Source organism: Staurois parvus, unplaced genomic scaffold (assembly GCF_062004578.1).
Source record: "Staurois parvus isolate SC_StPar_1 unplaced genomic scaffold, SC_StPar_1.0 ptg000448l, whole genome shotgun sequence".
NCBI classification, from domain to species: domain Eukaryota; kingdom Metazoa; phylum Chordata; class Amphibia; order Anura; family Ranidae; genus Staurois; species Staurois parvus.
Genome location: NW_028318244.1, coordinates 3841803 through 3913891, shown reverse-complemented (window position 1 = coordinate 3913891; position 72089 = coordinate 3841803). Strand labels below are relative to the sequence as shown.

The 72089-nt window shown below is 43.9% G+C and overlaps 1 protein-coding gene across 2 annotated transcripts; it reads right to left on the bottom strand.

Moving 5' to 3' along the window:
* Positions 1-28101: 28101 nt before the first annotated feature.
* On the bottom strand, positions 28102-56872 carry LOC149453564 (stathmin-4). 2 transcript variants are annotated; one of them, XM_089688182.1, is made up of 6 exons: positions 56752-56872; positions 39511-39578; positions 37622-37717; positions 34443-34651; positions 30775-30977; positions 28102-28654 (listed from the first exon to the last, which is right to left on the bottom strand). In XM_089688182.1, exons 2-5 carry the CDS (start codon positions 39521-39523, stop codon positions 30777-30779), a joined length of 519 nt encoding a protein of 172 aa, XP_089544308.1. In that variant the 5' UTR covers positions 39524-39578; positions 56752-56872; the 3' UTR covers positions 28102-28654; positions 30775-30776. The 2 variants fall into 2 exon arrangements, with proteins under 2 accessions (XP_089544308.1, XP_089544307.1); XM_089688181.1 differs by having other exon boundaries at positions 30786-30977.
* Between the last annotated feature and the right edge of the window lie 15217 nt (positions 56873-72089).

The following is a 72089-nucleotide window of genomic DNA, read 5'->3' as shown; positions in this document are numbered from 1 at the left end:
TTGCATTTTCATTTATATAGCAAAAAAAATATTAAAATCCCAGTGGTGAATAAATACCACCAAAATAAAGTTTTATCTGTCTCAAAAAAAATGCTAAAAATTTCATATGGGTACAGTGTTGCATGACAGCGCAATTGTCATTCAAAGTGTGATAGCGCTGTGCATTTTCACCAGGTGCGTTTTTTGGAAAGGGTCAGGGATTTTTTTTAACACAAAACGTTGCGTTTTTGGTTCTATAGACTTCAATGGGAATGCTGCAGGAAAGCATGTATTGCGTTTTTGCTGCATTTGTGATGCATTTTGAGTTTAAAATCTGCCTGGCAACAAGAAAAATTAAAAAAATTAAACCCCCCCCCCCGCGAAGCGCATCAAATACGCAGCAAAAATACATCCAAAACACAATGCAGAAACGCCTCAAACGCAACCTGCATAGGTGTGAACCTGGAGACCGGGTTTTCTATAATTTCCCAATATTTTACACAAGATCTATGTAAATCAAATGTGAAAAATATCTTAAAAATCACAGCTTTTTAAATTGTTCACCAGTCGAATTCTGACTCCTGTACGCCCCCTATGGACCAGAGCAATTTTTATATTTCTGCTATTGGTCCATTTCCTGGGCTAATCACTTTGCTATTACTTAGGATCATGAATAAAACATATTATTTTTAACCACTTCCCATCCGGACGGTGGCAGTGCAGAGTCGGGTGGCCGTTTATAAATGGCCTCCCCGTACCCTGCTTGTGCGCGCTCCCTGGGAGCGCGCAGCACTGCGATCCGGTGCCCGCTGTGTCCTCCGGACACAGTGAAACACTGATCGTCGGACGGGACCTCTGTACGAGGTCAGGATCATGTGATCACTGATTGGCCAGTCAGTGATCACATGCAAAGTAGTAAGCAAGATGTCACTTGTGACATCATTGCTTACTACGTGTGAAATCTGTGAATGATCACAGAGGTCACATGGTACAATACAAGGCTATTCACAACAGCCTTGTACCATGTGACAAGCTGTGATCAATCACAGCTCGCTCAGTACTTCTCAATGACTGCAAGAATGCAGACAGAGAGAAAGAGAAATGATTGCTTTTACACCCTATATGGGTGTAAAAGCAATCAGTGTAAAAAAAAAAAAAAAAATCTTCATCACCCCCCACAAGTAGTACAGCGTCAGCATGGTGACACTGTACTGCTAAGGTGACAGTATGTAAAAAAAATTAATAATAATAATATAAAAAAATAAAATAAAAATGTAAAAAAAAATGTTTAAAAATTATAATTTTTGTTTAGAAACTAATTTGGATTTTTTTTTTTTACTAAAAAGATAACAGAATACATTTTGGCAAAGATTTATGATGAAATATTATTTATTTGCTAAATTTTATTAAAAAAAACACTTTTTAAAAAATTTTTTGGACTTTTTCATTTACATAGCAAAAAAAAAAAAATCCCAGCGGTGAATAAATACCACCAAAATAAAGCTTTATCTGTCTCAAAAAAATGGAAAAAATTAATTTGGGTACAGTGTTGCATGACCGCGCAATTGTCATTCAAAGTGTGATAGCGCTGAAAGCTGAAAATTGCCCTGGTCAGGAAGGGGGTAAAAGTGTTCGGACTGGAAGTGGTTAAGGACGAACAAGGCTGTCTTTTTGAAATATGGTCTTACAAAAATTATTTTTCATATGCAGTAATTAGACCAAAATAGTAACAGAACTTAACTTAAAACAGCTTTTTTTGTTTTTAAAGCAGTGTTAGTTAAGATATTGTTACTGTACATTAAAAGTATACATTTTATTCTGTGATTTGTCCTGTGACACTAAAATGATGATTCAGATACTGTACTGCAAAGTTATTTACAAATGAATGAAATAAAGTTGTTTTTTTTTAATTTTGCACTTTATTGAATGTGACAGTAAAAAAGAATAAGAGCATTTATTGTTAATAAAATTTAAATAAACAACAACAAAAATTAGCAGGAAAACAATAATTTAAGGGAGAAGGGGAGGAAGGCATTAATGACTAATTAAGCTGGCCATACACAAAATTAAATTCAACTTCAGCAGGGACCAGCCGAATTTCGATCCATGTGTGGCCACCGTGGTTGAACAGAAGTGAATCAACTGATCAACATCTGTACAATCTTCCTGTTGGAATATTTCTGCTGGATCAGCACTGCTAGCTATGGCCTGCAGTGCTGATCAGTGCATTCTGATGAAGGGAACGTCTTCCTGCTGTCAAAGTACAATAGGTGGATTCCCCCATCCACGCAATCTGATGGTCATTTTTTCATTCAATCCGTTGGTTGGATGAAAAAAAAAAAAACAGACCCATCTATGGCCAGATTTAGGGTGAAAGTGGAAGAAAAGCCTAACTATATCTATTCTTAAAAAAAGGTTTCCTTCTCCCTCCACCTACCTATCTTGTCTAACCTGTAAATAAATAAAAGAAATCTGTATTCTTACCAACTATCATCCACTTTGGCCCAGTCACATGACCCTGCAGCTCTGGCTCATCAGTGAGCTGCTGCAGGGGAGAAGAGGGAGCACCATCAATGGCTGGGACATTGGAGCCTATGAGTGATGTCAGAATTCAGAACCTTGCACAGAGCTGAAGGGTCAAAAGAGACCAGAGACCAGTATGAGCAATGTTTATAAACAATGTTACTTTGTATCAATCTATCTCCCGTCTGATTGATGTATATAAACAATGTTACTTTGTATCTCTCTATCTCCCGTCTGATCGATGTTTATAAACAATGTTACTTTGTATCTCTCTATCTCCCGTCTGATCGATGTTTATAAACAATGTTACTTTGTATCTCTCTATCTCCCGTCTGTTCGATGTTTATAAACAATGTTACTTTGTATCTCTCTATCTCCTCTCTGATCGATGTTTTTAAACAATGTTACTTTGTATCTCTCTATCTCCCGTCTGATTGATGTTTATAAACAATGTTACTTTGTATCTCTCTATCTCCTGTCTGATCGATGTTTATAACCAATGTTACTTTGTATCTCTCTATCTCCCGTCTGATCGATGTTTATAAACAATGTTACTTTGTATCTCTCTATCTCCAGTCTGATTGATGTTTATAAACAATGTTTCTTTGTATCTCTCTATCTCCCATCTGATCGATGTTTATAAACAATGTTACCTTGTGTCTCTCTATCTCCCGTCTGATCGATGTTTATAAACAATGTTACTTTGTATCTCTCTATCTCCTGTCTGATCGATGTTTATAACCAATGTTACTTTGTATCTCTCTATCTCCCGTCTGATCGATGTTTATAAACAATGTTACTTTGTATCTCTCTATCTCCAGTCTGATTGATGTTTATAAACAATGTTTCTTTGTATCTCTCTATCTCCCATCTGATCGATGTTTATAAACAATGTTACCTTGTGTCTCTCTATCTCCCGTCTGATCAATGTTTATAAACAATGTTACTTTGTATCTCTCTATCTCCTGTCTGATCATTGTTTATAAACAATGTTACTTTGTATCTCTCTATCTCCTGTCTGATCATTGTTTATAAACAATGTTACTTTTCTGTGAGCCCAGCTTGCTCATACATGGATTTTAATTTAGCTGGTCCCTGCTGAACAGGCAGAATTTTGATCCATGTATAGCCGCTCGTAGGCTCCATTCTCTCTTACTTGGTCAAAAGAGCCAACCCTTCTCAGCACCTACCCCACTGATCCTGTACTGATCCTTGCACTGTGCTGTGCTGAGCATTATGGCCACTAGATGGTGCTCAGAGTCATTGGAGATAATTATATCACACAGAATACAGAAAGCTTTGTTGGAGCTGTGCTGCGGATGTGTCATATACGTTCAGCAAACCTTTTATACATAGATGCCATCGTATCAATTGGGCAAGTCAAATGACATCATGAGATATATATATATATAGTATTTTTCCTAACAAATTCATTCAAGATCACGTTGCAAAAATGATTACACCCCAATGAAAATCTAAGGAGCAAAGCTATATTTAACACCCCGGTCACATCGGGTGTGACTTGGCATGCAATTTACATGCCATGCGGCTTGCAAATCGTATGCCAAGTCGCACCCTATTGTCCGCAATTACAGTGGTCAGATCAGTGCAGTTCCGACTTGGTCAGAGCCACACTGATTTCCAGAGTAGTACATATACTACTTTTGGTGCAATTTGCATAGACATCTGTGTCAGATGTCTTGCAAATCGCATCTGAAATTGGCATCTCCCCTGACTTTGAAATCGTGCGACTTCACTGTATGCCTCACAATTTCAAAGTTGGGCTTGATGTGACCGGGGTATTAGACAACAAAATCCTTATTAACAAGAATTCAACTCCAAGTGAGTCTAATTATTCATTAAACAGGTGTCCAGTAGACAGGTGATTATAAAAGGGCGTTACTTAACAAAGAAAACCCCTCCCATTTCATGCTGTCAGCAATGGCACCACATGGAAGAGAAATGTCACAAGGCCTGGGATAGAAAATAATTTCTTTACACAAGAAAGGTGAAGGCTACAAGATGATCAGCAAAGCTTTACTTATCAGTCAGATTACTGTAGCAAAAGTGTACAAAAATTTAACAAAGATGGAACTGCAACCATCTCACAGAGCCATCCAGGCCATCCACAGAAGTTAACACCTTGACAGGAGCATCTTCTGATGAGAAGGGTTGAAGAAAATCCCCATGCAAGTTCACTGCAGTTAGCTAAAGAAGTTGAAAGCCAAACTGGGTTGATTGTTTCCCGTGACACCATACGGCGTACACTGCAGAGGAATGACATTCATGGGTGTCATCCATGAAGGAAGCCTCTTCTAAAGCCCATGCACAAACAAGCCGGCCTAGAATTAGCCAGGGCCCATGCTAAAAAGAAGAAGACTACTGGGACTCTGTACTCTGGAGTGATGAGACCAAGATAAATGTTTCTGGAACTGATGGCTTCAAAACTGTATGGCGTTGCAAAAGTGAGGAGTGCAAAGAAAAATGCATGGTGCCTACAGTGAAACAGCCTTGTACCATGTGACAAGCTGTGACCAATCACAACTCTCACAGTATTTCTCAATGGCTGTAAGAATGCAGCTAGAGAGAAGGATAAATTATTGCTTTTACAGCCTTTATGGGTGTAAAAGCAATCAGTGTAGAAAAAAAATCTTCATCACCCCCCACAAGTAGTACAGTGTCACCATGTTAAAAAAAAAACAAATAATATAACAAAATAAAATAAAAATGTAAAAAAAATGTTTTAAATTATAATTTTTGTTAGAAACTAATTTGGGTTATTTTTTTTTACTAAAAAGATAACTGAATAAATTTTGGCCAAGGTTTATGAAGAAAGATTATTTATTTGCAAAATGTTATAAGAAAAACACTTTTTTTTTCAAACTTTTTGGACTTTTTTATTTATATAGCCAAAAAAAATAAAAATCCCAGTGGTGAATAAATACCACCAAAATAAAGTTTTATCTGTCTAAAAAAAAATGCAAAAAAATTCATATGGGTCCAGTGTTGCATGACCGTGCAATTGTCATTCAAAGTGTGACAACGGTGAAAGCTGAAAATTGGCCTGGACAGGAAGAGGGTGAAAGTGTCCGGACTTGAAGTGGTTAACCATTTGTCGCCTGCCCTATGGCCGAATGGTGGCCGGCAAATGTCATCAGTGTTCCGGGTGGACGCCATGTGGCGTCCTCCCGCACATGCGCAGATTGCGCTCCTGCAGAGCCGCGCAGCGGCACGATCTGTCACTGGCCGTGTACCTCAGACACGGCCGATGACAGATCTGAGTATCGGCCCTATTGCCGGTACCATGTGACCTGCTGTGACCAATCACAGCAGGTCACATGACAGTTGTATACAATGGATGGCTTCATTCATGCCATCCATTGTATACTAGTGTCTAGCTGTGAATGGTCACAGCTAATCACATGCACATGTCATGTGATTAGCTGTGGCCAAATCACAGCTAAGCACAAAAAAAAAAACCCTGAATGAATCGATGTCATTCAGGTAAATGCTTGTTTATAGCAAAGTAATTCTTTGCTATAAGCAAATTGTGTAAAAATAAAAAAAAAATACTGATCACTTCTCCAAAGTAGTACAATGTTACTATGATAACATTGTACTACTTTGGTCATGGTGAAATATGAAAAAAAATCTTAAAAAAAATAAAAACAATTTAATAAAAAAGAAAAAAAAGAAAAACAAATATATATTTAATTTTTTTTTTCATACTGTCACCAGTCGGTGTCCCTGATCACCGCCATGCCAGTTATATGATGACGCTGTACTGCACTGGTGACAGTATGTAAAAAAAAATAGTGAAACTAATTTTTTTAATTTTTTCATTTTCCAAAAAATTATGACAAAAAAAATACAACTTCAAAAAACTCGCCATGCCTCTTATGAAGTACGTCGGACTGTCTACTCTGCAAAAAGGGGTCATTTGGGGGATATCTGTACTGTTCTGACATTCTTGGACCTCAAGAAATTAGATTGGCTGTCAGGACTTCAGGATTGATCAATATTCAGATCTATTCCATAGTTTGTGAACTCTATAACTTTCCTACAAACTAAATAATACATCCTAATTTGGGTTATTTTCACCAAAGACATGTAGCAGAATACATCTCGGCCTAAATTTATGAAGAACAATTTATTTGTAAACTTTTATAACAGAAACAAAGAAAAACGTGTGTTTTTTTCAAAATTTTTGGTCTTTTTTTGTTAATTTAGAAAAAAATAAAAACCCCGGCGTTGATTAAATACCACCCAAAGAAAGCTCTAGTTGTGTGAAGAAATGATAAAATTTTAGTTTGGGTACAATGTTGTATGACCGCGCAATTGTCATTCAAAGTGTGAGAGCGCTGAAACCTGAAAACTGGCCTGGGCAGGAAGGGGTAAAATTGCCCGTTATGGAAATGGTTAAACAAGGCCGTTCATGCTGGAAACCCCTCCAATGTGGCTGAATGAAAACAATTCTGCAGAGAAGAGTGGGCCAAATTCCTTCACAGCGAGGTGAAAGACCCATCGCCAGTTATCACAAACGCTTGATTGCAGTTGTTGCCGCCAAGGGTGGCACAACCAGTTATTAGGTTTAGGGGGCAATTACATATTTTATTATTATTATTTTAAAATATTATTTTATATTATTTATTGACCTTATTGAAGCATAGTGAGAATTCTGGCCTAAAAGAAAAGTAGAATGCCACTGCAAATGAAAAAGATGTTTGAACTTATAAATATAACCAATTAACACATTTCTTTCTTTCCCTTACAGCATGTACTTGGCATTTTAAACATCTGAAAGTTACATATATTTGTATATCATAGAGGACTCTTCACATCATGAGTCACCACAGCCAGGGGACCTGTTTCCACAAATGCAAATGAAAGAACTTAATATAGAATATATGGTGTGAAGAATCCACTTTCCTTCAACAAGTATATATATATACACTGCTCAGCATAAATGAGTACAATCCTTTTGAAAAGTAAGATTTTAATCATTATCTCAATGAACACAAGAACAATTTCCACAATTTTGACAAAACTGAGTTTTATAGAACATTTGTTTAGCTCATTACATGAAAGTAAGGTTAATAATATAACTTAGATGACAAAATCTTCAGTTTTACTCAAATTAGTTGATGCAAAAATGAATCCACCGCACAACAAAAACTCCTCCATCTAGTGATGGAAAAGTGCACGATGACCAAGGGCATTGAGTGATGGTAGCATCTTCTCCTTCAATATAGAGCAGTACATCTGTGAATTCATGATGCTATCAGTGAAATGCAGCTCCCTGACACCACCAGTACTCATGCAGCCCCACAGAAGGACACTGCCTTCACCATGTTTCACAGTAGGTACCATGCATTTTTCTTTGCACTCCTCACCTTTGCAACGCCATACAGCTTTGAAGCCATCAGTTCCAAAAACATTTGTCTTGGTCTCATCACTCCAGAGTACAGAGTCCCAGTAGTCTTCTTCTTTTTCAGCATGGTCCTTGGCAAATTCTAGGCTGTTTTTTTAGTGCATGGGCTTTAGAAGAGGCTTCCTTCTTGGACGACACCCATGCATGCCATTCCTCTGCAGTGTATGCCGTATTGTGTCACAGGATACAATCACCCCAGCTTGGCTTTCTACTTCTTTAGCTAACTGTAGTGAACTTGCATGGTGATTTTCTTCAATCCTTATCAGAAGACTCCTGTTGAGGTGTTAACTTCCATGGATGGCCTGGATGGCTCTGTGAGATGGTTGCAGTTCCATCTTTGTTACATTTTTGTATCACTTTTGCTACAGTATCCTGACTGATAAGTAAAGCTTTGCTGATCTTCTTGTATCCTTCACCTTTCTTGTGTAAAGAAATAATTTTCTTTCTCAGGTCTTGTGACATTTCTCTTCCATGTGGTGCCATTGGTGACAGCATGAAATGGGAGGAAAAATGGAATATAAAAGTGAGCATTCTAAAAGGTAGCAGCTATTGCACTAAAGGTAACCAATAAAAAACCTTAACCAATAAAATACAACAATAAAGTGCAGCGCTAGTAATAATCAGTCAATGTGAGATTAGAAATGTATAAATAATCCAAAAGTGACAGTCCGTGCAGGTCTAGGTGAAGCTAGTATCAATCAAGATCCAGTGTCAATGCTTCCAAAATAATATGGTAAGAATACGCACTCACCAGATGCGTAATGTGAATACGTATTGAACAAATCAGTAGGGGTCCCCTCTAGGAGTTGGATGTGATCTTGGACAAGGATAATCCTCCCTCTGCACACAGGTGGTGCTGTTAGAGCTCTCAGATGGTAATGGATCCAGTCAGCCAGAGGCCCCTTTAAGGGGCTGGTGGATATAGAAGCCTATGTGTCAGGAACTCCCCTTTCTGGAACCTTGTAATGTGCTGTATCCGAATGGCTCTGACACAGTCCGCAGTGTGAGAATGAAACTTCCCGCGCTCTATGGGATGGCACGCTCTGCAGCTCCTACAGCCAGCCAATCCTATTGGGGAAGGTGATAGGGACCCTGATGGGGACCTAGTTGTATGGGGGGATTGTGATAGAGATCCTGCTGTATCTGATGGGGATCCTGTTATAAGGGGGGAGACTCAGTTGGGGACTCTAATGTAAAGGAAGACTTTTATAGGATCTCTGATGTAAGGGGAGACTCTTGAAAGACACCTTGATATAAGGGAGGACTCTAAAGGGGCACATAAACTAGGATAATTATTTAAGAGGTTATTGAATAAATTAGCGTGTCACCCAATGTATGGTCTCCATTCAGTAGCCAAAAGAGGCATACAAAAAAAGGGTTGTGAAAAGAGTTTTTTTGACTTTATAAACTTGGTTTGCCATAACCTCAGTTGAGGAGTATTTTATTTTAAGACGTTTGGAGCGCCTAGAGTGGAGGGGTTTGTATTCATGGCATTCATACCAGGGGAGGAGGTGGAGTTGGAAATGCATCAGGCCTTTGTAGCAGAAGGCCCAAGTCTATCTACTGAAGATGAGGATATTAAGATTAAGTTTCGGGAACATAAAAAGCTTATTATTAAACGTCTTAATCGGAAATGGGATGTATGTTTCCTGGAAGCTTACATTAGACAGAGTATTATCCCACGTGGTTTGAGAAGTAAGGTAGTTCCAGCTGAACATTTACATAATGAAAGGTTTTTGGAGAAATGGAAAATGCTGTGCATAGAACATGGAATTAATGGTATGAAACTCATTGTAGAGGAAGAAAAATTACAACTTGAAGAACTGGATCAGGCCATTAATAAAAGTGTGGCTGGATTAGACCCCTTTAAAAATCAGGAGAATTTTGAAAAATATAATGAGCAACTGAAAAAGGAAGTTGAAAAAGTACAAAAAAATCTTAGAACCACAAAACAAACCAAATTTAGACGTGATCTAAAAGACTGGGAAACAGGTGAGATATTTGATCTCACTACAAAAAGAAGTAGAAGTCGGTCTAAACGAAGAGTTTTTCGTTCACACTCTAGATCAATGGGAGAAACTATGTCCAGTGAAAGTGACTCTGAAAATCTTGGAAAATCTGTTTCTTTTTTAGACCAACAAAATGGAGAACCTCCTCGTACCAATCAACTACAGATGGGAAGAGGATCCAAAAAGAAAGTAGAGGAATCCTTAAAAAACAAACATCAGGAGGACAAGGGCAGAACAAGAAGTCAGAGGAGGTAGTAGAAGAGAACGCTCATGACAAAAAGGTAATCAATTTGGCTAATTTTCCACTCAAAAAAGAACATATTTCTCTATTGAACAAAGGTATGTCCTTTTCACCAGTGACCCCCATGGACGAGTTTGAGGTATTTAAAGATGTTAACTTATTTCTAAGAAAGGTTTTCTTGAGAATGATACATGGTAATCCCACTATGTTGGAGGATATGGCCCCTGACTCGTCCATGGAGGATCGCAAGATGTTGGATATGTTGATATCTCTCATAGAGGAGAATGAGGATGGTAATGAAAGCGACACTGATCTTGATAATTGTAGTGATATAATTAGAAAGGTTGATCTAAATATTAGATCGACGAAAATGCCGAAAATTCGTTCCAATATGAGGATATCGACGTTTCTAGATTTTGTCGCTGATGATTTGAAAAATCTTGAGTGGAAAATGCCAATTGGTGATAACCTCACTAAAAAAGAAAGGAAAGCCCTTAAAGAATTAAAAGAGACCAAGGATATTGTTATTAAGAGAAGTGACAAAGGGGGTAATGTAGTGATTTTGAATGAACAAAAATATGTTAGGGAAGTGAAACGCTTATTGAGTGACTCATCCACGTATAGGAAAGTGACTGCGAATCCTTTTCATATGGTGGCTAAAAAACTAAATTCCATCTTAACATTAGGAAAGGAAGCTGGTCTGTTAACTAGAAAGGAATATGAGTATCTGAGAACTGAAGAATTTAATTACCCTACTTTCTACATTATCCCCAAAATACACAAAAATCAGGAAAACCCTCCGGGTAGACCTATTGTTTCAGCTATCAATGGTCCCCTAGACAAAACGGGGAAATATATAGATTTGTTTCTTAAAGACATGGTCCCTAATCTCCCCTCCTATGTAAGGGACACTAAAGATGTATTGGCGAAAATTGAGAATATGATTATCAATGATAATTCCATTCTAGTGGGAATAGATGTGGAATCACTTTACACCTCTATCCCACATGAATGTGGTGTGAGATCAGTCTCTTATTTTCTTGATAGAACATATCCTACATCGGGGGGACAGAATGAGTTTATCGGTGAGCTATTGGAATTTGCATTAAAACATAATTTTTTCCAATTTAATAATATTTTTTATCAACAGACTAGGGGCACCAGCATGGGAGCACCGTGGGCTCCGGCCTATGCATGTCTCCATTTGGGGTTTTGGGAGGAGTGGGTTGTATTTAGATCACCAAGATTTCTCGCAAATGTCCAGATCTGGTTAAGATATATAGATGATGTGTTCCTAGTATGGCGAGGAACATCTGAGGAATTAAAATTGTTTTTGGGAGAGCTCAATCAGAACTCCTTTAACATTGGACTCACTTATATATGTGATGAAAGATGTATCTCTTTTCTGGATCTGGAGATTAGAGTCGAAAATGGAAGACTCCTTACAAAGACATATAGGAAACCCACTGCTGCTAACACCCTATTAGAGGCAAGAAGTTATCATCCGCGTTCACTGATTTCAGGGATTCCAGTGGGACAGTTTCTGAGATGTCGGAGAAATTGTTCAAATATCAATGACTTTAGGATGGAGGCTCAGGACCTATATAGAAGATTTAGGGAAAGAGGATATTCCCATTCCCAAATTAGAAATGCTCGGAGACGGGCATATCAAACTGACCGTGAGGACTTACTATCCTCTAAAAAGGATGTGAAGGCCAAGTTGAGTGACCAACCAGTTAGAATGATAACCCAATTTGGAGCCCAATGGCAAGATGTAAAATTGATATTAGAAAAACATTGGAAGATTTTGACTCAATGCCCCAGACTGAGTAAGATTGTAGGCGAACGCCCCCAGATGGTAGCGAGAAGAGCACCGAACCTTGGTGATCTCCTTATTCATTCAGATTATCAACCATTAAAACAAACAACATGGTTAAAATCGCGTACTAAAGGGATGTTTAAATGTGGAAAATGTCAAATTTGCAAATACGTTGATCGTACGGATTCTTTTCATGATTCAGGAAATAACACTCATTATAAAATTCAGAGTCTCATAAATTGCTCTACAGTAAGAGTGTTATACATCTTAACTTGCCCCTGTAAAAAGATGTATGTAGGTAAGACCAAAAGACAACTTAAAGTACGAATAGGTGAACATCTTAGAGATATTAGATCAAATGAACCTGATAGTAATCTTGCCCAACATTACGTTAAATATCATGGAGGAAAACTGGATGGTACGAAAGTGAAAGGTTTCTATGCACTGCACTTTCCACAGAGGAGAGGTGATTTTGATAGAGAATTGCTTAAAAAAGAAAAATATTGGATTTATAAACTTGATACATTGCACCCTAAGGGGTTAAATGTGGAATGTGATCTTCAAGTATTTTTGGAAAAATAGTTATAGCTATGTACCTTATCATTGCCATGTGGTGATTAATTTATGGAATTTTTGTTTTCACAAATATGTCACTTAATCCCTAAAAAAGTATATATATATATGGAAATAACTAAAACAATATGGATGATCTCGAGCTATGAATTTAAATATAGCTCCAAACAAAATGTACCAGGACGGTATGTTGGGTTAATTTCTGTCTATGTACCTTTTTTTGCCTCAATAATTATTATACCATAGGATGATTTTTTAAAAATTGGGGTATTTCTGTTGGAGTGACCCTTAATGAGAATCTTCATGCTATATTGCCATCTTGTGGTATATTATGGGAATTCATAGGGGGGTTTTTGTGATAATTTGATTCAGTGGATAGACTTGTCGATTCTCTTATTAATATCGCCACCTTCTGGTTAGAATGTGATGGGTGCTTTAGTTGACGAATATATTTAACATATGATTTTTTGATCAATATATGTATCATCAAAATTACTAAAATTTCTCTCCCTTTTTGTTGTCTCCGGATGTCAGTCCTTTTTTATATTTAACAATGACCAGCAGCTGTGCTAAGTATTTAGCCCTTTTTATCCATTGGAAATAACTGCAGGTTGGTGATTTGCATAAATGGGTGGGTCTCAACCCACTATAAATAGGCAATTGAAATGAGGTTGTTTCATTGGTCCTGACGAAGCTGAGTGAGATACGCCCATCGGCGAAACGCGTTGACGTCATACGTCAGATACGTCACTTCCGGTCATGCACACTAGGTGGAACGCACGCTGACCCTTAGGGAGGAAGCCATCTTCACAAGCCATGAGGCAAGCTTAAGCAGCACAAGCGCCGAGAAGGGGCTGGAACCCGCGGTATATCGGCGGATGTCAGCGGTGGTTCCTTGGCCGCCTTGGCCCTGTATGGCAGTACCTATGAAGGACTTTTCTCTCATTCCTGTTATCCATAGCACAGGTGGTGAGTGGATCGTTACAGGACATTAGATATATGGTCCTCTGTGATCTATATGACCTATATATCTTCCATAGAGTGTTAGCTCTGTCAGTGACTTTCCACATATTGTTTGTTTCACTACAGGATGGGGACATCATGGTGCTAAGTATAGGAAACAAGATATACCATCATATATATCTCAACAGGCAGAAGAGTCTTTGGGATGTGTCGTATCTTTTCCTACAAAAAGTGGTGTATAGTCCACATGCAGTGGTGAAGAAACCATTTCAAGCAGAATGCTGCTGGGTGCATCTTTTCCTCCATCCTGGAAATAAATGGGGCATATTCCCATCTAAGAGCTTTAGGAAACAGCTATCTATATTACAGATGAATGGGCCCCAACCACTTGTGCCGGCACAGGAATGTATTGTATAATATATTTGACATTTATGTCTTTCTTCATACAGGCCTGAGGTCTCCTTTTTGACGCATATTGTGCTTGCTCAATTGCACACATGTGATGTACACATTATAGCATAATTTTTGGATTCCTTGATAGGGATTTGCCATAATGGTTACTGCTTAATCCCTTTTATCCTCCATCTTGGTATGCCTATGGCATAATTTTTGGATACACCTCCCTAGGGAAGTGTTCACCTGTGTGTTTGTGCTGCAGGGACACTAGACTCATGTAGCCATTTTTCCTGCTGTACACACACATTTAGACTGGTTCTGGTGTCATTTTAAATGGTTTTAGGTCTGTGTGTATTGTCTCATACTGAGGTGATGGTAAACCAGGGCAAATGCCCATATGTCATATCTATATATGTGTAATAAAGCATAATTTTTGGAAATTATTTCCTGAGTGTCACGTTCTGTTCATTATGTAGCCGCTTTTCTGTGAATCTCTTTTCACAACCCTTTTTTTGTAGGACTCTAAAGGGGCCCTGATCATCAGGGACCCTGATGTAAGGGGAGACTCTGATTGGAACCCTAATGCATTAGGGGACTTTACTGGGAAGCCTGATGTAAGGGTGGACCCTGATGTAATGATGACTCTGATATAAAGGGGACTTTGATGGGGACCCTGATAGAGACCCTGATGTAAGGGGGATTCTGATGGTGACCCTGATGTAAGGAGGGACTCTGATGGGGACTCTAATGTAAAGGGAGACTCTGATAGGGACCCTGATGTAATGGGGGAATCTAAAGGGTACCCTGATGTCAGGGGGGACCCTGATGTAATGGGGACTCTGATAGTGATGCTAATTTAGCGGGGACTTTGATGGTAATTCTGATGTACAAAGGGGCCCTGATGTGGATCCTGATGTAAGGGGGGACTCTAATAGTGACCCTGATGTAAGGGGGGAATCTAAAGGGTACCCTGTTGTAAGGGGGGACTTTGATGGAAACCCTGATGTAAGAGGGGACCCTAATGTAATAGGGACTCTGATAGGGATGCTGATTTAGGGGGGGACTCTGATGGAAGGGGGAACTTTGATGGGAATTTTGATGTAAAAAGGGGCCCTGATGTGGATCCTGATATAAGGGGCGACTCTAATATGGACCCTGATGTCAGTGGGGACCCTGACATAATGGGGACTCTGATATACGGGGAAGCCCTGATAGGGACCCTGATGGGGACTCTAATGTAATGGGAGACTTTAATATGAGGGGGGAGCTCTGATAGGGACCCTGATGTAAAGGGGATTCTGATGGGGAACCTGATGTTAGAGGGAACTCTGATGGTGACCCTGATGTAAGGAGGGACTCTGATGGGGACTCTAATGTAAAAGGAGACTCTGATAAATACCCAGATGTAAGGGGGGAATCTGAAGGGTACCCAGGTGTAAGGAGGGACTTTTATGGAAACCCTGATGTAAGGGGGGACCCTGATGTAATGGGGAATCTGATAGGGACGCTGATTTAGGAGGGACTTTGGTGGAAGGGGGACTTTGATGGGAATTCTGATGTAAAAAGGGGCTCTGATGTGGATCCTAATGTAAGGGGGGACTCTGGTGGGATTTTTTTTCCACCCACAAACATTTGTAAAATATACATTGTGGCCCTCATGCTGAAAAATATGAAGTCTTCACAATAGAACATAAAACTTGTGCACAGTGTTGTGAAGTGTCTGTCCTATTGGACGCACACAGAACGTATCGCAGAGCAAATCCCAATTCATCCCAACTCTACACGGGTCCTATCATGTACAGGTGACGGGTCACACAGAAACGGTTTTGGAGGCACTGTCATGTCTAGAAGACAACACCAGAGGGAGCCCTATCCTATTCTGCATGACCATCAGTGTTCCTAGGTATATACTGTATACAGTACCTCTCAGAAAGGTGGTATAATGTCAGGTGTACGGTGTCAGGTGTACGGTGTCAGGTGTACTGTTTCAGGTCTACGGTGTCAAGTGTACGGTGTCAGGTGTACGGTTTCAGGTGCACAGTGCACAGTGTACGGTGTCAGGTGTATGGCGAATGGATTCATTCATGCTTCTGGGCATTTTTTCTGTTTAATGCACATTGCAGCATTTGTCACATATATACCATGTTGCCAGGTGTATGGTGTCAGGTGCGCGGTGTCAGGTGTACAGTGTCAGGTGCACGGTGTCAGGTGCATGGTGTCAGGTGCACGGTGTCAGGTGTACGGTATCAGGTGTATAGTGTCAGGTGTATGGTGTCAGGTGTACGGTATCAGGTGTATAGTGTCAGGTGTATGGTGTCAGGTGCACTGTGTCTGGTGTACAGTGTATGGTGTCAGGTGCACTGTGTCTGGTGTACAGGGTATGGTGTCAGGTGCATGGTGTCAGGTGTACAGGGTATGGTGTCAGGTGCATGGTGTCAGGTGTACAGGGTATGGTGTCAGGTGCATGGTGTCAGGTGTACAGGGTATGGTGTCAGGTGTACAGTGTCAAGTGTATGGCGAATGGATTCATTCATACTTCTGGGCATTTTTCCCATCTAATGCACATTGCAGCATTTGTCACATCTATACTACGTTGCCGTATGCTCTGCTCTTGAACCATATTTGCTGCCTCTTTTCTGGCATCTGGATTTTAAATTATTTGAAGCGAAATTCTCTGCATTCATATAATGACCCAGCTTCTGAAGTGTGTCTGTATCTAGAACCTTTCTGGTCTCAGTTGGAGATCTTTAGTTAGACCTCATGTAGAATACTGTGTCCCGTTCTAATTATAAGGCGGGAAGAGTCCAGAGACGGGCAACAAAAATGGTGAAAGGACTAAGGCAGGGATCTCCAAACTTTAAAAACAAAGCGCCAGTTTACTGCCCTTAAAACTGAGCCCAGTGGGAGATGAAAATGCCCCAGCACTGGTGAGAGTAGACAATGCCATAAGCTCAGTGGTCAGTGGGAGGAATAGTGTCTCATCATTGGTATCAGTGGGAGGAATAGTGCCCCATCATTGGTATCAGTGGGAGGAATAGTGTCTCATCATTGGTATCAGTGGAAGGAATAGTGCCCCATCATTGGTATCAGTGGGAGTAATAGTGCCCCATCATTGGTGTCAGTGGGAGGAATAGTGCCCCATCATTGGTATCAGTGGGAGGAATAGTGCCCCATCGTTGGTATCAGTGGGAGGAATAGTGTCTCATCATTGGTATCAGTGGGAGGAATAGTGCCCCATCATTGGTGTCAGTGGGAGGAATAGTGCCCCATCATTGGTATCAGTGGGAGGAATAGTGTCCCATCATTGGTATCAGTTGAAGGAATAGTGCCCCATCATTGGTATCAGTGGGAGGAATAGTGTCCCATCATTGGTATCAGTGGAAAGAATAGTGCCCCATCGTTGGTATCAGTGGGAGGAATAGTGTCCCATCATTGGTATCAGTGGGAGGAATAGTGCCTCATCATTGGTATCAGTGGGAGGAATAGTGCCCCATCATTGGTATCAGTGGGAGGAATAGTGCCCCATCATTGGTATCAGTAGGAGGAATAGTGCCCCATCATTGGTATCAGTGGGAGGAATAGTGCCCCATCATTGGTATCAGTTGAAGGAATAGTGCCCCATCGTTGGTATCAGTGGGAGGAATAGTGTCCCATCATTGGTATCAGTGGAAGGAATAGTGCCCCATCGTTGGTATCAGTGGGAGGAATAGTGCCCCATCATTGGTATCAGTGGAAGGAATAGTGCCCCATCGTTGGTATCAGTGGGAGGAATAGTGCCCCATCATTGGTATCAGTGGAAGGAATAGTGCCCCATCATTGGTATCGGTGGGAGGAATAGTGCCCAATCATTGGTATCAGTGGGAGGAATAGTGTCCCATCATTGGTATCAGTAGGAGGAATAGTGTCCCATCATTGGTATCAGTGGGAGGAATAGTGTCCCATCATTGGTATCAGTGGGAGGAATAGTGCCCCATCATTGGTATCAGTGGGAGGAATAGTGCCCCATCATTGGTATCAGTGGGAGGAATAGTGCCCCATCATTGGTGTCAGTGGGAGGAATAGTGCCCCATCATTGGTATCAGTGGGAGGAATAGTGCCCCATCATTGGTGTCAGTAGGAGGAATAGTGCCCCATCATTGGTATCGGTGGGAGGAATAGTGCCCCATCATTGGTATCAGTGGGAGGAATAGTGCCCCATCATTGGTATTGGTGGGAGGAATAGTGCCCCATCATTGGTATCAGTGGGAGGAATAGTGCCCCATCATTGGTATCAGTGGAAGGAATAGTGCCCCATCATTGGTATCAGTGGGAGGAATAGTGCCCCATCATTGGTATCAGTGGCAGGAATAGTGCCCCATCGTTGGTATCAGTGGAAGGAATAGTGTCCTATCAATGGTATCAGTGGGAGGAATAGTGTCTCATCGTTGGTATCAGTGGGAGGAATAGTGCCCCATCATTGGTATCAGTGGAAGGAATAGTGTCCTATCATTGGTATCGGTGGAAGGAATAGTGTCCCATCATTGGTATCGGTGGGAGGAATAGTGTCCTATCATTGGTATCGGTGGGAGGAATAGTGCCCCATCATTGGTATCGGTGGGAGGAATAGTGTCCTATCATTGGTATCGGTGGGAGGAATAGTGCCCCATCATTGGTATCGGTGGGAGGAATAGTGTCTCATCGTTGGTATCGGTGGGAGGAATAGTGCCCCATCATTGGTATCGGTGGGAGGAATAGTGTCCCATCATTGGTATCGGTGGGAGGCATAGTGCCCCATCATTGGTATCGGTGGGAGGAATAGTGTCCTATCATTGGTATCGGTGGGAGGAATAGTGCCCCATCATTGGTATCGGTGGGAGGAATAGTGCCCCATCATTGGTATCGGTGGGAGGAATAGTGTCCCATCATTGGTGTCAGTGGGAGGAATAGTGCCCCATCATTGGTATCAGTGGGAGGAATAGTGCCCCATCATTGGTATCAGTGGGAGGAATAGTGCCCCATCATTGGTGTCAGTGGGAGGAATAGTGTCCCATCATTGGTGTCAGTGGGAGGAATAGTGCCCCATCATTGGTGTCAGTGGGAGGAATAGTGCCCCATCATTGGTATCAGTAGGAGGAATAGTGCCCCATCATTGGTATCAGTGGGAGGAATAGTGCCCCATCATTGGTATCAGTGGGAGGAATAGTGCCCCATCATTGGTATCAGTGGGAGGAATAGTGCCCCATCATTGGTATCAGTAGGAGGAATAGTGCCCCATCATTGGTATCAGTAGGAGGAATAGTGTCTCATCATTGGTGTCAGTGGGAGGAATAGTGTCCCATCATTGGTATCAGTGGGAGGAATAGTGCCCCATCATTGGTATCAGTTGAAGGAATAGTGCCCCATCATTGGTATCAGTGGGAGGAATAGTGTCCCATCATTGGTATCAGTGGAAGGAATAGTGCCCCATCGTTGGTATCAGTGGGAGGAATAGTGTCCCATCATTGGTATCAGTGGAAAGAATAGTGCCCCATCATTGGTATCGGTGAGAGGAATAGTGCCCAATCATTGGTATCAGTGGGAGGAATAGTGCCCCATCATTGGTATCAGTGGGAGGAATAGTGCCCCATCATTGGTATCAGTGGGAGGAATAGTGTCCCATCATTGGTGTCAGTGGGAGGAATAGTGCCCCATCATTGGTATCAGTGGGAGGAATAGTGCCCCATCATTGGTGTCAGTAGGAGGAATAGTGCCCCATCATTGGTATTGGTGGGAGGAATAGTGCCCCATCATTGGTATCAGTGGGAGGAATAGTGCCCCATCATTGGTATCAGTGGAAGGAATAGTGCCCCATCATTGGTATCAGTGGGAGGAATAGTGTCTCATCGTTGGTATCAGTGGGAGGAATAGTGCCCCATCATTGGTATCAGTGGAAGGAATAGTGTCCTATCATTGGTATCAGTGGGAGGAATAGTGTCCCATCATTGGTATCAGTGGGAGGAATAGTGCCCCATCATTGGTATCAGTGGGAGGAATAGTGTCCCATCATTGGTGTCAGTGGGAGGAATAGTGCCCCATCATTGGTATCAGTGGGAGGAATAGTGCCCCATCATTGGTATCAGTGGGAGGAATAGTGCCCCATCATTGGTGTCAGTGGGAGGAATAGTGTCCCATCATTGGTGTCAGTGGGAGGAATAGTGCCCCATCATTGGTGTCAGTAGGAGGAATAGTGCCCCATCATTGGTATCAGTGGGAGGAATAGTGCCCCATCATTGGTGTCAGTGGGAGGAATAGTGCCCCATCATTGGTATCAGTAGGAGGAATAGTGCCCCATCATTGGTATCAGTGGGAGGAATAGTGCCCCATCATTGGTATCAGTAGGAGGAATAGTGCCCCATCATTGGTATCAGTGGGAGGAATAGTGCCCCATCATTGGTATCAGTAGGAGGAATAGTGCCCCATCATTGGTATCAGTAGGAGGAATAGTGTCTCATCATTGGTGTCAGTGGGAGGAATAGTGTCCCATCATTGGTATCAGTGGGAGGAATAGTGCCCCATCATTGGTATCAGTTGAAGGAATAGTGCCCCATCATTGGTATCAGTGGGAGGAATAGTGTCCCATCATTGGTATCAGTGGAAGGAATAGTGCCCCATCGTTGGTATCAGTGGGAGGAATAGTGTCCCATCATTGGTATCAGTGGAAGGAATAGTGCCCCATCATTGGTATCGGTGAGAGGAATAGTGCCCAATCATTGGTATCAGTGGGAGGAATAGTGCCCCATCATTGGTATCAGTGGGAGGAATAGTGCCCCATCATTGGTATCAGTGGGAGGAATAGTGTCCCATCATTGGTGTCAGTGGGAGGAATAGTGCCCCATCATTGGTATCAGTGGGAGGAATAGTGCCCCATCATTGGTGTCAGTAGGAGGAATAGTGCCCCATCATTGGTATTGGTGGGAGGAATAGTGCCCCATCATTGGTATCAGTGGGAGGAATAGTGCCCCATCATTGGTATCAGTGGAAGGAATAGTGCCCCATCATTGGTATCAGTGGGAGGAATAGTGTCTCATCGTTGGTATCAGTGGGAGGAATAGTGCCCCATCATTGGTATCAGTGGAAGGAATAGTGTCCTATCATTGGTATCAGTGGAAGGAATAGTGTCCTATCATTGGTATCGGTGGGAGGAATAGTGCCCCATCATTGGTATCGGTGGGAGGAATAGTGCCCCATCATTGGTATCGGTGGGAGGAATAGTGTCCCATCATTGGTATCGGTGGGAGGCATAGTGCCCCATCATTGGTATCGGTGGGAGGAATAGTGCCCCATCATTGGTATCAGTGGGAGGAATAGTGCCCCATCATTGGTATCAGTGGGAGGAATAGTGTCCCATCATTGGTGTCAGTGGGAGGAATAGTGCCCCATCATTGGTATCAGTGGGAGGAATAGTGCCCCATCATTGGTATCAGTGGGAGGAATAGTGCCCCATCATTGGTATCAGTGGGAGGAATAGTGCCCCATCATTGGTATCAGTAGGAGGAATAGTGCCCCATCATTGGTATCGGTGGGAGGAATAGTGCCCCATCATTGGTATCGGTGGGAGGAATAGTGTCCCATCATTGGTATCAGTGGGAGGAATAGTGCCCCATCATTGGTATCAGTGGGAGGAATAGTGCCCCATCATTGGTATCAGTGGGAGGAATAGTGTCCCATCATTGGTGTCAGTGGGAGGAATAGTGCCCCATCATTGGTATCAGTGGGAGGAATAGTGCCCCATCATTGGTATCAATGGGAGGAATAGTGCCCCATCATTGGTGTCAGTGGGAGGAATAGTGTCCCATCATTGGTGTCAGTGGGAGGAATAGTGCCCCATCATTGGTGTCAGTAGGAGGAATAGTGCCCCATCATTGGTATCAGTGGGAGGAATAGTGCCCCATCATTGGTGTCAGTGGGAGGAATAGTGCCCCATCATTGGTGTCAGTAGGAGGAATAGTGCCCCATCATTGGTATCAGTGGGAGGAATAGTGCCCCATCATTGGTATCAGTGGGAGGAATAGTGCCCCATCATTGGTATCAGTAGGAGGAATAGTGCCCCATCATTGGTATCAGTAGGAGGAATAGTGTCTCATCATTGGTGTCAGTGGGAGGAATAGTGCCTCATCATTGGTATTATTGGAAGGAATAGTGTCCCATCATTGGTGTCAGTGGGAGGAATAGTGTCCCATCATTGGTATCAGTGGGAGGAATAGTGCCCCATCATTGGTATTAGTGGGAGGAATAGTGCCCCATAACTGGTGTCAGTGGGAGGAATAGTGCCCCATAACTGATGTCAGTTGGAGGAATAGTGCGCCATCATTGGTATTAGTGGGAGGAATAGTGCCCCAAGGGCTGGAAAAAGGCAAGCAAAGGGCCACATCCAGCCCATGGGCTGCAGTTTGGAGACCCCTGGTCTAAGGGATAAAACATATCAGGAGAGACTTCAGGAACTTCATACAGTATGTACAGTCTAGAGGACAGATGGGAAAGGGGATACATGATTGAAACCTTTAAATACATGAATGGGATGAATAATGTTCAGGAGGGCAGGATTTGCATTATGAAGCCAAGATCAAGAACACGGGGATGTGACTTCAACCTAGCAGTTCAAAACTAATCTTAGAGAGTATTTTTTTTACCAAAAGAGTAGTTGATGCTTGGAGTAGACTCTCAGCACAGGAAGTGAGTCAGCCAATAGTAAGTGGATTCAAACATGCTTGGGATGAACATAGATCTATAATCAACAAAAAAGGTTAAATAAAGAACCAAACAAAACAAAAAGTGGCAGATTGGTGGACCACTTGGTCTTTTTCTGCCATCACTCTTCTATTTGTATGAGTAGGAAACAAATTAAAATTGCGGTCAGGTCTTTAGTGCCAAGTACAGGAGAAGTGAGAGGTGCTGGATTCTTTGTTCGATGACTAACCCAACTGGAACCCAAGTTTGACCATAAAAGACAGATTCTGTTTTGGCAGCTCCTTGGTGTTCAGCAGGTGTGGGCCCGTGCATATAATAAGCCAATTGCTGAGCAGGAAGGAAGGTTGCAGAAGCATTTCCTAAAGTCCAGATCCAGAAGATGATTTTATTAAAAGTCTATTAAGCAGAAGCCAACATGTTTTGGGCGGTTTGAAGAGTCCTTCTTCATGGAAACAGCTGAATATGCAAAAAGGAAACTTATACTCAGGGTCAGGCAAAGGCAGAAGACGCACCCACCTTTGGTGCCATTCTTTGGGGGGTACAGATGGAGTGGGAGCCTCCCATGCCTTGTCACCCTATATCAGGGGTGTCAAACTGGTTTTCCTCCAGCTGTTGCAAAACTAAAAGTCCCATCATGCCTCTGCCTTAGGGAGTCATGCTTGTAACTGTCAATGCCTCATGGGATTTGTAGTTTGGCAACAGCTGGAGGGCCGCCAGTTTGACACCTGTGGCCTATATATAGTGAATGGGCTACAGGGCTGGGCTACGGCAGAAGAGGAACCTGCCTTTTGTGTTGTCTTGCAGGAGATGCTTCTGAGACAGGAACCTCTTCTTCCTCTGCATTGTCCAGCTGCCCCCTGCACTGTGGAGGACCGAGCTGTCAAACTGGTAACTCCGTCCTGAAAATTACACAGGAAGATCACTTACCACTTACCAACCACTGCTGGATCTCCAAATAGAGCTACTGCTTGAGGGCACGATACTCTGGAAGCTTTGGCTGGCATAAGGAGGCTGTTAACTGGAAGGCACCGATCACCAAAAGTACGACACTTCACTCTATTCTGTCATATCCTCTGAATGGAGGACTCGACATTACTGAGGAGAGTTTGATCTGCTCGCCAGAGTGGTGAGAGCCAACAGGCACACTTATGCGGTGCTGTCGCCATTTGTGCAAATCTTTATTACCAACTAAGACCAAAGGTCATTGGCTCCACCACACAACAAGGGTTGTACCCCATTTATAGCCTATTGAAGATTTCCAATCATTACCCTGCTGTTCCATGATTGCGTGTTCTTACAGCGTTCTATGCTTAGGGCATTGGCTGTATCTGGACAAATTTGTTATCATTATCCAGTTCAGGGGTGGACTGACCATTCGAGCACTCGGGCACTGCCCGAGGGCCTGGGGTCAGTAGGGGGCCCCATGAAATGCCCCTGGTACCTTTTATAGGCTTTTTTGGGTGTGCTTTGAATGTGTGCAAGGACACAGGGGCCCCATGATCCCCTATTGCCCGGGGGCCCCATGAGTTGTCAGTCTGCCCCTGATCCAGTTCATCATTTCACCACCACGTCCAGGTCATGGGCTTTATCAGCCTGCCCTCTGTCTTCAATCTGATGGAGGTGTCTGGGTTTGGTGGTTGCCTGGAGAACGGTACTTGCCTGACTGTATTGTGCCAAGTGTAAAGTTTGGTGGAAGGGGGATTAAGGTGTGGAGTTGTTCTTCGGGGGTTGGGCTTGGCCCCTTAGTTCCAGTGAAGGGAACTCTTAAGACATCAGCATACCAAGACATTTTGGACAATTTCATGCTCCCAACTTTGTGGGAAGAGTTTGGGGATGGCCCCTTCCTGTTCCAACATGACTGCGCACCAGTGCACAAAGCAAGGTCCATGAAGACATGGATGAGCGAGTTTGGGGTGGAGGAACTTAACTGGCCTGCACAGAATCCCGATCTTAACCCAACAGAACACCTTTGGAATGAATTAAGAGCGGAGTCTGCGAGCCAGGCCTCCTCCACTGACATCAGTGCCTGACCTCACAAATGTGCTTCTGGAAGAATGGTCAAACCTTCCCATAGACACCCTCCTAAACCTTGTGGATGGCCTTCCCAGAAGAGTTGAACCTGTTATAGCTGCAAAGGTGGACCAACTCAATATTGAACCCTACGGACTAAGACTGGGATGCCAATAAAGTTCATGAATGTGTAAAGACAGGCAGCCCAATACTTTTGGCAAAATAGTGTCTGTAACAATGTAGCAGAAGTTTGTTTTCACCTGAATGGTCATCTGAGCTGCTGGTTTGAATTGTGCTTGATGGAAGGATCATAGAAAAGCCGAACTAAAAGGGGTCTTTCCATTCCATGGAAGTGAAACATTTCGCAGTTCTATTACACCCACTCAACCCAACTGATACCCACCAATCAAGGCATTTTGATGGAAAATATTGAATTCCAAAAGTCAGAAAGGTATGTATTTTCTGTAACAAAAACTTTCCTCTCAGTGCCTTTAGTAATACCCAAAGTTTGAACCTCCTTGGTCACTGCTTGTCTAAGCCCTGGTTCACACATATGCAACGAGAGGAAACACTGTGATCCCTGTGCTGTTCCCACGCTGCATTGCAATTGCACTGTGTAATGGGAGTCACTTTGGGTGGGGGTCCCATGGAACCCAGCTCACTTTGGAGAGGTGGGGAGACCCCTGTCTCAGCTCCCCATATCCCTATTATGTGTAAGTCATCCTGTGCCTGTTAGGGGTACAGGGTGATCTGTCCTAATATTGGGGTGGGGGGTTGTTGATTGTTTAATGCCATGTGGTTGCATCCCATTGTTCTATTGTGTGTCTTGCTTGGGAGCAAACTATTATGGGATGTATGTGTTTATGTGTATTGGCTTGGTGGGGGTTGTCTCCAGCAGCCCTCCCTCCTGATGGGACTGTCTGATGGTGTGTCTCTTGTTACTAAAGGTAGATTGCCCCACCCCGTGTCATTATGCAGGGAGGGGGGTTGTCCCCTGAGTGTATATATCTTGTATCTGTGTTAAAATAAACTAGTCTACCTCCTGGTTTACTTCAAGATTGGTGTCGTCTAGTCTTGTATGGTCTGCTGCGGTGTCTGTGGTCGGTGTTCGGACGAGGAAGGTATCCTAAGGGAAGTACCCAAGTGCAGTCTGGGTCAGTTCCGTTACACACTGTGTTTGTGATCATCTGTAGGTGTCAATATAAAGTTAATGAAACCCCAAACGCATTGCAGTTTTCCTGGTACATGGTACAAAACAACCATGTGATGTGGCGCAGCTCCAAAAAGCGTGCCTGCACTTCTTTGGTGCAATGTGGTGCAATTGAGCCATTCAAAATGAATAGTTGGATTAGCGTCTGAAAATATTGAATCCATCCGATTCAAATCTGTCCAATTTGATAATACTGTATATCGCATATATAGCAATCTTCTCGAACAACTGCTAATTTTTTTAATCCACCCAGACCAAAGAATAGATGAAATGAATGCCGAAGATACTAAATGAATTATGAAAACAAATCGGTTCAACATAATGAATATGATGAAATGAAATTCTTCAAAGAACGAATGCATCCGAAATGAAACGATAATTTATCGGCGTGCCCATGTCTATTCTGAGCCAGGAATGGAACAGTCAGTTCTCAAAGCGGGTGGGAAAAGACGCAACTTTTTAGGGAGGGTTTCAGGTCTGAGCTGTATGTTGACTCACCTTGGGTTGCAAGGAGGTGGAACATGATCAATAGATGTAGTTAGTCATTTTAGCACATCCTTCATTTATAAAGACATCCTACTTTCTGATTCGGGTGATATTCTTCTTTAATCATTTGTCTACTAAGGTACATTTATAAAAGGCACAGTAGAAAATGCACCTCCCCCCTTCCTTTGGTGGTTCCCTGGCTTTTCCATTCCCCCGGGATCACCAGAACCTGCTCATACAACGATAGCAGAAGGAACACTGAAAACTTCAGTTCCCTGATACCTCCTGGAAGTGATGTGTAGTACATCACTTCTGGGGTTACAGCTGTAATTCCTTGGCTTGTGTAGCCGAGGATGCAGCTATTCAAGTATAATCTGTGCTTGAATAGCTGCATTAGAAGACAGGGGAGACATTGGGGGGAGGGGGTCTAACAGACTCCAATGTCTTCATAAAGAGGACTTGTCACCTGCCAATGTTACCATACAGGGGACTTGTTAGCCCCCTTGTGATAGCAATAAAGTTTAAAAAAAGTTACAAAATTAAAAGTTAAATGATTAGAATTAAAATAAAAAAAATGTAAAAGGGTAAAAAAAAATTATATTATTAATATATAATAGATTATTAGAATTAAAATTAACATTTTTAAAAAAAAGCTTAATAAATAATAATTTAAAAATAAATTAATATATAAAATGATATCATAGATTATTAAAATTAAAACATTTTAAAAGTGTCAAAAAATGTTATTACGTAATTGTTAACATTAAAATATTTTTTTTTTAAAAGCTTAAAAAATCATTATTATATAATAGATTAAAATTAAAAATTGTGAAAAGCTTAAAAAAATCTTCTTATTATTAATATTATATAATAGATAATTAAAATTAAAACATTTTAAAAGTGTAAAAAAATTGTATTATTATTATATAATAGAATTAATTCAAAGAATTATATACAATTAACAAAAATATATATATTTTTTTAAAATACCACATCTTGTATAAAAAGCACAAAGTAGGGTGATTTTGTGTATGTTAACATCAGTTGTGCCCAGGGGCGGACTGACAACTCATGGGGCCTCTGGGCAATAGGGGAACATGGGGCCCCTGTGTCCTTGCCCACACCCAAACAATCCTATGAAAAAGCCAATGAAAGGTACCAGGGGCATCTCATGGGGCCCCCTACTGACCCCGGGCCCTCGGGCAGTGCCCGAATAGTCAGTCCGCCCCTGGTTGTGCCACACGTAACATATTATTGTAAAGTCCCTGTCTTGTCCCTTTCATTCAATGAATTTCAGTCTTTTCAATCGTGGAGGCTCAGTAGCACATGTGGCGGTTGTACAAATTTTGTACAAATGGAACGTCCACTCCTCTAGACTAACACCCACCCATCAAGGCACTTTGATACTTGCATCCAGGCTGAGGGCTGTGATGTTTTCACGAAGGCATGTACAACACCCTGCCAGCCCCTCCCACCAGCCACAATCTGCCTGCACTGCATGGAGAATCACAGGGACCCAGTGATGACATCGTGGCTTCTAAAATAATGTATGTAATGAAAACCGTATGTAATGTATGTAATGAAAAACTAAAAATGGAATTAGCACTTTGATTGGGGGGATGTGGTGAGAGAAACCAGGGAAGGCAAAATATCAACAGATTACAATTCAGCTTTAATTGATTTAAACAAAATGCTCCTTTGAGCTTTATATAAAATGAACAGGCAAGTAAATAATGAGACGCAGAGGCAGATAGGTAAATGGGAAATTCAATATGTATTGACAGTACAATGGTAGACATATAAAATCAGTGCCATTAAACAGCCTTTCCAAGAGCAGGTATAGAGAACGGTTAACTCATGTGCTCTGCGGCAGCAGGAAACCGCCATTCGCGGCTCCCATCGCGGCAAGCTGGCTTATTTAATTTTAATTTTCTTTTTAGTATGGTATGCGTAGTGACAAGGTGGCAGGACATCAGAGCCTGGGTTCCTAGGGTACGATTCTTTAGGTCTTTGCGGATGAGATGGTCGACCCCTCCCGTTACATCCTCCCAAATTCCCATCCCTAAGCTTCTCTGAAAAAAAGGCGACATTTTTTTTTTTTTTTGCCGGTCATCTCTTTAACATTCACAAACAAAGAAAGGAAAAGAAAAAAAAAAGCAATAAAAGAGTCTCGGTTGCTTAATATTGTGCTGGGCAGTTCAGGCACCCCGTGGAGTCCTCAGTCCAAATTGTATAACGCCACCACCTTCTACCTGGAAGCTTCTTCCTTCATCTCTTTGTTTTTCCTAACTTCTTCTGCATGCTTATCCTGTAGAGGAGACAAGTCGCTGATGATTAGAGGGGGATGGGAGTATCACATTTTGCATGACTATAATATGTTCTTGATTCTTCTATACCTTTTACATGCTTCACATTTCATAATTTAATTATTATATTTTATAGTCAGTATTGTAACTGCTCCCTCTAGTGGCAACCTGTACATTAGGGAATGTGATTACCCTGCTTAAAGTGCATGTAACCTCCATTTGGATGACATTTATTAATGTCCTGGGCAGGGGCGGACTGACAACTCATGGGGCCCCCAGGCAATAGGGGATCATGGGGCCCCTGTGTCCTTGCCTAAACTCAAAAAACCTATGAAAAAGATACCAGGGGCATCTCATGGGGCCCCCTACTGACCCCGGGCCCTCGGGCAGTCCCCGAGTTTCCAAATGGTCCTGGGTATCGTAACCAAGAGCATAAAAAGCTGAATCTTAGTGCTACCAAATTCCTGTAACCTCCTTCAGCCATATCTCTGTACAGGTTCTTGCTCCAACACCATTAGTAAGGTGTAGGCTCTTGGACTTGCTCTGAAAGTCTTGAGGGGGACAGCACATGGTCTTATGGTCAAGTTCTCCCCCTCCCATGGGATTCTCCTACAGGAGAGCCCCACCTAGCCTTGGCTGAGCTTGCAACTTTTGTTTGCTTCCGTGGTTTCCTAATCTTACTACTGCGGTCTTGAAACATCCCAGATCAACCTCAGCACTGCGCATTGCTGGTTGACTAGAGGAGGTCATTGAAGCCAGTCTGGCAATGCCACTTGTGGCAATATAGAAACAACACATAAGATCATAGATGAGATTCTTGGTGACACCGTAGTATTGCCAAGAATTTGGTTGCCTTAACTGGAAAGCATAGCTCCAGTTGGCCACCTAGCCTTGGCTGAGCTTGCAACTTTTGTTTGCTTCCGTGGTTTCCTAATCTTACTACTGCGGTCTTGAAACATCCCAGATCAACCTCAGCACTGCGCATTGCTGGTTGACTAGAGGAGGTCATTGAAGCCAGTCTGGCAATGCCACTTGTGGCAATATAGAAACAACACATAAGATCATAGATGAGATTCTTGGTGACACCGTAGTATTGCCAAGAATTTGGTTGCCTTAACTGGAAAGCATAGCTCCATTGCAGACCAGAAAAGGATGACACTATAAATATTTCAAAACAACAATGTAATTGCCAAAATAATCTTGATGGTTGGTCCAATTTATTGCTGCAGTCTCCATCAGACCCTTCAGCATTCGACACTGCAAGAACCATTGGATGACCGTGTTCCCTTCATCACGCTGTGGTTTCATCCTCTGGACATCCTCCTCCAGGACACAAGTGTGACCTAAGACTCAACTGATGGAATCGTGACATAGGGAAGGGGACACTCCAAGAAATGTTGAATGAGAAATGTTGAGTGTGAACCATTGGATGACCGTGTTCCCATCATCACGCTGTGGTTTCATCCTCTGGACATCCTCCTCCAGGACACAAGTGTGACCTAAGATTCAACTGATGGAATCGTGACACAGGGAAGGGGACACTCCAAGAAATGTTGAATGAGAAATGTTGAGTGTGAACCATTGGATGACCGTGTCCCCTTCATCATGCTGTGGTTTCATCCTCTGGACATCCTCCTCCAGGACACAAGTGTGACCTAAGACTCAACTGATGGAATCGTGACACAGGGAAGGGGACACTCTAAGAAATGTTGAATTATGAAGAGTCTGACAGAAGTTGAAGCACAAGTAAGAGAAGTAGTGATGAGCTCAGCCATGTTCGGACCTTCCAGCCAGCCGACCAAAAGATGCCACCTGTACTAGGCCAATCTTCTGCAGAGTGTATAAGTCTTGCTGTAGGGATGACTTGGCCACTGATCATTGGCCTAGTATAGGTCACAGCTTTCTGGTGGGCTTGCTTAGGTGGGTTAGGACTAGAATCTGAAAACACCTGAGTTCATCCCTGTAGGTAAGTACAGTATAATACCTCTTCTTTTTCAGGGACCTGCTACGAAGATTTTTTTTTTTGGCAACGACAGCATCACTTTTATGTTCTCAGAGGTGAGCATGAAGAAATGAAATTTTAAATAAAAAGTTTAGAACGCAAGACACCACTTTAACTAACCTTTAACTAACCTTCTCCTGCAGACGCTCGAGCATAGCGGCTAGATGGGCCTCCCTGTTCTCCTTGTTGACTTCCATTTTCTGTATCAGCTTCTCTTTGGCCATTTTGCTGAAATTGTTGTTCTCTTCGATGGCTTTCTGAATAACTTCACGCTCGTGTTCCCTTTTCTCTGCCAGGTGTTTGAGGAGCTCGGCTTCTTGACACTAAAGAAAAATCAAATGGGATTAGTATCTATAACACTTGCAGTGGTTGTAGCCAGTGGTGTATTTAGGTTTTGTGCTGCCCTAGGCAACAAAAAAATTGGTGCCCCCCCCCATCAGGAAGAGCCTAACATTGACCAAGAACAGCCCTGCCCTCCACCTGAGCCTTCCACTACCACTGCCCCCCATATACCAGCCACCATCCCCTATGGTGAGAGAGAGAAAGACACTCACCTTCACAGCTCCGGACATCCGCAGGAACGCAAGTCGGGCTGTACATACACCGACATGAAACCCAAAGCATCTTATGGAACCCACCAGGTCCCCATGCCTCGTGTTTCCCTTCTTCCATGCCTTCTTCCAAGGGGCAGTACTGCCCCCCACCCCCGAAAAATGCCACCCTAGGCAAATGCCTTGTTTGCCTTGTGGTAAATACACCCCTGGTTGTAGCTGTATTAGTGCACTTTTGCAACAACACTCATGAGTACTGCCCATGATACTTTTTTAAATTTGCCCTTTCATGACAAACATTTGCTTGCCTCCTAGTTCAAGGTCTAAGCAGTATTCTTTCTTGGAATGAGAAAAAGGGGGTAAACCTTGGAAAGCTTTTCTTGAAAATTGAACAAGGAAATAATAAAAAAGTATCACAAACACTCACTGTGTTGTGTCTATAATACAACATAAAGTAAAGGGAGGTCTCTAAAGATGTGGCCCTTTGCTTGACTTTATCTACCCTCTGAGGCATTATTCCTCCCTCTGACATTAACAATGCGGCATAATTCCTGCCACTGACACCAATGATGGGACACTAATCCTTCAAATGATACTAATGATGGGCACTATTCCTCCCACTGATACCAATGATGGGGCACTATTCCTCCCACTGATACCAATGATGGGGCACTATTCCTCCCACTGATACCAATGATGGGGCACTATTCCTCCCACTGATACCAATGATGGGGCACTATTCCTCCCACTGATACCAATGATGGGCACTATTCCTCCCACTGATACCAATGATGGGACACTATTCCTCCCACTGATACCAATGATGGGCACTATTCCTCCCACTGATAGCAATGATGGGGCACTATTCCTCCCACCAACACCAATGATAGGTTGCTATTCCTCGCACGTACACCAATGCAGGGGCGCTATTCCTCTCATGTACACCAATGCAGGGGTGCTATTCCTCTCATGTACACCAATGCAGGGGCACTAGTCCTCTCATGTACACCAATGCAAGGGCATTATTCATCTCACGTACACCAATGATGGGGCACTAATCATCTCACGTACATCAATGCAAGGGCACTATTCATCTCACATACACCAATGATGGGGCACTATTCCTCTAACGTACACCAATGCAAGGGCACTAATCATCTCACATGCACCAATGATGGGGCACTATTCCTCTCACGTACACCAATGATGGGGCACTATTCCTCTCACGTACACCAATGATGGGGCACTATTCCTCTCACGTACACCAATGATGGGACACTATTCCTCCCACTGACACCAATGATGGAGCACTATTCCTCCAACTGATACCAATGATGGGGCACTATTCCTCTCATGGACACCAATGATGGGGCACTATTCCTCCCACTGATACCAATGATGGGGCACAATTCCTCCCACTGACACCAATGATGGAGCACTATTCCTCCCACTGATACCAATGATGGGGCACTATTCCTCCCACAGATACCAATGATGGGGCACTATTCCTCTCACTGATACCAATGATGGGGCACTATTCCTCTCACTGATACCAATGATGGGGCACTATTCCTCTCACGTACACCAATGATGGGGCACAATTCCTCCCACTGACACCAATGATGGAGCACTATTCCTCCCACTGATACCAATGATGGGGCACTATTCCTCCCACAGATACCAATGATGGGGCACTATTCCTCTCACTGATACCAATGATGGGGCACTATTCCTCCCACAGATACCAATGATGGGGCACTATTCCTCTCACGTACACCAATGATGGAGCACTATTCCTCCCACTGATACCAATGATGGGGCACAATTCCTCCCACTGACACCAATGATGGAGCACTATTCCTCCCACTGATACCAATGATGGGGCACTATTCCTCCCACAGATACCAATGATGGGGCACTATTCCTCTCACTGATACCAATGATGGGGCACTATTCCTCTCACTGATACCAATGATGGGGCACTATTCCTCTCACGTAAACAATGATGGGGCACTATTCCTCTCACTGATACCAATGATGGAGCATTATTCCTCTCATGGACACCAATGATGGGGTACTATTCCTCTCGTTGACAGCAATGATGGGGCACTATTCCTCTCACGTACACCAATGCAAGGGCACTATTCCTCTCGTTGACACCAATGATGTGGCATTGCTACAGAGGCCAGGACATTTTCTGCTCCTACTGGCCACAGTCCAACCCCGCTAAAGTCTGAAGGATGTTACACCGGCCCTTTGTTTAGAAAGTTTGGAGACCGCTGCTCTAAAGTACTGCACATCTTTGCTTAGACAGTGGTCACCAGAACAGGTTCTGGTTCTAGTGACAACTCAAATTTTTAGATTTTCTTTTTTGACTCCGATGACTCTGGTCAATTGGATGAATAGAAATAAAGTGAATCTTCTCAGTCAGGACCCAAACAAATGGGCCTTTTGTAACTGGCTTATGGACTGTTAAGCATGGAGAAGGTTGTACATGCCAGGAAGAGCTTGTGAGAGCTTCTTAGCTGAGGTGATAAGGATAGTGGGTTGGCCATGTTGAACGATCAAGTGTGATCATGAAAGTCAGTCTTCTGGCCTTATTTAAAGATGTTTATCTTTCCTGAAGGATAGGGAAATCAAAATGTCATAATGTTTTTAGTAGCCAGTCAGTTATGGGTGGACCTATGGTCTAGTTGCATGTCATGTTGTTGGAGAATTACATGAAACATAATGGCAGGATAGCTAAATGACGGCCATGCTGGTAAAAAATTCAGCATTTTGCAGTCGTTTGGACTGCTGATTTGAAGTGCTAGGATTCTGGGTTCCTAACCCTAACCCAAACCATGTTTTTGTTGGTTTATCAGGTTGCCCTTGTTCCTTACCATAGTCTGGCAGTAGGCAATCAACCAACACCCAAACTGCACCTTTATTCAATAGTTGGCACTAGGGATAGTCTATTGTCTATCATAACTGCAATAGGGAAACAATACTGTAAGCTCTTCTGGGGCAGGGACTGATATTAAAGGCTGTAAAGTGCCACCAAATGAACAGGGTCTATGAAAACTGAATAAAGACCTCTAGAAACGCAACCTTTCTGTCCTTGGACCCCAAATATCCATGGGTCATGTTTACTTTTGGGAGCCTAACCTAATAGATACAATTTGAAAAAAAAACCTGTTGAACCCGTTTTACATTTTTGACCAACATGAATATATTTGTGAACCCATTCTCACTTACCTTGCGTCTTTCTTCAGCAGCTTCAAGTCTTTTCTGGATCTCTTCCAGTGATGGGTCCCGGCGTTGGGGGAGTGAGGCATTTAACTCTGGGACACAATCAAAGCAAGGAGGCTTTAGGATGACCTCAAAAGCTTGGCCTGAAGTTCGTTTGTTTAATTCTATGACTTCCATGTCTGAGATGACACACCACGTGAGGTCCACTGTATCTGCTGTGGATGGAGAATAAAAAACTTAAATTGTATGAATCAACAGGATAGTTTTGAATGGTGTATTTGTGATAGGCAGTCACACATTCTCAAAAACATAATCATTTTTACAATGGGTAATTCTTTTACAAGAATAACACAGTTTAGGATACCTTTTTGAATGTTGGCATACCCTATATGGCTAAAAGTTTGTTGACACCTGACCATCACACCTACCTATTTGGCAAAGCATGTAGACCCCTCTCCAAACAACTAAGTTCAGGAGTTTCCAGTAAAGGGTACTGTTAATACTACAGCATACAAAGACATTATAGACAAGTGTGATCTTCCTACCTTGTGGTAACAGTTGGTGAAGACCCTCTTTTGTTCTTGCATGACTGTGCCCCTGTGTACAAAGCCAGCTTCATGGTTTGACCAGTTTAGTGTGGTGGAACTCGAGCACCCCACACAGAACCCTGACTTCAAACCCTACTAAATACGTTTGAGATGAATTGGAACAACATTGGAGACAGGTCTTCTCATCCAACATCGGTACTTGACCTCAACCGTAGAGAAGACCTTTTTAATGAGTTGCAACACCAATTGTAAGCCTGGACTTCTCATCCAACATCTGTAATTTACCTGTCAGGAATGGACTTGCCAATGGGACTCACCTGCCTTGTGGGCTGCAGTACCAGGGCTGGCCAGCGGGTGCTCTCAGCAAACAGAAGCTCACTCCTGCAGTCAGCCATCACCTGAGGCTGACTGCAGGAGGTGTATTTAAGGAATGGCCAGACCTGCAGTCAGTGCCTTGGTGTATGTTTCCCATGAGCCCCTGTACCTGCATCCTGTCTGCTTCCTGCCTGATTCCTGATTCTGCTTGATCCTGACCCTGAATGAACTCCGCCTGTCCTGACCTCGGCTATTCCTGACCACTCTCCAGCCTGCTCCTTTGGTACCTTGTCTGCCTGATTGTTCCTGACCCGGGCCGTCTGACTACGCTCTGCCTACTCCTTTGTGTCTTGTCTGCCCGATGATTCCTGACCCGGCCCGCCTGACCACTCCACCTCACCAGCACTGACTGCTCTTATCTGTGTACATTCCGTTATCAGTTGGAGGTTTGGTTTTGCTATATTGTGCGTTATATTTGTGTATAACCCTTAATAAATTATATTGTTACGCCATACTTGAGCCTGCGTTTCCCTGTGTCAGTCCACACACCTCTGGTCATACCCGGAGCCCTGACATTACCTCAACATTACTGAAGACCTGTGTAATGGATTGAAACACCAATTGTAAGCCTGATCTTCTCATCCAACATCTGTAATTTACCTCAACACTACTGAAGACCTGTGTAATGGATTGGAACACCAATTGTAAGCCTGGTCTTCTCATCCAACATCTGTAATTTACCACAACACTACTGAAGACCTGTGTAATGGATTAGAACACCAATTGTAAGCCTGGTCTTCTCATCCAACATCTGTAATTTGCCTCAACACTACTGAAGACCTGTGAAATGGATTGGAACAGCAATTGTAAGCCTGGTCTTCTCATCCAACATCTGTAATTTACCTCAACACTACTGAAGACCTGTGTAATGGATTGGAACACCAATTGTAAGCCTGATCTTCTCAATCAACATCTGTAATTTACCTCAACACTACTGAAGACCTGTGTAATGGATTGGAACACCAATTGTAAGCCTGGTCTTCTCATCCAACATCTGTAATTTACCTCAACACTACTGAAGACCTGTGTAATGGATTTGAGCACCAATTGTAAGCCTGGTCTTCTCATCCAACATCTGTAATTTACCTCCACACTACTGAAGACCTATGTAATGGATTAGAACACCAATTGTAAGCCCGGTCTTCTCATCCAACATCTGTAATTAACCTCCACACTACTGAAGACCTGTGTAATGGATTAGAACACCAATTGTAAGCCTGGTCTTCTCATCCAACATCTGTAATTTACCTCAACACTACTGAAGACCTGTGTAATGGATTGGAACACCAATTGTAAGCCTGGTCTTCTCATCCAACATCTGTACTTTACCTCAACACTACTGAAGACCTATGTAATGGATTAGAGCACCAATTGTAAGCCTGGTCTTCTCATCCAACATCTGTACTTTACCTCAACACTACTGAAGACCTGTGTAATGGATTAGAGCACCAATTGTAAACCTGGTCTTCTCATCCAACATCTATACCAGACCTCACCCTGCTGAACACTTTTGGGATGAATTGGAACACAAGTTGTGAGCCAGTTCTTCTTGTCCAACATTAGTACTTTAACACAACCGTACTGAACATCTTTGGAATAAATTGGAACACCATTTGAGAAACAAGTTTTCTCATCCAACATCGGTACTTGATCTCAACCCTACTGAAGACCTTTTTAATGAGTTGGAACACCAATTGTAAGCCAGAACTTATCTAACATCAGTACTTGACCTCACAAATGTTTTGGGTTTTTTTTAATGAATAGGTACACATTCCCACAAACACCCTCCAAAATCTTGTGGAAAGCCTTCAAAGAAGAATGACAGCTGTGGGGGACCAACTTCAAATTAATGCCCATGGTTTTTGAATGGGATATCCAACAAGTATATACGTGTTTAGATTGGATGGTCAGGTGCCCATATAGTGTACAATTACCAGCTAAAACATATATTTTTTATGTCTCCATGAAGGAATGGGAACTCTCACTTGTAAGGGACACAGACTGAAACAAGATGTTGAATTTTCATAAATTGTGGAAGGGTTTACATTTCTGTCAGGTTACTATTACTGTCTACAAATTCCTGCCCAGGTGGCAACATCACTCTTCATTTCTTGTCTTTGTGTCACAGGTTGTCACAGGGACAGGAAGTGAGTGAAAAGTTCCCTAATGGGGTCACAGACAGAAAATAAAACCCTACAAAAATGTCTACTCTTTTTTTCATTCAAAGGAAAAATTGTCATGGAGTCAAGACAGTGTTCTTACCATCATATTTGTAGGTCTGTTTCTTTGAAGGATCAGAGAAAAAACAGGAACAGAAGAGGGACACGAGCGGGAGCTCCTTCATCTTTTCTTTGTAGGCTGTGGGAGAAATCAGAAATGTTAGGGTATTTCGTTATCGAAGTTGTTATGGTCACATAGGAATCATGCTCAAATGTATAAAAGGCCCCCTTTTTTTGGATAGACTAAGGAGTGAGTGTTTTTTTCTGGTGGGGGGAGACTTTCTTTCACCTCCGGTCCTTGAAGCAGGGCAAGAAGTTGAAGGAAATCTCCTTATGGTGAAGGGAAAACCCTCCAAAGACTGCTGTCGCTAGACCAGAGAAGATCTACCCTCTCTTTTGAAGAATGTAGAAGGTATGAGAGTCTGGTAAGTCTTCATTGTACATGACAAGATAGAATTCCAACGAATTTCGGGGGCTCAGAACTCAAAGCTGGCAGTAATTGAAGAGGATGACAATTTGCAAATCAGTGGATGAAGATTGTGCTGATTCGTGTCTACAGACATTGGCAATACATCCATTACTGTGTCTCTGATGTTGAATCTAAGGAAGGAGTAGTCAAACTATGACCCTCCAGCTGTAGCAGAAGTCCTATCATGCCTCTGGGTGTCATGCTTGTGGCTGCCAGAGTATTGCAATGCCTCATGGGACATGTAGTTCTGCTGGAGGGCCAAAGTCTGCCTTCCCCTGACCTAGGGGCCAAGTCACATTGCTGTGTAACCACTATTTTCACCTGAACTGTTCCTCTTTAACCCACAATTCTTTGATTTATGAAGACCAAGGGTTCCCTTGCTCTCAGCTCACCCCACACCACAAAATCCCAATTTTCTAAGGTGGCAAAGAGGGACACCTTTAACACAAAGTATGTAGGCAAGGAACATGCCCCACCCCCACCCCCGCCACACCCCCCAGGGACATGGACCATTGACAATGAATTCACAATAAAAACTGGTTAAACCGCCATCTAATAACCCATAATATCAATATCCATTCATTTAGGGCTTGTAGGAAAGGTTTAGGTTGGTCTAACACTTTTGGTAGATACATAAGGATGTATTTATAACAAAAAAATTTTTTTAGCTACTTGTGCAGCAAAAGTGCATGTTCATTTGCTCTGTGCAAATGGGGGGAAAAAAATCAAACAGAATTAGGCTTTTTTTCTCCAGTGCGAATGTTATTCCTTCACAAAGAACAAGGAGAAATTCAGGAAAATACCACATTATGGCCACTAGATGGAGCTGACGGTTATATACCTAAATACTTATCTACTTTAATTTATAACTCCATCTAGTGGTGATAATTTGGTATTTTCCTGAATCAAAGTGTTTAGAATGAATAAAAAGCATTTGACCTGGGGGAGGGGGGGGGAACGTATGTTTTGCCAACCACATAACGCATATATGCAGCGGCAAGAAAGGTGGGCGTTAACACTGAGCCATTCAACATGTGCATCCCCAGCGGCCTGAGGTTTTGTGCTGATTGCATGAGTCAAGGCTACCGAATGACAGCTGTGAGAGGCATGTGACCACTGTGAGAGCCAATCAACGCAGTCATGTGATACAGAAGCCTTGTCATTCTTGGGCATTAACAGGCTGACAAAAGGTGGTGTTAAGGGGTCAAACTGTCTACATTTTTTAATATATGTAGCTGGCGATCAGCTCTAATCACTGCCCTGCAGGAACTTTCACTCCCATTTCCCTGCCCCCTTCTCCAATAGCCCCTCCCATGAGGAAACCGTTTTAAATCCGAGTAATGAAGGAAGGCAATGCTTTTCACGTCCATTATCCGTACAGAGCTGAGGTCCTACAACTCTTTAAGAAAGTAGCCGTGCCATTCAGCGCCTCCCATATATCACGAGTACCTGGGGGGACGTACCTGCTAGTGTCATATTGATGAGGTTGTTGATTGGTTCTCTGCGAGGTCTACAGAATGAGGTATGTCACCTGTGGAGAGAGACAGCACACTCTGGTTAATGACTTTATATCTGAAATGTACTGTTAGTCTGAACACAGCTCTTAGAAGATATCCAACACGTTTCGGGGTAGGACCTTCTCCTTCTTCAGGGCTTAAAGGTATGGCATTGTGATCATTTCTGGATCATTTCGATTCATTAAAATGAAAAAAAACAAACAAACAAACTAAAAAGCCATGGTATCAGCATATTCTTGTGCCCACCATGTTGCTGGACTGGCACCATTAGTTTAAACCCTGAAGAAGGAGACACTTGCCCCGAAACGTGTTGGACATATTTACTATACTTTTCATTTCAGTATCAAGCTTTTTCACTATTTGTACTCGGTTCTACTAACTCTATACTAAAAAATGTCTTTATACTCAAAATGGATCATCTGCTGAGCGGCTTGTTCACCGTGGGTGAAGACCAAAAACGAGGTCACGTATCACCATGCCTTCATTATAGATTAATCCCCTCAAAGGATAAGTAACCGTTTGGGCTTCCATAAGGGTCCAACCATAAGGGTGCTTGCTTGAGCCCTTCCTGGTATCGGGTGATAACCAGGGGCAGACTGACAACTCATGGGGCCCCCGGGCAATAGGGGATCATGGGGCCCCTGTGTCCTTGCCCACACTCAAACACACACAAAAAAGCCTATGAAAAGGTACCAGGGACATCTCATGGGGCCCTCTACTGACCCTGGGCCCTCGGGCAGTGCTTGAATGGTCAGTCCGCCCCTGATGATAACTGTGTCCCCTTGTCCCAATTGTGCTCCTGGTTGTCCCTCGTTCACACAGGCTAACAATGGAGACTACAAGTGGCTTGTGGGCCAACACACATTGTGCAGACATGGTCCACTGTTGTCACCATCAGGAAGCAGCCATGAGAGATGCCGTGCAGCCATCACTGAAGTGCACGTAGACAGGAAGTGGTTGCAATTTGACAAAGGACAAAAACAAGTATTATGTTTCTGAATAACAATATATATACATATATTAGGTATATTAGACTAAAATATATATAATTATATATTTTATTAAAATATTATATTAAATATAATTATATATAAAAATATATATTAATATATATATTAATATATTATATATGAATATATTATTATTATACAAGATTTATATAGCGCCAACAGTTTTCGCAGCACTTTACAAAATTAAAGTAGACATTACAGTTACAATACAAAACAGGGGGCCCGGCTCGTTAGAGTTTACAATCTAGGAGATATATAATTTATTTATATATATATATATATATATATATTATACATTTTTATATATATATATAATATATATTTTTATATATATATATATATAATTTTTTTAAATAAATATATTGATATATGTATATAATTATTTTTTTATAAATAAAAAAAAATAAAATTAAAAATAAAATTAAAATAATAATAAAAAAAAAAAAAAATAAAAAAAAATATATATATATATGTATTTTTTAATACAGTATATAGTATGTTTTATTACCTAATTATAATGATGTCAATGTATATTCATTTTTTTATGTTGCTTTAATGCTCTCTACATTTGCTGTTCCATATTTTTATCATTGTATTTCATACATTTCTAGGCTCCTCGTCTAGTGGAAGTCTACATCTCAGGTGGTGTATAGAGAATCTCCAAATAACAGCTGATTACAGGATAAACCACATAGGGACTGTATTGTTTTCAAGCAGTCTGAGCTGACTGATAGACTTGCAATGAGGGAAGGGAAGAGTACCCCCCATATATTCCATACACAGTAACTGTTCAAACCATCCTATGTAAGTAATAACACGATGGTCATTCTATTTAGACATAGTCACTAATATAGGATTTAGACCCTTCTTTAAAGAGAACCTGTCACCTGCAGACATAATGTAGGCCTTTTTTAATGTGCTGCTGATGCTGCAGGCAGCAGGAAGCATTTCCTTAGTCTCCCCCCTCCCAGTGATCAGACTGTACATTGTAACAATGTAGCAAGTTACAAAGTTAGAGGCTGCAGCAAGGGCTGATCTGCGTCAGACAATTGTGAACACAACCAAGAACTGCATAGACACCAGGATTTCCATAACTGTGTCATCTCTAAGCCGGCATATCAATTCATAGTGACACTGGATGATGCCTGAACACAGATGGTGCCGTCCTTCTGAAAAGGAAAGCAGATGCAGGCATGGTCAGGGGGAGCACTGTGATCTGTGAGTGGTAACTGATATATAGCGTAGCATGCATGTACTGAACGTATCCCATGTTAGCTGACTATAGACGGGCAGATGTCTCCCTGAGAATAACAAGCGGTGAATCATATCCGCTCATCATCCCTCCTGCCGCAATTTCCTCTCTGACTTGAATGAGATGTTAGCTGGACGCATGCTGAGAGATGCTTGTACAGTCAGAGGAGCACACAGCCCCCCAGGGATGACCTGCATGATCCCATATATACATCGTCATTGTGGTGCTCAAACTGGGCGTATGGTTTGCCAAGACTGATCCCTGTCCCATCATCCTGATCCCCGTCCCACCATCCTGATCTCTATCCCACCATCCTGATCCCTATTACACCATCATGATCCCTGTCACACCATCCTGATCCCTATCCCACCATCCTGATCCCTGTCCCACCATCCTTATCCCTGTCCCACCATCCTGATCCCTATCCCACCATCCTGATCCCCGTCACACCATCCTGATCCCCGTCACACCATCCTGATCCCTGTCCCACCATCCTGATCCCCGTCACACCATCCTGATCCCCGTCACACCATCTTGATCCCGGTCCCACCATCCTGATCCCTGGCCCACCATCCTGATCCCTGTCCCATCATCCTGATCCCCGTCCCATCATCCTGATCCCCATCCCACCATCCTGATCCCCGTCCCACCATCCTGATCCCTGTCCCACCATCCTGATCCCTGTCCCACCATCCTGATCCGTATCCCACCATCCTGATCCCTGTCCCACCATCCTGATTCCTATCCCACCATCCTGATTCCCGTCCCACCATCCTGATCCCCATCCCACCATCCTGATCCCCGTCCCACCATCCTGATCCCTGTCCCACCATCCTGATCCCCGTCACACCATCCTGATCCTTGTCCCACCATCCTGATCCCCGTCCCACCACCCTGATCCCTATCCCACCATCCTGATCCCCGTCCCACCATCCTGATCCCCGTCCCGCCATCCTGATCCCCATCCTACCATCCTGATCCCTATCCCACCATCCTGATCCTCATCCCGCCATCCTGATCCCTGTCCCGCCATCCTGATCCCCGTCCCGCCATCCTGATCCCCATCCCGCCAACCTGATCCCGATCCCTATCTTGCCATCCTGATCCCTGTCCCACCACCCTGATCCCCGTGCCACCATCCTGATCCCCGTCCCACCATCCTGATCCCTGTCCCACCATCCTGATCCCTGTCCCACCACCCTGATTTCCGTCCCACCATCCTGATCCCCGTCCCACCATCCTGATCCCTATCCCACTATCCTGATCCCTGTCCCGCCATGCTGATCCCCATCCCGCCATCCTGATCCCTATCCCGCCATCCTGATCCCTGTCCCACCATCCTGATTCCCTGTCCCACCATCCTGATCCCCGTCCCACCATCCTGATCCCCGTCCCGCCATCCTGATCCCTATCCTGATCCCTATCCCGCCATCCTGATCCCTATCCCGCCATCCTGATCCCTATCCTGCCATCCTGATCCCCGTCCCACCATCCTGATCCCTATACCACCATCTGGTTCATTTTTCACCCCTTTCTTTTTCTTCAGTTTAAATAGTGACATGTGCGTTCCGGTGCGTTTTTGATGCATTTTACCGCGTTCCAGTACAGTTCTGTGCAGGAAAAATGCCGCCTGTTCTACTTTTTTTTTCTTCAACTGGAACTGCAAGCACTGATGGGAACTCTGACATTGACAACCATAGAACCTACTTTCTGTGCATTTTGGATGCAGAAAAAAGCAACTGAAACGCATGGAGTGTGAACTGGCCCTTAACCTCTTTTACTGCTGATCTCCTGCATCCTCTTTGCAGCCACTTCCCATCTACGGCTCGGTTCACACCTACGCAGTTTGCGTTCGTTCCGTTTCTGCGGTGCGTTTTGCATTTCTGCTGCGTTTTTGATGCGTTTTTTGTTTTTTTTTAACTTGTTGCTGAGCAGATTAAAATGTAAAACACGTCAAAAACGCATCAAAAACGCACAGCATGCTTTTATGCAGCAACTCCATTGAAGTCTATAGAACCAAAAACGCAATGTTTTGCATTTAAAAAAAGTCCCCGACCCTTTACCAAGAACGCAGCGGGTGAAAACCCGGAGATGTGATCCTGTCCCCTAGGAAATCATGTTCCATGGACTGCTGTGCGTTTCTGCAAGATGCAATGGAAAAGGTGTGATCCTGGACTACATGATCTTCAGGCAGATCTTAGGTACAGTTGTAGTCACCAACAGGGGCGGACTGACAACTCATGGGGCCCCCGGGCAATAGGGGATCATGGGGCCCCTGTGTCCTTGCCCAAACTCAAAAAAGCCTATGAAAAAGGTACCAGGGGCATCTCATGGGGCCCCCTACTGACCCCGGGCCCTTGGGCAGTGCCCGAGTTTCCAAATGGTCACCACCAGAAGCCCATGACGCAGGATGACAACCAGGGGCGGACTGACCATTTGGAGACTCGGGCACTGCCCGAGGGCCCGGGGTCAGTAGGGACCCCATGAGATGCCCCTGGTACCTTTTTCATAGGATTTTTTGAGTTTGGACAAGGACACAGGGGCCCCATGATCCCCTACTGCCTGGGGGCCCCATGAGTTGTCAGTCCGCCCCTGGTGGGGAGGCATGGACGGAGCGTTGTCACCCTAGACAAGGACCTGCCTGGCGGGGTGACAGCCACAGGCTGCATCCTATTGAACACAATGAAGGGTCTATGGGATGTGAGTGAAGGCCCCCAGCACCAGGGGCCCGCTCCTGCCTCTATTACGGGGCCCCTTTCCCTTGGAGGGCCAGGCATCGGTGATGGGAGTGTCAGGCTGTGCCAGGCATTGGCATCTGTTGTTTACGCCGACAACAAAGGAGGCGGCGAGGGAATGTGACAATACGCGGTCCAGCGCCATGAGCGGGCTGCATGACAGACGCATTGTGTCTGGAGTCTGGGGGCTGAGCTGAGAGGAAATCCATTATTCATGGGACTGCAGGCACCAGGCGAGTCCATGGGAAGCTTCCGGCATCAATGGAGCCATTATCTAAGGTCCCGACCAATCACATTCTCCCCCCAAATCCGGGCTGCCGGAAGTCCATTGGTTGCTCTGGGCAGGTTTTTGCATGTTTAAATGTGAATTTTAATCTGATTATATTTCTTATTCACCACACTAATGACAAGTCTGTTAATAAAACTGGGTTTCTGTGCTTCTCTATGCAATGCAGGCAGATTATGGCTGTTGGGGGGCCAGCAAGCTGCAATTTAGTTTGTTTATATTTTGCCTTCCCTAGGCCCCCCTCCTCCATCCCTGCCCCCCCCCCTTCCCCATCATGAACCCAATTACATAATCACTGAGTCTCTGTGCTTCTCTAGGCAATGCAGGCAGATCATGGCTGTTGGGGGTCAGCAAGCTGCGATTTAATCTACTTATATTTTGCCTTCCCTAGGCCCCCCCTTCTCCATCCCTGGCCCCCGCCCATTCCCCATCATAGACCCAATCACATAATCACTGAGTCTCTGTGCTTCTCTAGGCAATGCAGGCAGATCATGGCTGTTGGGGGGCCAGCAAGCTGCGATTTAATCTGCTTCTATTTTGCCTTCCCTGAGCCCCCCTTCTCCATCCCTGCCCCCCCTCCCCATCATAGACAAAATTACATAATCACTGAGTCTGTGTGCTTCTATATGAAATGCAGGCAGGTCATGGCTGCTGGGGGGCCAGAAAGCAGCAATTTAATCTGCTTATATTTTGCCCTCCCTGGGCCCCCTTCTCCATCCCTGCCCCCCCCTTCCTTCCCCATCATGGACCCAATTACATAATCACTGAGTCTCTGTGCCTCTATATGCAATGCAGGCAGATCATGGCTGATGGGGGGCCAGCAAGCTGCAATTTAATTTGCTTATCATTTGTCTTTTCTAGCCCCCCCCCCTTTCTATCCCCGCCCCGCCCGCCCCCCCCCCCTCCCCATCAACATGCTGCTGAAGTGTTTAAATAAAAACCTTATCATTGCACACCCCCACAATTACATAATCACTAGGTCTCTGTGCTTCTCTATGCAATGCAGACAGATCATGGCTGGTGGGAGGGGCCAGCAGGGCTTTCTGAAAACCTCACAGCATCCTGCTTTGAGGCAGGCAGCGGGAGGGGTTATGCAAATATCACAATGCCTTGATGGGAGGGTGTCAGTGGGTGTCCCTAGGCAGGCTGCGTTTGCTGTGATGCTGAGCCTCCATGATTGGAAGAAACTAAATGTAATGAAAAAAAGGGGCGGGTCAGGGACAGTCAGGTTGGGGAGGAAAGAGATGGATGATGCTGGATGTCCTCCAGAGGGGAATGAGGGGGGCTCTATCTGACATGCAGCGGCTTCTAACGCACAGAAGCTCATGGTGGGTGCCATAGCTGGGCTCTCATATTGAAAATGCTAGTTGCCTGGCTGCCATGCTATAAGCAGTAGTGGGCGTACCCAGGGGCGGACTGACCATTTGTAAACTCGGGCACTGCATAAAACGCACCTGAAATCGCACCGATATGAGCAGGCACTTAGTCACTAGTTACACCTCTGCGATTTGTGTGCAATTGCAGAGCGATTTCAGGTGCGATTTATGAAGACTTTATTGCTACTTGTGAAGATTTTCAATGATTTCTTGCGATTTGCACTGCGATTTCCATTATATTTGATGTATGTGAAATCGCAACAATACTACAGAAAAAGTCATGCAAGAACTACTTTAGAAATCGCACTGCAGCAAATCACACATGGTAAGTCACTGACATTCACATTCATTAGATGCCATTTCAGGTGCAATTTTGCAAATCGCACCAGTATGATCGGGCACTTAGTCACCAGTTACACCTCTACGATTTGTCTGCAATTGCAGCGCGATTTCAGGTGCGATTTCGCAAATTGCACCTGAGATTGCACCGGTATGACCGGGCACTTAGTAACCGGTTTCACCACTGCGATTTAAAATCGTGTTCTTTGTGTGCAATTGCAGCGCGATTTCAGGTGCGATTTATGAAGACTTTTTTGCTACTTGTGAAGATTTTCAGCGATTTCTTGCAATTTGCAGAGCGATTTCCATTATATTCAATGTATGTGAAATGCAACAATACTACAGTAAAAGTAATGCAAGAACTACTTTAGAAACCGCACTGCAGCAAATCGCACATATTAGGATACTGACATTCACATTCATTAGATGCAATTTCAGGTGCGATTTCACAAATTGCACCAGTATGATCGGGCACTTAGTCACCGGTTACACCTCTGCGATTTGTCTGCATTTGCAGAGCGATTTCAGGTGTGATTTGTGGAGACTTTATTGCTACTTGTGAAGATTTTCAACGATTTCTTGCGATTTGCAGAGCGATTTCCATTGTATTCAATGTATGTGAAATCGCAACAAAACTGCAGAAAAAGTCATTCAAGAACTACTTTAGAAATCAATAAATCAATAAAGTCTTCATGAATCTCACCTGGAATCGCACTGCAGCAAATCGCACATGGTAAGACACTGACATTCACATTCATTAGATGCAATTTCAGGCGCGATTTCGCAAATTGCACCTGAGATTGCACCGGTATGACCGGCACGTAGTCACTGGTTACACTGCTGCGATTTAAAATCTCGTGCTTTGTTTGCAATTGCAGGTGCGATTTATGAAGACTTTATTGCTACTTGTGAAGATTTTCAACAATTTCTTGCAATTTGTAGTGCGATTTCCATTATATTTGATGTATGTGAAATCGCAACAAAACTGCAGAACAAGTAATGCAAGAACTACTTTAGAAATCGCGCTGCAGCAAATCGCACATGTTAGGACACTGACATTCACATTTATTAGATGCCATTTCAGGTGCGATTTCGCAAATCGCACCTGAAATCGCATCGGAATCGGTCACACCGCTGTGATTTAAAATCGCGTGCTTTGCATGCAATTGCAATGTGATTTCAGGTGCGACTTTGCAAATCGCACCTGTGTGGCCAGGCACTTAGGAACCAGTTACACCGCTGCGATTTAAAATTGCGTGATTTGTCTGCAATTGCAGCACGATTTCAGGTGCGATTTATGAAGACTTTATTGCTACTTGTGAAGATTTTCAATGATTTCTTGCCATTTGTAGTGCGATTTCCATTATATTTGATGAATGTGAAATCGCAACAAAACTGCAGAAAAAGTCATGCAAGAACTACTTTAGAAATCGCACGGCAGCAAATCGCACATGTTAAGTCACTGACTTTCATTAGATGCGATTTCAATTCGCAAATTGCACCTGAAATCGCACCGGTGTGACCCCCTTCACACCTTGTTGCGGGAACGCATATTCCTGCTCTCTATTTTTATAGTGCGATTTACATGCGTTTGAATAGACTGCCCTATGTGCATTTTGTGGCGCAAAAGAAGCTCATGAACCTTTTTTGCGTGATGAGTTCACACCAAACCCGACTTTGAAATTGTGGAAGTTACAGTGAAGTCGCATGATTTCAAAATTGGTTGAGATGCAGATTTCAGGTGCGATTTGTGAGACATCTGACACAGACGTCTATGCAAATCACACCAAACGTAGTGCATGTATTACATTCAGGGGCGGACTGACCATTTGGAAACTCAGGCACTGCCCGAGGGCCCGGGGTCAGTAGGGGGCCCCATGAGATGCCCCTGGTACCTTTTTCATAGGCTTTTTTGAGTTTGGGCAAGGACACAGGAGCCCCATGATTCCCTATTGCCCGGGGGCCCCATGAGTTGTCAGTCCGCCCTTGACTACATTAGAAATTGGTGCGGCTCCGACCAAGACGGAACCGCACCGATATGACCCCTGTAACTGCGGACAATAGGGTGCACCTTGGCATGTGATTTGCAAGTCGCATGGCATGTAAATCGCATGCCAATTCGCATCCAGTGTGACCGGGCACTTAGGGGCCCTTCCTGCCATCTGGGGAGTCACAGTAACAGGATCCTGACAATCACGTGATCGCTGTAAGGCCCCACTCACATTCCGCAATTTGGGATTGCGGCAGAATTGCCACAATGCTGCCTGCGATTTGAAATTGTGGAAAAATCGCACAAGGTTTGGATGCCATTATTGTTACACTGCGAAATTCGCATTTAAAAATCGCACTAAGGTCGTCTCCAAAAAAGGAGCAAAAGCTTCTTATGGGCGACAAAGGCACATAGGGCAGCCCCTTGAAGTGAATGAGCCGCCCTATTAGCGACACGCAACAAAAATCGCAAGCTTGTTCCCGCTCCATGATAGGTGAATGGGGCCTAATTGGCTGTCGTAATGGTCACATGACCAGAAGGCGGTCCTGCCAGCTCCCGACCATTACTTGAGACCGGGGGGCTGTCTTGGATGGCTTGGTTGCTGAGCTGGGAACGCACTGCAATCGCACGAGGTGTGTGGGCGTTAAAGCCCGCCCTATTTGCCGCGTTACGTGGGCGCACGCATATGTGCAGCAACAGAGGGGGATGGGCCTCAGGGGACTTTATTTTTGTGCGTTTCCATGCGGTGCACTCAGGTCAGCCCATTCATTTCACAGGGCGACCCTACGCATGTGAAATCAAACCACATGGTATAGCGATCCCGTGCATTTTGGCAGGCACCAACGCATGCACATTGGCCAGACGCATGGGGGTGTCATTAAAAATGAAAGGAACTCGCAGGGATCTGTAGAAAGCAGCACATGTTTGTACAGTTAGGTCCAGTTCACTCTACAGGTGTTTCAGTTGCTTTTTTTCTGCATCCAAAACGCACAGAAAGTAGGTGATATGGTTCTGGTTGTGGAAAAAAAAAAGTAGAACAGGCGGCATTTTCCCTGCACAGAACTGTACCGGAACGCAGAAAAATGCATAAAAAACACATCGGAATGCACGTCACTATTTAAATTGAAGAAAAAGAAAGGGGGAAAAAATGAACTGGAAAGAGTCAAAAACGCACAAGAACACGTACAAAATGCACCGGAATACTTCAAAAATGCATCAAAAACTGGACTGGAATACTGTGAATCGCATAAAAAACGCACTGGAACACATCAAAAACGCACCAGAACATGTAAAAAATGCACCAGAATACGTCAAAAATGCATAAAAAACTGGATTGGAATACTGTGAATCGCATAAAAAAACGCACTGGACTGCACATGTCCCTATTTCAATTGAAGAAAAAGAGAGGGGAAAAAATGAACTGGAAAGTGTCAAAAACACACCGGAGCACATCAGAACCTCACCAGAACACGTCAAAAACGCACCAGAACATGTAAAAAATGCACCAGAACACATCAAAAATGCACCAGAACATGTAAAAAATGCACCGGAATACGTCAAAAATGCATCAAAAACTGGACTGGAATACTGTGAATCGCATAAAAAACGCACAGGAACACATCAAAAATGCCCCAGAACACATCAAAAACGCCCCAGAACACATCAAAAATGCACCGGAATACGTAAAAAATGCATCAAAAACTGGACTGGGATACGGTGAATCGCATAAAAAACGCACTGGAACACATCAAAAACGCACTGGAACGCACATGTCCCTATTTAGGGCCTGTTCACACCATAGAACCGTAGTCCAGATACGTTCCTGATGAGTTTCTGCATGCGCATTTTTGTTGCATTTTTGGCATGCTCCAGTGCGTCTTTGATGCATTCTGGTTTATTTTTTCCCCTCTTTTTTTCTTTAATCCAAATAGGGACATGTGCGTTCCAGTGCCTTTTGATGCATTTTACCATATTCCAGTCCAGGTTTTGATGCATTTTTTACATGTTCCGGTGGGTTTTGGATGTTCTGGTGTGTTTTTGACATGTTCTGTTGCAATTTGATGTGTGCTGGCGCGTTTTTGATGCTTCCTGGTTAATTTTTTCACCCTCTTTTTCTCCAATTTAAATAGGGACATGCGCATTCCGATGCATTTTTGCTGCATTTTACCGCATTCCAGTCCAGGTTTTGATGCATTTTTTACGTGTTTTGGTGCATTTTTTACGTGTTTCGGTGCATTTTTTACATGTTCTGGTGCATGTTTTACATGCTCCGGTGCGTTTTTGATGTTCTGGTGTGTTTTTGACATGTTCTGGTGCGTTTTTGATGTGTTCTGGTGCATTTTTTACATGTTCCGGTGGGTTTTTGATGTTCTGGTGCGTTTTTGATGTGCTGGTGTGTTTTTGATATGTTCCAGTGTGTTTTTGACATGTTCTGGTGCGTTTTTGATGTGTTCTGGTGCATTTTTTATGTGTTCTGGTGCGTTTTTGATACTTTCTGGTTCATTTTTTCACCCTCTCTTTTTCTTCAATTTAAATAGGGACATGAGCATTCCAGTGCATTTTTGCTGGTTTTGATGCATTTTTTACGTGTTTTGGTGCATTTTTGACATGTTCCGGTGCGTTTTTAATGTGTTCTGGTGCATTTTTGACATGTTTCGGTGCGTGTTTTGACGTGTTCCGGTGCATTTTTGACATGTTCCGGTGCGTTTTTGATGTGTTCTTGTGCATTTTTGATGTGTTCAAATGCGATTTTGATGCTTTCCGGTTCATTTTTTCCCCTCTTTTTCTTCAATTTAAATAGGGACATGTGCGTTCCAATGCATTTTTGATGCGTTTTACCACGTTGCAGTACAGTTCTGTGCAGCAAAAATGTTGCATGTTCAACTTTTTTTTCTGCATCCGGAACGCATTGGAACTGCAAGCACTGATGTGAACTATGACATTGACAACCATATCACCTACTATCTGTGCGTTTTGGATGCAGAAAAAAGCAACTGAAACGCATTTAGTGGGAAATGGCCTTGAAATTGAAGAAAAAGAGAAGGAAAAAATTAACCTGAACATGTAAAAAAACGCATCAAAAACGCACCGGAACGTGCTATAAATGCGCATGCAGAAACGTATCCGGAATGCATCTGGACTGCGTTTCTATGATGTGACCCAGCCCTAAGGTTAGGTTCACATCTATGCAGGTTGTGTTAAAGTTGTTTCTGCATTGCGTTCTGCATTTTTGCACCTGCGTTTTTGGCGCGATTTGCATTTCTATTTTTTTTCTTGTTGCTAGGCAGATTTAAAACGCAGAATGCATCAAAATGTGGCAAAAACACAGCATAATACACTACATGCTTTTCTCCAGCTTTTACATTGAAGTCTATAGAACCAAAAATGCAATGTTTTGCGTACAAAAAAGTCCCTGAACCTTCCCAAAAACGCAGCGGGTGAAAATGCGCAGGTGTGAACCTGTCCCATAGGATATCATGTTAAATGGACTGTACTGCATTTCTGCAAAATACTGCAGAAAATGCTTAGGGGTGAACCTGGGGTAAGGGAAAACATGCGATTTCACATGCGTTCCGCACCGCACCTGACATGAACAAGCCCTCAAAGTCCACGTGCCACACATATATGTCCAGTGTGCACCACGGTTGTATGTTGAGAGCACGCTCACTGTCAGCTCCCCGTACATGAACGGTGGTGGGAGGGGCTCCCAATCATGTGACCGCTGTGGCAGCCAGTCACCACAGTCACGTGATCAGGTACGTCGCCTCTGCCTCCCGTTGTTGAAAACCCCTTAAAGGGCCAGCAGGGGGGTTAATGCAAAACGAGCCAATAGGAAGCTGTATAGGGAATGTAGAGTGAGCCAGGGGTGGACTGACAATCATGGGGCCCCCGGGCAATAGGGGATCATGGGGCCCCTGTGTCCTCGCCCACACCTGAAAAAGCCAATGAAAGGTACCAGGGGCATTTCATGGGGCCCCCTACTGACCCCGGGCCCTCGGGCAGTGCCCGAGTGCTCAAATGGTCAGTCCGCCTATGGCGGGAGCACAACATCGCAGCTTCCATCCTCGGCTTCTCACACAGGCCTATGCTGTGGATGGATTGCCTTTCAGACACCTGCTTGCCTACGTTGTTGCAGTTATAATGATCCAATATTATACAATGGAACATTCATCCTAATGCCTAAAGATAAGCGCAACGCACGGCACGCATTTCAGTCTTAGAGGGTTTGTTCCAGAAAAAAATAGGTAAACACTTCGCAAAACTTTATTATTCAAGGACAATCGGAACGAAGCCCCACCTAGGACCTTATCGCCGACACTTTTGATCCACCATTGCGGGTAATCATAGAGAATCTTTGGTGGGTGAAATGCGTCAGAGGGTGCTTTGTGCATCTCATCTGGAATAACAAAGTTTTACAAGCGCTGGTTTTTCTCTGCATGCGTTGGTACAAGGGGCGGACTGACCATTTGGAAACTCGGGCACTGCCTGAGGGCCCGGGGTCAGTAGGGGGCCCCATGAGATGCCCCTGGTACCTTTTTCATAGGCTTTTTTGAGTTTGGGCAAGGACACAGGGGCCCCATGGTCCCTTATTGCCCGGGGGCCCCATGAGTTGTCAGTCCGCCCCTGGTTGGTAGTTGGAGGATGGGCCCCTGCTTTGCACCCAGGCAAGGGAGTGATCCATCATAGAGAACTCGGAAACCTCTACATGAACCCTGCCAGCTACCAGTGACATCATACTCCAGCTGAATAATTCCTAAGAGGGCGAGGACATACATTGGGAAAGATGCAACCTGTGACCTGCGACTGCTGGCAAAGTAGACATCCTACTTCTACATCATACGGCATGCTGGGACCTGTGGTTCTTCAAGATGAAGTCATCTGAAGGCTGCTTTAGCAGTAGACCACCTAAAATGATCCTGAACTAGTCAGTGAATATGGGAAACCCGGGCCCACCAACAGGACCATGTCCCACCTGCTTCGGCACTCCAAGTTCAACCAGCTGATGGTTTGTTTTTGCCGGTCTAACCGGCACTCTTGACTCATTGGCCACTTCTGGTTACAAACCATTACATCACACCCCATCCCACCCCCATCCAACAATAAAATGAAGTGGACTCCCAATGGGTAGGCAAGTTAAATAGACAGAACTATATGAAGGTAATTCTTTCGGTTGGGTAGCTGTTTTTTGTCCGGGAGGCCATTATCTGCTTGGACAAGGCCAAGTTTGGTGACCACCTGGCCAATGTAAACAAAGATACACCTAGCCCTACCTAGGGCTTAGTACACAGGACTGTATGAAGTAAACCCATTCAGTTGGGTGCTGGTTTTAGTCCAGGATGCCAATATTTGCTTGGCCACAGCACAGTTTTGTGACCAGCGGAGCAATACATGTGAAGATACACCCAACCCTACCTAGCAGTGCCTGCACATACCGGCATGATCACGTGCTATTCACAGTTGGTTGGTTGATTCCAGCTACCGAGCAATACATTAACCCTAGTGATATAATAAAGTGGACCGCCTTGGGTAGGCAAGAGGTTCAATAGACAGGACTATATGAAGGTAACCCTTTAGGTTGAGAGGCTGATTTTAGTCCAGGAGGCTATTATCTGCTTGGACGAAGCCAAGTTTGGTGACTAGCAGACCAGTACATACAAAGATACACCTAGCCCTACCTTGGTGGTACAGAACTGTTGGAAGTTAACCCTTTCAGTTGGGCGGCTGGTTTTCAATTGCTTGGCCAAAGCCAAGTTTGGTGACCAGAAGACCAACACACATAAAGACACTCCTAAGCCTACCTAGCAGAGCCTGCACATACCACCTTGATCCCATACCAGTCACAGACAGGACTCATTACAATACACAAAACGATACACCTAGCCCTACCCAGGGCTGACTACACAGAACTGTATGGATTTAACCCTTTCAGTTGGTTGGCCTGTTTTAGTCCACAACATCATCAGCTGTTTGGACAAAGCCAAGTTTGGTGATCACCAGACCAAGACACATGAAGATACTTGTAGTCCTAAGTAGCAGTGCCTGCACATACCACGGGGGGCTCGTTAAAATACACACAAGGATACACCTAGCTCTACCTATGGCTAAATACGCAGAACTGTATGAATGTAACCCTTTCAGTTGGGTGGCTGGATTTAGTCCACGACGTCATCAGCTGCTTGGACAAAGCCAAGTTTGGTGACCACCAGACCAAGACAAACAAAGACACACCTAGCCCTACCTAGGGGTAAATTCACAGAGCTGTATGAATGTACCCCTTTCAGTTTGGTGGCCAGTTTTAGTCCAGGAGGCCATCAGGTGCTTGGCCAAAGCCCAATTTGGTGACCAATACGCCCAAAGATACACTTATCTAGCAGTGCCCTCACATACCAGAATGAGCCCATGCCATTCACAGAGGGGGCTCATTACAGTACACACAAGGATACACCTAGCTGTATGTAGGGGTAAGTACACAGAACTGTATGAATGGGCATACCCTTTTCAGTTGGGTGGTCTAGGAGGCCATTGATTGCTTGAGAAAAGCCCAGTTTGGTGACCACCAAACCATTACACAGATACACCTACCTAGCAGTGACCACACACACAAGCATGATCCTAAGCCATTCACGGAGGTCGGTCATTACAATACACACAAGGATACACCTAGCTGTACATATGGGTAAATACACAGAACTGTGTGAATGTAACCCTTTCAGTTGGGTGGCCAAAGCCCAGTTTGGTGACCACCAGACCAATACACTTGTCTAGCAGTGCCCTCACATACCAGCATGACCCCATGCCATTCACAGAGGGGGCTCATTTCAATACAAACAAGGATACACCTAGCCGAACATAGTAGTAAGTACACAGAACTGTCACTTGGGTGATCTAGGAGGCCATTGATTGCTTGAGAAAAGCCCAGTTTGGTGACCACCAAATCATTACACAGATACACCTACCTAGCAGTGACCACACATACCAGCATGACCCTAAGCCATTCACAGAGGGGGTTCATTTCAATACACACAAGGATACACCTAGCCATACATAGGGGTAAGTACACAGAACTGTATGAATGGGCATACCCTTTTCAGTTGGGTGGTCTAGAAGGCCATTGGTTGCTTGAGAAAAGCCCAGTTTGGTGACCACCAAACCATTACACAGATACACCTACCTAGCAGTGACCACACATACTGGCATGATCCTAAGCCATTCACAGAGGTCGGTCATTACAATACACACAAGGATACACCTAGCTATACGTAGGAGTAAGTACACAGAACTGTGTGAATGTAACCCTTTCAGTTGGGTAGCCAAAGCCCAGTTTGGTGACCACCAAATCATTACACAGATACACCTACCTAGCAGTGACCACACATTCCAGCATGACCCTAAGCCATTCACAGAGGGGGCTCATTTCAAGACACACAAGGATACACCTAGCCATACATAGGGGTAAGTACACAGAACTGTATGAATGGGCATACCCTTTTCAGTTGGGTGGTCTAGGAGGCCATTGGTTGCTTGAGAAAAGCCCAGTTTGGTGACCACCAAACCATTACACAGATACACCTACCTAGCAGTGACCACACATACTGGCATGATCCTAAGCCATTCACGGAGGTCGGTCATTACAATACACACAAGGATACACCTAGCCGTATGTAGGGGTGAATACACAGAACTGTGTGAATGTAACCCTTTCAGTTGGGTGGCTGGTCGTAGTCCAGGAGGCCATCGGTTGCTTGAGAAAAGCCCACCAGACCATTACACACATACACCTACCTAGCAGTGCCCACACCTACCGGCATGATCCCATGCCGTTCAGACAGCACCCTCAATCCTTGCACACTAAGCTCACCACACACACGTTACAATCTGATTGTACAATCTAATTTACATCTACCAACAAGTACGTAGTGCAAGGACCTGCCTGATTGACTAGTTTAGACGGGTCCCCATATTGCATCGTTTTGGTAGATCTAAGGTCGGGCGTACGGAGATTGCCTGGTCAGATTGTAACATGTATGGTGAACCTGATGGGTAAAATCTTACCAAAACAATATATATCAGAGTGTTCACAAACTGCACAAAGTCCATGAGAAGCAGGCGCCGGGTGCGTCAAGGGTCACTAAACGAAATGAAAGGCATCTGATACAACACAATCGGATTGTACACGTCTGCAGCTTCCGATGCACTCACCTTTGTCTTCTCGGAGACTGTGCTTGTACCAGCTGTACTCCCTGAATTAAATCCCTCACAACCAGCGCTCAGCATCAGCACCACTGCCCCGGCTCTCCCCATGACATCACTTCTAAGCTCCCCCATTGGCTGGCTCTCCCCGCTCGCTGATTGGCCAGCATCTTCTGGGGAAACTCAGTCTTGCCGAGTAACACGCTGCATATTGGAAGGGGATGATGTCACTGAGAAACCCTTTTCTCTCCATCAGCCGGGAGCTGGAGATAAATAAATAAAAGGCTAAAGTCCGTAGAAAATCGCACACCTGATCCGTATCAGCGGCTATAAACAGCGATTATTGGAAATATTATTGATTGTCGCTATGACTAGAGCCGGCTCTGATCTGTGCCGGGGACAGTCTGTGGAATGAATCATTTGTTTTATGGATATGGAGATCATCGGATTGATACAAAATGTTCATTTCCTGGCTTCTGACAATCGGGATATTTGTATCCTTCCCTCATATAGGAAGAGCGTTGCCTAGGATGGGATGGTGAATGCTGATTGGGTCAGGCGCAGGGGCGGACTGACCATTTGGAAAATCGGGAGCTGCCCGAGGGCCCGGGGTCAGTTGGGGGCCCCATGAGATGCCCCTGGTACCTTTCTCATATGCTTTTTTGAGTTTGGGCAAGGACACAGGGGTCGCATGATCCCCTAGGGCACTGCCTGAGGGCCCGGGGTCAGTAGGGGGTCCCATGAGATGCCCCGGTACCTTTCTCATAGGCTTTTTTGAGTTTGGGCAAGGACACAGGGGCCCCATGATCCCCTAGGGCACTGCCCGAGGGCCCGGGGTCAGTAGGGGGCCCCATGAGATGCCCCTGGTACCTTTTTCATAGGCTTTTTTGAGTCTGGACAAGGACACAGGGGCCCCATGATCCCCTATTGCCCGGGGGCCCCATGAGTTGTCAGTCCGCCCCTGGTCAGGCGTCATTCACACCTAGCGACTTGGAGTCACTGGCAAAATCTGATATCGCAACAAAACACATGGGTGCCATTCCTTCTTGCTGGAACCCCGGACATGGTGCGTTCTTGCTGCGATGGTCAAAAAATGCCCATCAACTGCGACAAAACGCCCATAACAAAATCACTCAAAAAGGTTCCTGAGCTTCTTTTGCACCACAAAACGCACATAAGGCAGTCCATTCCAACCAGGGGCGGACTGACCATTTAGGCACTCAGGCACCGCCCGAGGGCCGGGGTCAGTAGGGGGCCCCTGGTACCTTTTATAGGCTTTTATGGGTGTGGTTTGAGTGTGGGCAAGAACACAGGGGCCCCATGATTTCCTATTTCCCGGGGGCCCCATGAGTTATCAGTCCGTCCCTGATTCCAACGCATGTAAATCGCAATATAACATACGTTCCTGCAAGGAGATGTGAAAGGGGAATGTCCCCAGATGCAGGACTCAATGAGCCCTAAGCCCTGGTTCACACCGCCGCGATTTCAGGTGCGATTTGGGAATTGAAATCGTACCTGAAACTTAAGACATTGACATTCAATTTCATTAGATGCGATTTTAATTCCCAAATCGCACCTGAAATGGCATCTAATGAATGTGAATGTCAGTGTGCGATTTGCTGCAGTGAGATTTCTAAAGTAGTTCTTGCATTACTTTTTCCGTAGTATTGTTGCGATTTCACATACATCGAATATAATGGAAATCGCACTGCAAATTGCAAGAAATCGCTGAAAATCTTCACAAGTAGCAATAAAGCCTTCATAAATCGCACCTGAAATCGCACTGCAATTGCACACAAATCGCAGAGGTGTAACCGGTGACTAAGTGCCCGGTCATACCAGTGCAATTTGCGAAAATCGCACCTGAAATCGCATCTAATGAATGTGAATCTGCAGTTTTGTTGCGATTTCACACACATCGAATATAATGGAAATCGCACTGCAAATTGCAAGAAATCGCTGAAAATCTTCACAAGTCACAATAAAGTCTTCATAAATCGCACCTGAAATCGCATCTAATGAATGTGAATGTCAGTGTCCTACCATTTGCGATTTGCTGCTGTGCGATTTCTAAAGTAGTTCTTGCATTACTTTTTCTGCAGTTTTGTTGCGATTTCACACACATCGAATAAAATAGAAATCGCTCTGCAAGAATTGCAAGAAATCATTGAAAATCTTCACAAGCAGCAATAAAGTCTGCATAAATCGCACCTGAAATCGCGCTGCAATTGCAGACAAATTGCAGAGGTGTAACCAGTGACTAAGTGCCCGGTCATCAGGGGCGGGCTGACCATTTGGAAACTCGGGCACTGCCTGAGGGCCCGGGGTCAGTAGGGGGCCCCATGAGATGCCCCTGGTACCTTTTTCATAGGCATTTTGAGTTTGGGCAAGGACACAGGGGCCCCATGATCCCCTATTGCCCGGGGGCCCCATGAGTTGTCAGTCCGCCACTGCCAGCCATACCAGTGCAATTTGCGAAATCGCACCTGAAATGTCATCTAATGAATGTGAATGTCAGTATCCTAACATGTGCGATTTGCTGCAGTGCGATTTCTAAAGTACTTCTTTGCATTGCTTTTTCTGCAGTATTGTTGCGATTTCACACACATCGAATAAAATGGAAATCGCACTGCAAATTGCAAGAAATTGCTGAAAATCTTCACAAGCAGCAATAAAGTCTTCATAAATCGCACCTGAAATCGCGCTGCAATTGCACACATTGTCTTAACATACGCGATTTGCTGCAGCGCAATTTTCAGAAGAAGTTCTTGCATTACTTTTTCTGCAGTTTGTTGCAATTTCACATACTTAGACTGCAATAGAAATCGCACTGCAAAACAAAATGGGAGACGCAAGAAATCATTGGGAAATCTTTACAAGTTGCAAACAAATCGCAAGCAAAATGCGCAATTTTACATAGCCTTAGGCTTGGTTCACACTGGATGCGATTTTAAATCGCGCCTTTTGTTTGCTGCGTTTTCTGAAGATTTCCTAATGATTTCTTGCATTTTCCATTGCGTTTTGCAGTGCAATTTCTATTGTAGTCTATATGTGAAATCGCAACAAACTGCAGAAAAAGTAATACAAGAACTACTTTAGAAATCGCACTGCAGCAAATCGCACATGTTAGGATACTGACATTCACATTCATTAGATCCGATTTCAGGTACGATTTCAATTCCCAAATCGCACCTGAAATCGCGGCGGTGTGACTGGGGGCTTAGTCAGCAGCAGGGGCGGACTGACAACTCATGGGGCCCCAGGGCAATAGGGATCGTGGGGCCCCTGTGTCCTCACCCACACTCAAACCATAGCCAAAAAAGTCTATGAAAGGTGCCAGGGGCATCTCATGGGGCCCCCTACTGACCCCGGGCCCTCGGGCACTGCCCGAGTGCTCGAATGGTCAGTCCGCCCCTGGTCAGCAGTCACATCGCTGTGATTTGTGTGCAATTTCAGTGCGATTTCAGCTGCAATTTCTGAAGACTTTATCTACTTGTGAGGATTTCTTGCAATTTGCAGTGCGATTTCCACTACATTCTATGTATGTGAAATCGCAACAAAACTTCAGAAAAAGTCATGCAAGAAGTACTTTAGAAATCGCACTGCAGAAATTTGCACATGTTAGGATACTGACATTCACATTCATTACATGCGATTTCAGGTGTGATTTGGGAATTTAAATCACATCTAATGAATGTGAATGTCAGTGTCTTAACGTGCGATTTTCTGCAGCGTGAAATCACCAGTATGACCAGGCACTTAGTCTCTGGTTACATAGGATGCGATTTGGCATACGATTTGCATGCCATGCGCCTTGAAATCGCAAATTGGGAATTGAAATCGCATCTAATGAATGTGAAAGTCAGTGTCTTAACGTACGATTTTCTGCAGCGCGAAATCACAGCGGTATGACCAGGCACTTAGTCTCTGGTTACACTGGATGCAAATTGGCATGCGATTTGCATGCCATGCGACTTGCAAATCGTATGCCAAGTTGCACCCTATTGTCCGTAATTACAGCGGTCATATCGGTGCGGTTCCGACTTGGTCAATTTCTAAAGTAGTACATGCCCTACTTTTGGTGAGATTTGCATAGCCGTTTGTGTCAGATGTCTTGCAAATCGCACCTCAAATCCGCATGTCACCTGTTTTTGAATTTGTGCGACTTCACTGTAAGTTGCACGATTTCAAAGTCAGGTTTGATGTGACCAGGGGGTAAGTGCCTGGTCATACCAGTGCGATTTCAGGTGCGAATTCAATTCCCAAATCGCACCTGAAATTGCACCAGTATGACTGGGCACTTATACCCCGGTCACACCAAACCTGACTTTGAGTTCGCATCTAATGAATGTGAATGTCAGTGTCTTAACATTTGCGATTTGCTGCAGTGCCATTTCTAAATGAGTTCTTGCATTACTTTTTCTTCACTTTTGTGGCAATTTCACATAAATAGAATGTAATGGAAATCGCACTGCAAATTGCAAGAAATTGTTGGACATCTTCACAAGTAGCAATAAAGTCTTCAGAAATCGCACTGAAATTGTACACAAATCGCACGATTTTACATTGCAGTGGTGTGACCGCTGACTTGGTGCCCAGTCATACTGGATACAACTTGCCATGTGAGGCAAATTTCAAATCGCACGGCAAGTCGCACCCTATTGTACACAATTAGAACGGTCATATTCACTTCAAGGGACTGCCCTGTGTGCCTTTGTCACCCAAAAGAAGCCTTTGCTCCTTTTTGGGTGACGAGCTTAGTGCGATTTTTAAATGTGCATTTCGCAGTGTAATTCTGTCACACAATAATGGCATCCAAATACGCATTGTGCGATTTTTCTGCAGTTCCAAATTGCGTAATGTGAGTGGGGCCTAACAGCGATCACGTGATTGGCCAGTCAGGATCCTGTTAATGTGACTCCGCAGATTGGCAGGAAGGGCCCCCAAGTGCCCGGTCACACTGGATGCGAATTGGCATGCGACTTTTAAATCGCATGCCAAGTCGCACCCTATTGTCCGCAATTACAGCGGTCATATCGGTGCAATTCTGACTTGGTCGGAGCCGCACCGATTTCTAAAGTAGCACATGCACTACTTTTGGTGCGATTTGCATAGACATCTGTGTCAAATGTCTTGCAAATCGCACCTGAAATCGACATATCATCCGACTTTGAAATTGTGCAACTTCACTGTAAGTCGCATGATTTCAAAGTTGGGTTTGATGTGACCGGGGCAGGGGTGGACTGACCATTTGGAAACTTGGGCACTGCCCGAGGGCCCGGGGTCAGTAGGGGGCCCCATGAGATGCCCCTGGTACCTTTTTCATAGGCTTTTTTGAGTTTGGGCAAGGACACAGGGGCCCCATGATCCCCTATTGCCCGGGGGCCCCATGAGTTGTCAGTCCACCCCTGGACCGGGGTATAAATGCCAGGTCATACTGGTATGATTTCAGGTACGATTTGGGAATTGAAATCGCATCTAATGAATATGAATGTCAGGGTCTTAACATTTACAGTTTGCAGCAGTGCGATTTCTAAAGTAGTTCTTGCATGACTTTTTCTGCAGTTTTGCTGCGATTTCACATACATCGAATATAATGAAAATCGCACTACAAATTGCAAGAAATGATTGAAAATCTTCACAAGTAGCAAAAAAGTCTTCATAAATCGCGCTGAAATCAAGCGATTTTAAATCGCAGCGGTGTGACTTCTGACTTAGGGCTCATTGAGACTTGCAGTTGGAGACATTAAGTCCCTGGTCACACTGATACGACTTTGAAATCGTGCAACTTCTAGTGAAGTCGCACGATTTCAAAGTCTGGTGTCATTCCATCTTCAGGTACAACTTGCAAGACATCCGCGGCTTGCAAGGCACAGATGTTTATGCAAGTCGCTCCTGAAGTAGTGCATGCATGACTTTCAAAATCGGTGCAACTCTGACCAAGTCAGAATCGCATCGATGTGACTGCTTTAATTGCGGATAATAGGGTGCAGGGGCGGACTGACCATTCGAGCACTCAGGCACTGCCCGAGGGCCCGGGGTCAGTAGGGGGCCCCATGAGATGCCCCTGGTACCTCTTTCATAGGCTTTTTTGGGTGTGGGCAAGGACACGGGGGCCCCATGATCCCCTATTGTCCCGGGGCCCCATGAGTTGTCAGTCCGCCCCTGATAGGGTGTGATTTGCCATGCGATTTGAAACTTGCATTGCATGGCAAATCGCATGACAAGTCGCAATCGGTATGACCAGGCACTAAAACATACGGATGAGACGCATTTCTTACCGCCCCCTTAAACTGCAAAACAAGCGGATGGGGGCGTCTCCCCATTCGCTTGAATCGCATTCGGTGGGTAACAGGAGTGATACTTTTTGCCGCAGGTGGGAAGCAAAGCCAAAAGATATATCACCACAGCTACATGCAAAATGTGACCCATTCAACGAGGCATCACGTGATTGGGCAGTCAGGATCCTGTTAATGTGACTCCACAGATTGGCAGGAAGGGCCCCTAAGTGCCCGGTCACACTGGATGCGAATTGGCATGCGACTTGCAAACCGCATGCCAAGTCGCGGAAATTACGGAGTTAACACATGACCTGGGCAGGGGCGGACTGACCATTTGGAAACTCGGGCACTGCTCGACGGCCCGAGGTCAATAGGGGGCCCAATGAGATGCCCCTGGTACCTTTTTCATAGGCTTTTTTAAGTGTGGGCAAGGACACAGGGGCCCCATGATCCCCTATTGCCCGGGGGCCCCATGAGTTGTCAGTCTGTCCCTGGACCTGGGTGAACATTTTTCCCATTTGCTCCAAGGGGTCGCGTTTGGCGGACAACAAGATAAATACATTTTCGCCACAGCTGCGATGCTTTGCTTCACGCCTGCAGCAAAAAGTACCACTCCCATCGCCCGCCGAATGCGACCCATTCAAGTGAATGGGGAAACTCCTCCTCTGCGTCTGTCATCGCAGACCTATTGTTTTAACCCTGTAATTTCCATACTATTGCGGTGTTTGCTGCACTTTTCTGTTCTCTTGAATAGGTAGCGTCTGGTGGGCAACAGCAGCGATAGTTTTGCAGCGATTGTTTTGCTGCGATAGTTTTGCAGCGATTGTTTTGCAGCGATAGTTTTGCAGCGATAGTTTTGCTGCGATAGTTTTGCAGCGATTGTTTTGCAGCGATAGTTTTGCAGCGATAATTGTTGCCACGTTGTGGTGCTTTGCTTGAATAGGGAAGTGCCACAAATGTCGCAAAAGTACCGAAATGATCGGGTTTAAACCAATGGGACCTGACTCGGTTTAACCTGTAATTTCTGTACATTTGCGACACTCGAATGAGTTACATATTTGCGGCGCTTTCCCATTCGCTTCAATAGGTCACATATGGTGGGCGTCAGCGCTTGCAGCACTTTCCCATTCACCATGGTGACACTGTACTGCTAGGGTGACAGTATGTAAATAAAAAAAACATAAATAATAATATAAAAAAATTAAATAAAAATGTAAAAAAAAGTTTAAAAATTAGAATTTTTGGTTATAAACTAATCTGGGTTTTTTTGTTTTTTTTTTACTAAAAAGATAACGGAATAAAGATTTATGATGAAATATTCAGTGCTCAAAAACACCCCATCAAAATGCACACTCACACTCATATTATTTATTTGCAAAATGTTATAAGAAAAACATTTTTTATCAACATTTTTGGACTTTTTCATTTACATAGCAAAAAAAAATAAAAATCCCTGTGGTGAATAATTACAGTGGGGCAAAAAAGTATTTAGTCAGCCACCAATTGTGCAAGTTCTCCCACTTACAAAGATGAGAGAGGCCTGTAATTGGCATCATAGGTAGACCTCAACTATGAGAGACAAAATGAGAAAACAAATCCAGGCAATCACATTGGCTGATTTGGAAAGAATTTATTTGCAAATTATGGTGGAAAATAAGTATTTGGTCACCTACAAACAAGCAAGATTTCTGGCTCTCACAGACCTGTACCTTCTTCTTTAAGAGGCTCCTCTGTCCTGCACTCATTACCTGTATCAATGGCACCTGTTTGAACTTGTTATCAGTATAAGACACCTGTCCACAACCTCAAACAGTCACACTCCATACTCCACTATGGTGAAGACCAAAAAGCTGTCGAAGGACACCAGAAACAAAATTGTAGACCTGCACCAGGCTGGGAAGACTGAATCTGCAATAGGCAAGCAGCTTGGTGTGAACAAATCAACTGTGGGAGCGATAATTAGAAAATGGAAGACATACAAGACCACTGATAATCTCCCTCAATCTGGGGCTCCACGCAAGATTTCACCCCGTGGGGTCAAAATGATCACAAGAACAGTGAGCAAAAATCCCAGGACCACACGGGGGGACCTAGTGAATGACCTGCAGAGAGCTGGGACCAACGTAACAAAGGCTACCATCAGTAACACACTACGCCGCCAGGGACTCAGATCCTGCAGTGCCAGACGTGTCCCCCTGCTTAAGCCAGTACATGTCCGGGCTCGTCTGAAGTTTGCTAGAGAGCATTTGGATGATCCAGAAGAGGATTGGGAGAATGTCATATGGTCAGATGAAACCAAAATAGAACTGTTTGGTAGAAACACAACTCGTCGTGTTTGGAGGAGAGAGAATGCTAAGTTGCATCCAAAGAACACCATACCTACTGTGAAGCATGGGGGTGGCAACATCATGCTTTGGGGCTGTTTCTCCGCAAAGGGACCAGGACAACTGATCCATGTACAGGACAGAATGAATGGGGCCATGTATCGTGAGATTTTGAGTGCAAACCTCCTTCCATCAGCAAGGGCATTGAAGATGAAACGTGGCTGGGTCTTCCAACAGGACAATAATCCCAAACATACCGCCTGGGCAACAAAGGAGTGGCTTCATAAGAAGCATTTCAAGGTCCTGGAGTGGCCTAGCCAGTCTCCAGATCTCAACCCCATAGAAAACCTTTGGAGGGAGTTGAAAGTCCGTGTTGCCCAGCAACAGCCACAAAACATCACTGCTCTAGAGGAGATCTGCATGGAGGATGGGCCAACATACCAGCAACAGTGTGTGCCAACCTTGTGAAGACTTACAGGAAACGTTTGACCTCTGTCATTGCCAACAAAGGATATATAACAAAGTATTGACATGAACTTTTGATATTGACCAAATACTTATTTTCCACCATAATTTGCAAATAAATTCTTTCCAAATCAGCCAATGTGATTGTCTGGATTTGTTTTCTCATTTTGTCTCTCATAGTTGAGGTCTACCTATGATACCAATTACAGGCCTCTCTCATCTTTTTAAGTGGGAGAACTTGCACAATTGGTGGCTGACTAAATACTTTTTTGCCCCACTGTACCACCAAAATAAAGCTTTATCTGTCTCAAAAAAATGGTAAAAAATTCATATGGGTACAGTGTTGCATGACCGCGCAATTGTCATTCAAAGTGTGATAGCACTGAAAGCTGAAAATTGGCCTGGACTGGAAGGGGGTAAAAGTGTCCGGACTGGAAGTGGTTACCAACTCCCCGAAATCAGTCTGCAAAATGCGGTGCGATGTGCAGAATTGGATCGCATGGGTGTGAATACCCAGGCGATCTGATTCTAGTGCAGACCAACAAAAGGATCCTGCACCTTTTTGGTGCGATTTGAGCCATACATTTTGCACAGAATTTGCATGTGATTTGCACAGGAATGCAGTGCGGTTCCTGTGTGAATGACATGCGATATGCTGTACCGCACAAGTGTGAACCTGGGCTGAAATTAAAAAAAAAGCTCAAGCTCTAAACATGGCTAGTGCTTAGGTGTGTTTAGGAGCAGGGGCAGACTGACCATTTGTGCACTCGAGCACTGCCCAAGGGCCCGGGGTCAGTAGGGGGCCCCATGAGATGCCCCTGGTACCTTTCAAAGGCTTTTTTGGGTGTGGTTTGAGTGGGCTGAGTGTGGGCGAGGACACAGGGGCCCCATGATCCCCTATTGCCTGGGGGCCCCATGAGTTATCAGTCTGCCCCTGTTTAGGCGCATTTATTCTTGTTTACCCATGTCTATGCATTTTATCTGCCAAAACGCATCTTTCTGTAACACACAAGTGGTGTTTTTTTTTTTCCTCCCTGCCACTAAACTCCTGTAATTGCCTATGTGTGCATGGACGCATAGGCTAACATGAGGGGCACTTAGAGGCAGAAAAAAAAGTCAAACATTTGTAAAACAGGAGTTTTTGAGCTCAAGTGTTCACAAGGCCTATAGATGGAGTTGTTTTATTTTTGAAGTTTGGTAAGGCGTGTCCTAGGTCCTGAAGAAGTGGAATATCCATGAAACGCGTAGACAACATGACATTATACTGTCAGGACGTGTGACCCTTTCATTATCTGTTACACAATCCATGTGTCTTATTTATGTGTTTTACTTCTTGGATGTGCTAAACGATTTTAACTTATGTAATAAAAAGATGCAAACTTTAAGTTTTTGAGTTGCTGTGATTGGTTCTACTTTCTTGGGTTGCATAAGTCCCCTTTTTTTCTGTTGTGGCATTAGGTAAGTTTGCTCCTGCCTAAAATGACCCTAGTATGTGTACATACAAAATCACTATGTTACTGAGGAGGGTTGCAGAAAGACCTTTTGACCTACCTTAAAAAAAAATTCCAAGTGAATTCTATGGAAAAAGCTTTCAATGACTCAGAAATGGTGCCAGAGAGCTGATCCTTAGATCCACTGAGAGTTGAATATGACTGGACTGATATATGCAATGTACACATATACATATCCTCGCAAGACCTCCTACTCTCTAGCTCCCTCGTCTCCTCCTCCCATGCTCATCTCCAGGACTTCTCCAGAGCTTCCCCCATCCTCTGGAACTCTCTACCCCAATCTATCAGACTATTGACTACTCTGCTCACTTTTAGGTGATCTCTGAAAACCTATCTCTTCAGGGAAGCCTATCCTGCCCTCAGCTAATAATGTAATCTTCTACTCTTTCAACCAGTCCATCCCCCACAAATTACTACCTTTTGTACCACTAGCCCCTCCCTCTTAGATTGTAAGCTCCAAGGAGCAGGGCTCTCCTATCCCTCGTGTATTGAACTGTATTGTTGCTGTATTGTCTCCCTTTATATTGTAAAGTGCTGAGCAAACTGTTGGCGCTATATAAATCCTGTATAATAATAATAATAATATATATAATTATTATTATTATTATACAGGTTTTATATAGCACAGCGCTTTACAAAATGAAGGTAGACATTACAGTTACAATACATTTTGGTACAAAAGGAAACAGAGGGCCCCGCTCGTTAGAGCTTACAATCTAGGCGATATACAGTATATACGGATCACCCATAACTTTATCACCACTGACAGATAAAGCGAATAACACTGATTTTCTTTTTACAATCTCATCTGAAAGTTGATGGCACATATTAGGTAGCAGGTAAACATGTTGTCCCTGAAGTTGATGTGTTGCAAGCAGAAAAATGTTAATCACAGTTTGTTGTGTATGGAGCTGCATGGCCACAAATTGGTGACTGGTCAGGGTGCCGATGCTAAGTACTGCCCACAGCCTAAAGCTCCAACAATGGGCATGTAAGCATCAGAACTGGACTATGGAAGTAGGTGACCTGGTCTGATGAATAACATTTTCTTTTACATCATGTGGATAGCAGGGTGAGTGTAAGTCACTTTCCTGTTGAAGAGATGGCACCAGGATGCAGTATGGGAAGAAGACAAGGCAGTGGAGGCAGTGTGATGCTTTGGGTAATGTTCTGCTGGGAAACCTTGGATCCTGTCATTCATGTAGATGCTACTTGACATGTACATAGTTACATAGTTAGTCTGGCTGAAAAAAGACAAAAGTCCATCCAGTTCAACCATTTAAAAAAAAAAAAAAAAAAGGTTATAATTCTATACCCACAGTTGATCCAGAGGAAGGCAAAAAAAACAGCAAAGCATGATCCAATTTGCTCCTGCAGGGAAAAACAATTCCTTCCTGATCCCCCGAGAGGCAATCGGATATTTCCTGGATCAACTTTACCTATAAATGTTAGTATCCAGTTATATTCTGTGTATCCAAGAAAGAATCCAGGAGTTTTTTAAAGCAATCCACTGAGCTGGCCAGAACCAACTCTTGAGGGAGTCTATTCCACAATTTCACAGCTCTCACTGTGAGAAACATCTTGGATTTTTCCAAGCCCGTAGACTTTACCTTACACATTACATGTACCACCTACCTAAACATTGTTGCTGATCAAATACACCCCTTCAAGGAAATGGTATTCCCGATGGAAGTGGCCTCTTTTAGATGAATAATACGCACTACTACACTGCAAAAATGGTTCAAGAATGGTTTGAAGAACCTGATGATGGATTCAAGGTATTGATTAGGCCTTCAACATCTCCAGATCTCAATCCAATTGAGCATCTGAGAGATGTGTTGGAGAACCAAGTCCAATCCATGGAAGCCCCACCTTGCAGTTTACAGGAATAAAAGATCTGCTACTGATGGCTTGGTTCCAAATATCACAGCATACCTTCAGAGGTCTAGTGGAGTCCATGCCTTGATGGGTCAGGGTTGTTTTTATCATTAGAAAGGGGACCTACTCAATATCAGGTGGATAGTTATAAAGTTAAAACTGATCGGTGTATATAGTTTGCTGACTGAACAATAAGCAAGGGCAGCAAATACTATAGATCAGGAGAAGAACTGCAGTTTCAAAACAGTATACAGTTGTGCTCAATCATTTTTCATCCCCTTGGAGAATTGGTAATATACGATATGTACCATTTTTAAAGAAAATATGAGTGGGCCGGCAAACCCATTTCTTTTATTTCTTATGGGATTCATACTCAACTGAAGGTCATAACAGAATGCGACAATCATAAAACAAAACATGGCAACAAGTAAAGAAATGAAATGCCCCTTGTTCAAAAGTCTGCATCCCCTTAGTTCTTAATACTGTGTATTGCCCCCTTTAGAATCAATGACAGTGTGCAGTCTTTAGTAATAGTTGTCTATGAGGCCCTGAATTCTTGCAGGTGGTATAGCTGCCCACTCTTCTTGGCACAATGCCTCCAGGTCATGCAAAGTCTTTGGTCGTCTTACATGAACCACATGTTTGAGATCTCCCCAGAGTGGCTCGATGATATTGCGGTCAGGAGACTGTGCTGGCAGCTCCAAAGCCTTCACCTTTTTCTTCTGTAACCACTGGAGGGTCACCTTGACCTTGTACTTAGGGTCATTGTCATGCTGGAAAGTCCAAGAGCGTCCCAAAATGCAAATTGTCTGCCAGTATTTTATGATAACATGCTGCATTCATCTTGCTATCAATTTTCACAAGGTTCCCCATGCCTTTAGAGCTCACACACCCCCAAAACATCAGTGAGCCACCACCATGCTTCACAATGGGGATGATATTCTTGTTGCTATAGTCCTTGTTGACCCCTCGCCAAACATAGCACTTATGGTAGTGGCCATAAAGCTCTATTTTGGTCTCATCTCTCCACATTACAGCGTGCCAGAAGATGTGAGGCATGTCAAGGTGTTGTTGTTGCAACCGGGCTTTTTTGTGGCATTGGCGCAGTAAAGGCTTCTTTCTGGCAACTCGACCATGCAGCTCATTTTTGTTCAACTGTCGTCGTATTGTGCTCCATGAAACAACCACACCGTCTTTGTCCAGAGAAGCCTGTATTTCTCCTGAGGTTACCTCTTTTTTTTTTTTTTGTATCCCAAACAATTCTTCTGTCAGTTCTGGCTGCAATCTTTCTTGGTCTACTTGACCTTGGCTTGGTATCAATAGATCCCCAAATTTTCCACTTCTTAATAAGTGATTGAAAAGTACTGACTGGCATATTTAAGGCTTTGGAAATCTTTTTATATCCTTTACCATCTTTATAAAGTTCCATTACCTTGTTATGCAGGTCTTTGACAGTTCTTTTCTGCTCCCCATGGCTCAGTATCTGGCCTACTCAGTGCATCCATGTGAGAGATAACAAACTCACAGCATATTTATACACATACAGATGTGGAAAATTAAACTTTAATTGCTATTTTAACCCGTGTGTGTCTGTACCAAGGCCAAACATTCCAGGGGATGGAAAGTTTTGATCAGGGCAATTTGGATGATTTATATTATCATCATGATTTAAAAAGGAGCCAAACAACTATGTGATAATAAATTACTTGATATGACCACTATTCTTACATAAAAGACGATTTTCTGGCATGATCAGTCATATTTTCTATATCAATGCCTAGATTTCATGATTTCTGCCAGGGGGGAAAACTTTTGAGCACAACTGTACGTAGTCCAATATATACATATTGCAGGAAAGTGTCCTGGTGGTCTTTCCTGCAATGTCAGCATCTACCATTGGTGATCACCTGTGGGCAGCTAATATGTAGCAGAGATACTGGAAGGCAGGGTCCATGTTGGGTTGCTGATGCACTAATAAAACCGGAGGTGGGTCTTCAACAGCTCTAGAAGTTGATGGACAAACAATAGAATGGTTGCCTTTTTTATCCAGTATGGTACACTGCCTTAAAGCAAAACTTGCAAGCAGATCAAATTTTTATTTCAGACGTGAATTTGAGATCATTTTTTACACCTGGCAAAGGGTTTTGGGATACAGGCACCCCCCCCAACAGTACAGCCCATGGAGGTTCCCGGGTTTTCCATTTCCTCTGGGAAGTATAGCACCATTGGAAATAGCTCAGCAGAAGGTGACTTTGGAACATCCATTCCCTGGTCCCCCCCGTAACTAATGAACCCAGAAAAGGTGTGTATTACTTCACTTCCTGATTCACAACTGTCATTCCTTAGGTACTGTAGCTGGGGATGCAGCTAATTAAGCATGATCTGTGCTTGATTAGCTGCATTGGAGAGCATGGAAGATATCGACGAAGGGGACCTGTCCATCCATAAAGAGAACCTATCCATCCATGAAGAAGACCTGTCACCTGCCCAATGCTATTACATAGGGGACTTGTTACCTCCCCTATAATAGCAATAGAGTAAAAAAAATGTAAAGCAAATCATATAAATAACACAAAAACATCTTCTTAAAGCACCCGTACCCTCCTTCAAACACACAGGGCAGGGCGAGCATATGTGTCTAAACATAGATTGCAACATGGGAGGTATCAACATGAACACCGGAGTGGGAAAATCAATTCTAGGGCCATAATTCACAGTTAACTCTAAAGTGATACCTTCTAAAGGGTTTTCAAGCATCGTTTATGAAAAACTTCGGGTACCATCATTTTTTTGTGATTTTCGGGGTGTGCAGTTTTAAGGCTTGACATGTTTGGTATCTATTTAGTTGATGCCACCCAACCTTTTATATTCTACCAAAGCACTGGGTA

What these genes read in the sequence shown, in the direction of transcription:
- LOC149453564 (XM_089688181.1), bottom strand. An exon ending in ACAGACCTACAAATATGATG is followed by an intron (nt 34,652 to 37,621) that starts GTAAGAACACTG and finishes CTCCATCCACAG; the next exon opens with CAGATACAGTGGACCTCACG. An exon ending in TCGAGCGTCTGCAGGAGAAG is followed by an intron (nt 28,655 to 30,785) that starts GTTAGTTAAAGG and finishes TCTCCTCTACAG; the next exon opens with GATAAGCATGCAGAAGAAGT.